Raw genomic sequence first — 72,089 nt, 5'->3', positions numbered from 1 at the left:
AAATGAGTGGGAGTTTTACGGTAGGCCAAGGGTGACTACTCTGGCTGGAAAAAATGGCAGATCTGAGGCAGGAGAAATGGTAATGTGGAATACTTCATTCCAGGTTAAGCATGTCAAGAACTGCCTGGTCCCTGCATGTGCCCTCTTTCCTGTCAGGAATTCAGCAGCTCAACGTGGACTGAAGATTAGAGGATAGATGAAATTCAGTAATGAAAACAGTTGAATGGAGGAGTCAGAATCGATAGAAGAGTGCCTTGATGACAACCCAGTGGGCTGTCACAGGAAAAAAATTACCTAACAAGAAAAAAATGTTCCCTTGAGTTCTGAAACCGAAACTAGAAACCATAACACAAAGATTAATTCAAGAAAAATCCATCAGATAAGACTGATTCAACCTCTGAAGAACATCTTGTTCCTAATCGGGATCAGGCTTGTTGACAGTGTGACCTGCTGGACATAAAACAGTCCTCGAGAACAGAAAAAGGGCAAACATATATGTTTTAGTTTTAGTTTACCATTGTATTCCATAACATTATTTCATAATAAACAGACTTGCATAACTGAAAAACAGTCTTACACAAAAAGGGAAACAATATAGATACAAACATGAAGACAACAATTGTAAAATCAGGATATTTTCTTTTAAATTATTATTAAAGGCAAAATAGTTTACATGTTTAATACTTTCCCTCCCACTGGCATTGAATTCAGAAGGGAATTGTTAAAGGGATAACAAAAAGAAAATTAAATTATAATGAGATGAGAAACCAAGGTGGAAATTTGGAGTCAGACTATAACAGCTAGGCAGTTAACTCAGAAAATGCTATTTTCCAGGCGCAGGGAAGAGTTACACATTTACTTAGCCAAGGCTGAGTATACAGAGAAGAAAAGACCAACTTTTGCTTCGGAAAGTTCCCAATAGACAGGAGGACACAATGAAGTGAATAACAGGAGCATCTGGAAGGGAGTGTTTGGAAGAAGTAGCAAAGCATTCTCAGCCAAAAGTTGGTAGTAAGTGGGCTGAATGAGAATTACTGAACATGCAAGGCAAGAGTGGGCTTTAGGAGGAGGAAAATATACAAGCAGCCTATGTTTTATCTGGTTTTCTGTGGATTCTACACACTCTTAGGGAAATTGCTATGAAGCATTTTACTCTGAAGTGGTTGCTTTTGGTCACTTTCAATCAAACAGTGATCTCAGAGACACGAGAGGAAAGGGGTCAGTTAGATTAAGAATTGCAGTAGGATTTACAGACACCAGGGAGCTGCCACCAGGGGATCTAGTCCTTGTGCGTCCATCTATGATGCTCAACTTTAAAAGAAGTGCTAAAGATCAGGACTCTCACTTCTCTGGACTGAAAGGAATTGAACTGCCTTTTACACTCATAACTCTGAGAGAATGTGTCTGGCACACTATAAGCATAGTAACTGTCTATATGCTGTAATTAAAAAAAAAAAAATTCTCTGTCCCTACTGGCAGGAGAGAAGTAGGAGTAGGCTGGAAATAGCACTGGATACATTTATCATTGCCTCGCTGGTGGTAGGAGTCTTCCTTCTGAACTTCCCCCTGGTATCAGATGCAAATACATGTACTTTGATCTCAAATACTGATAGAGGACTATTAGACTATGATGGTTTATGCAATCTCTATCATTTTTGGACTCTGTCCTTTCAGATTTATATCTACACGTGGACCAGAAAACCCATTGTTTCCTTCGGCCTTCTATTTGGGGTGTTGATAAACTGCATTTACTTATTTTTTTCAATCTGCTTTTATTCATGGATTCTTCCAGATGCATATAGATTTTTAGATGTATAAATATTTCTTTAACAAGGAGATTTCTGATTGTTAAAGCGTGTTCCTTTCTCTTTGTCTTCTTTACACTGAAGTATTTAATTTCTCTGCAATACAGAGAAACTAGAGTTAATCTTGTTTTGAAGCCAGAGACTGGACAAAACAGTCAGAACTGGCACCAGTAACTGAACAATGTGATTGTGAAATGTGACACAATGCAATGATTGGGCATTAATAGATCACAGGCTTCCTGGCGCTGGAGGTAACAACTGTGGCCAAAAGCATCTGGTACATTTGGTTAAAAGAGGTTGATGACCACTCTTATATTTGGGATCCCTCTTATATTCACTGTGATCAGTGAATTTTATTGTTCAGTTATTCACATTTCTTCTCTAGGGGCTGCCTAGTTAAAGAAACTAAATCTTCACTACTGCTGTTTTACAGTATTAGCACATCTATAATTAACAGAGTAAATTTAGGAGTGATGCATATGGGGTTTGCATGGCCAAGCTTTGGTAGTGGGAGGGCTACAGAGGTGGTTTTTGTGAGAAGATGCTTGAAGCTTCCTCCATGCCCAGCAGAGCCAATGCCAGCTGGCTCCAAGACAGCTGTGCCACTGGCCAAGGCTGGGCCCATCAGAAATGGTGGTAACGCCTCTGGGATAACAGATTTAAGAAGAAGAAAAAAAAGTTACTGCTCAGTTGTAGTTGCGTCCAGAGAAAAGAGTGAGAACGTGTGAGAGGAACAGCTCTGCAGACACCAAGGTCAGCAGAGGAAGAGGAGCAGGTGCTTCAGGCACTGGACCTGTGTTTCCCCTCAGCCCATGGTGCAGCCCACAGTGAAGAAGGATGCTTCCCTGCAGCCCATGGAGGACTACAGGGGTGCAGAGATCCACCTGCAGCCCATGAAGACGACCCACACTAGAGCAGGTGGATGCCTGAGAGGAGACTGTGACCTCACGGGGGGCCCGTGCTGGAACAGGCTCCTGGCAGGGACCTGCAGACCCGTGGAGAGAGGGGGAGCAGGTTTCCTGGTAGGACTTTTGACACCACGTGGGACCCATGTTGGATCAGCCTGTCCTTGAAGGACTGCACCCCATGGAAAAGTGACCCAAATTGCAGCAGTTTGTGGAGGACTGTTGTCAGTGAGATGGACTCATGTTCAAGAAGTTCATGGAGAACTGTCTGCCACGGGAGGGACCCCATGCTGCAGCAGGGGAATGGCTCTTCTCCCTGAGCAGTGGAAGAAACCACGGGTGGTGAACTGACCATAATCCACATTCCCTGTCTCCCTGCACTGCTGGGGAAGGAGGTGGAGCTGGGAAATAGTGAGGGGTGGAGGAGAAGGTGTTTTTAAGGCCTTGTTTTACTTCTTATTATCCTGCACTGATTTTGTTAGTAATAAATTCAATCAACATCCTAATTCTAGCCTGTTTTGCCTGTGACAGTATTTGGTGAGTGATCTCTCCTTAATCTCAACCCATCAACCCTTTGTTACATTTATTCTTCCTTGTCAAACTGTGGATTGGAGTGATAAAGAGGCTTTGGCGGATGCCTGGCATCCAGCCAGCATTAAACCATGACATGGTGTCATGTAACCTTTGCCTGTTTTCCTTTTGGGAGGTATTTCCCTCTTAAATCAGATGTGGTAACTTATTGCAGATGCTGAGTTTGAGACCAATGAGCTGGATTGAGATCTCTGTTCTTATTAGCACTGATTTGTTAATCTGGATAGTGGTGAAGTTTATCATCATATGACTGAGGGTAAATGAATTGTGAAACTAAATATATTAATTTTAATATCATAAAGTGCTTGTAATACAAATAACCTGCCACATTATGATTGAAATATATAGATGAAAATGTTTTGGTGGAAATAATTTTTATTTCTTACAGCTTATTCTTCCCTTTCCATTTTGATGGTCAGCTATGTATTAGCAAGCAACCAAATAATCATGAAAAGACACCTCTGTGCTTAAATTTAAATATACATATATATGAATTAGATTCTGACATGAAATTCCAGCGTATTTTTAAATTTGGAGACTGAGAATAGTCTTGTTGAACTTGAGAGACCAAAACTGAGTTTATCCATCAATCCTTGCACTTTCCTATACCTTCTACTGAATAATCTAGTAATGGATTCTCAGATGGAATTTCAGATTAAAGCACTGAACTGTGAGAACAGTCAGCTATTTCAGCTTGGCAACATTTGGGCATAGAAATTTATTCCATACATCATCTATGCGAGAAGGAAGCTTGACAAGAAAGAAAAGGATTAATTAGGAAAAGAAAGCTTTTAAGACTTTCTAGTAGCAAGACTATCTCAAACAAAGTATGCAGACAGTTTGCACCATGCAAGAATGAAATTATTTTATCTCATATTGTAGGGAAGAATAATAATTTAGTACAGTAGCTAGGTAAAGAAGAACGTAATGAAAAGGAGAAATTGCAGGTTGTGAATATAATATAATCAGATATTATTACATAAAAAAGCTGTTATCATTAGGGTTGCTCATAAACTCTAAGAAAAAAAAATCTGAGACCACTTAGTTTGGTTTTGTATCATGGGCACAAGGCTCAGTGCTGTAGAAAAGTTGGGTTTACAAGGTCAGCAGGTCAGTGGTGGCCTGAGCTGTGGGACCAGGCTGGGAGAGCTGGGCAGGTTGGCAGGCACTGACTGGGGCCACCCAAGAGTCCGAATCACAAGACAAGTCCATGGTGCCAAGGCAGGTTCTCAGGTCAGGCTGGGGAAGTGGCATCATTGGCTCAGGGTCCTGACCAAGCATCCGAGGGCCAGGTGTCAGGGTGTCTGCAGGGCAGCTCAGACAAGGAGCAAGGGCAGGACTGGGGCTGAATCTCAGCTCCTGAGTGATGGAAAAGCCCAGCAGGCCTGCTGGTAGATTTCTCCCAGCCCAGCTCTGTTCCTGTGGCTGGACCTGCATTGACACAGCAGCAGAGCTGGCTGTGTATGTGGTAGCCACACCCCCAGGGAGGTGGAGCAGCAGCCTCTTAAGAGCAATTTGGGGCCCTGGGTTAAATGGTCTCACACAGCAAAGTAGATTTAGTTTTTGCTGAAAAAGTTTTCTATAGACTTTGTTTTATGTGTAAACCCTTGATGTCACACAACTTTCTTACATTTTATTTTATTTTATTTTGTTTTATTTATCTTGAACTAGTGCAATTATTGATTTCTTTTACATTAAATAGTATTTACCATAAAAGAAATTTATTTTAGAACAACAACGGAAAGTGATATTTCAATACCTCAAAGCTAAATGAATGTTTGGATTAAGTACTTGTGAAAACTTTCCCAATTTATGTATATGAAACCTAGAGGCGAAGAAATTCACATCAGTCCTTACCCAGTAGGGTCCTATGATCCCTTCAAAGGTATTGTCACAGCAGTTGGCTTCTTACTGACCCACCACTTCAGCCAAGTATATCTTAAAAATTTTCCTGGAAGAGAAAAACAAGGCAACAAGAGTACTTAGTAGACACAATTGCTTCCTTTTTCAGTTCTTTGTTCTTTGTCTCTCTCTCTGTATATATGTATATATCACACTAACCCAGATCAATCAGAGAGGGGGATAGGATGAGGCTGCTGGTGCAGTTCAAGTGAGTCCTGAGTCCTGGCTGAGGGAAGGAAACAAAAACTGTGTAGTTTCCTTCCAGTGCTATGATAAACCAACATTTTCCATTTAGTAAATTGCTTTATTCACGAGCAGCCAAAGTGGAATTTGTAATTTTTATAAAGGGGATGCTTTTTGTTCTTCTTTTCTTTTTCTTATTGCTGAAAGCACACTGCCTCCTCGGTCTTTCTAATTTCACAATACGAGACAGTACATCCATTAGGTAGGCTGGCATTTAAACGTAGGAAAACAGTCTTATTCCTTGCCACGAGAATTTAAAATTCCACAAGCATATTTTCTTCAGTTTAGCTCGAGTTTAGTCACAAATTCAATACTGCAACTGGGCATTCAGCAATATAGCTTGCCTGCTGTGTAGTGATTTTCATTTTAAGTCCCACTGACTTCATATCCTTAGTGATATTCTTTAGTTCCATATTAAAAAAAAACAAACTTGGATTTATTTGTATAACAGTGGAAATAAAGCATATTTAAACTTGATTTTCAGAGAACTGCTATACAACTATATACATGCAGCATTTGTCCTTCTGGTGACCCTTTCTTTCTGTGGTTGCAGCTTTGACAGGTGCTTTTGCTTCAGGCCACTCAGAGGCTTTACACTATTAACTGTGGTGACATTTTTCTCTCTTGAATTGTTCCAGGAAAAAAGCTGATGAGAAAGTTCGACTTTCCTTTTGTTTCACTGTGTGTCTTAAGGGCTTAATGTTAGTGCCATGACAACCAAAAAGTTAACATTTGCCCTTAATTTTTTCAGAGGGATATGTATCTTGGCACAGCTATTTCAATGGGTTATGAAACATTTGAGAATGTGTGTGTCAACATATGCAGAAATAACCAATAGTAAACAATCACAAACAGTGAGCTGGAATCACTGTTAGTACTAAGATCCTGATCTAGATCTATAGCTCAAAGAAATAATCTATCTTCTTTTTATCAGTTTCAAGGGACTCAAAATCAGATTTTTAGACTATGATTAAAGAAACATAGAGGACTCAGGTCATGATCTATCTGCAATATTAGGGTCATTTGCAAAAGAAAACTTAACTATTACCCATTTATTTAATCAGACATAACACTTGCTTTAGTGGCTTAGGCAGAATTTCTTGGAAGACTTTTACTACATTTAGAATTTTACCTTTATTTCTTTATTGTCTTTCCTGATTTATTGCCTTTTTTCCCCCCCTTTGTCTTTGAGCAATCTCTTTTGTTATTCTGAACAAGTTAACAGCACTGGAAATACTGTAAATCAAAATGTTTGTCTTTGGCACATTCACTTACATCCAATATGTCATAAAACTTCAGATAGTAGTTGGAAGGTGAGAAAACAATTACCTATTGAAAGCTTGATATACTCTGGATTTTATAATTAAAATTCTTTTTTTAAGCTATTGGATTTGGAGAGATTTTGCTCACATGAACAAAGGAATTCATTAGTCAATAAAAACACAAAACAACAATACCCAAGCATTCTTTTTCAAGTTACATACAGATTTAAATCAACATAAATGGAATTTATTAATATTTTTTGTCCTGATATTATGGAGCTAGATCTTATTTTATGTGTACTTTTATTTGCATTAATGTCTCTAAAGCATTAGTTACATCTCTATTTTAACACTTTTTTACTTTGAATAAACACATCTTTTTCTTATTCTGTGTGTATAGCTTTGTGTGTGTATATATATATATTTGTATAGACATATAAATATGTGCATGTATCCATCTTGTCTTATCTGTACTATTATTAGGCATCCCACTGAGACTGCTGGTGCTGAATTATTTTCAATTTTTATTTTAGAACTATTCTGGCACTGAAAATAAGTTGCTTGAAACTTCTCTATGGAAAATGGATAATGTGTAGAGAGGGTGTCTGGTTCAATGTTTATCTCATTAATCTGGCCCCAAGGAGACCTGGATATGATTCTTTGCTCCACCACAGGTATTTTATTTGACCCTTGGCAAATTGCTATGCCTCTGTATCTCCATTCTTCAAGCTGCCAAATGATTGAGGATGTGTGTTTATCTCTCTTGGGGGGGAACAGGGTAGGTAAAGAATAGAAGCAAGCAGGAAGATTTTGAGGATAAACGTTCAAACACAGCAATAATGGAATTATGAAAGACTCTTATGCCTCTGTCCTCCAAAAAGGCCCCCAGAAAACCCCAAACAAAACAAAGGCATAAGAACAGAAAAGAAGAAGATAATCTATGCAAAATTACTTGGGCTGCTATTTTTGCAGGCTGATGCTCCACTGTTGTCTGCCTTGTACTGTTAGTGGTGCTAATGCAACTGAAAAAAATGCCATCACTCCATTCATATGGGAATATCACATCTGTGAAGGAAATATAAAAAGCCAAATACTAATTCTTAGTCTGTTTTAGATACCATAACTTCATGACTTTTGGGTGAACCTTGTTAAAACTTTGGTTTTATCCTCCCCATGCTTTCCTGAAATTTGAATTGAGTGGGATGTCCTGTACTCATATGAATCACTCATAATTTCTGTGTTAAACTGGTCTGTCTGGATAAATAGAACAAACCTCCTCCTGGAAATCACAGGGGTTCAATAGCCTTGTTAAGCAGCCATAAAGACAAAAAATGCACGCTGCATTATAGGCTACTGACAGGAGGTTTATCATCATATTAAATTTATTTTCTATACTTTTTATATAGACACTTTTGAGAAGCAATCTTCATCTGTCAAAACCTACTAAAAGGCAGGGGATGGTGTTTTAAATGAGTCTTCCTGTGACAATAAAGGTAGTTACTTCAAGCTCGTATTATGCTATATTGAAGCAGTATGTCACTTGATAATATAGGTATGACCCATTATATGTTTATTTATGTATGCCAGGTAATGATTTCCTCTGTGTCAAACAAAACTTTATCAGTATTAGGAACTCATGATAAGAATGTCTCCAAAATATCTTGGAGGATGTAACCAGTCACCTACCCTGAAAGAGTAATGTTTTACTTGAACCAGTATTTTTAAAACACTATGCCCAAAGAAAAGTCCCTGAATCTGTATTTAAGCACTTAAATAAATCAGACCTTGTTTACAGAGACACTGATAACCTGTTCTATGCATTGGAGCTGTGCTGTTCACATATGTATTAAAGCAATGGACAAAGCCAAGGCAGAGAAGAAATCTGTGATTACAAAGATCTTTGAAATTTTTCTTTTTGATGTTTTCTGTGTCTTGTTTTTCTTTCTGGATGTTTTCTATGTGTAATAGATATTTTCTTTTAATCTTTTAATCCTGATCATTCTCATCAAAATAATTTATTCTCATCAAAACTTATGAAGAAGGAAATCTGTTTCTATTCTATTACCTAAAATTGCTTTTTAAAAATAAACTGCTTTTATATAAGACTTCTATTTTATATGAAAATCTTACATTAGAAATTCAGTGACAGAAATGTTATTTACAGCAAGAAGGAAAAAAGAATGTCATAACTTAAGTAGATCTCAAAGTAGAAATCAATGCTTAAGAAGGAAATAATTTAACTTACCTGTGTCACCCTTGCCTTTCTCGCTGGAAGAACTGGCTTTAACTTGATGAAATCATAAAATTTCTAGGTTAATAGCAAGAAAACGGGCAAGTTCTTATAACAAAAGGTAAAAATGATTAAGTCAGTAGGCTCTTGGATATTAAAGAGATTAATAGGCTTTTTAATGTCTGTATGAATTAATTTGCATGAATGATACCTGGAACCTGGAGAAGAATGAAAAGCTCTTAATGCCAGCATAAATGATCTGTATTCTCTTAAATGATCATACGTTGAAAAACAAAAGGGAAAATTCTCTGATGCAAATGTCACCTTTACTGAAATTCCCAAGTTCATAGAAAGTCTAATTAAGGTGCTGGCCAAGACAGCACTGCTAATGATTTTCTAAAAGGTCTCATCATTCTTTGAGTGATCACAGGATGATTAAGCAAGGTTGTTTTAAAACAAATAGTCATTCTTCAGATTTTGTACTTGATCCTGGTGCCACTGTGATTGCTAATTATAAAGACTGTATTGTGTCTTATTTGCAATCTTGAAAACATCTTAGAGTTTCAACATCATAGCATTTAGCTTTTCCCAGACTATCTAGATATCTAATTCAGCTTGTGCTCAAAGCTCACCCCATGTTTTTGTCACGGTAAGGCACCTACTTCATCAATTCACTCACAGAGAATATTGACCCCTTTGGAGTTTCAAGGAGCTCTTTGTACTTTCAGTCATCTGGTAAGATGTTATGCTAATATTATGATCCACAGGAGGTCTTATTCATTGTCATCTTCACTTGTCATAAGGAGAGAGATGGCTTGGAGACTGTCACCTGAATACAGGGTGTCTCTCCCTGCTTCCCCTTCCTTTTGAGAAGAGGTTCATATGTGACCTGAGGTAGTACAGAATAATCTCTGGGTGCTGGCCATGCTCCATCCCGGCTGATGCAAAAATTAACCCCGTCCTGGACAGAACCAAGACAGGTGTGAAGGATTCAGGGAGAGTTAAATGAAAATCATTGGAGTCAGCACCTTCAGTGGAGAAGATGTTACTTGTCTTAAGAGAAAAGGGTTTGGAGAGAACCAGTTCATCATTTAGAACAAGTAGTCAGGTTTTTCAGACTGCAGTCTATGGAGGAAGAAAACAAGTTCCAGAGGCAGGTTTGTCTCAACTCGAATATAATGTTCACAACAGCTGATTCTTCTAAATGGCGCCTAGTCCCAGAATTCCCTCAGAATCTTCAGCTTGACACAGATTCCACAGTGACCTATTTTATTGGTTTTATCAGTCCCAGAGGTTTCAGTGAGATAAACATACTAAAAGATCTGAAACGAACCTCACAATTGTCAACAGAGAGGTCAAATTATACGTGCCCAGGTATAATATTATAAAAGACAAAAAAAATTTAATGGAGAAAAATTGCTACTGAGGGAATATGGCAGAGAATAATTTGAAACGGGACTGACTCAAAAGTAAGTAAAGATGTCAGAAGTTAACTCATTAACAGCATTACTATTCAGACAGCTATGAGGTCAATTTACACAATTTTTTTTCCTGAATTTTATAGCAGGATCAGATTTCCAGCTCACACTTCTACTAAGACATAAAATCTGACCATAAATCTTGAGAACTACAGGCTAAAATTGCAATAGGTACTGCAAACTTTTACAACCACAAATATCCTTTGAAAGAAAAGGTTTAGTTATAGTGAATATTCTGTTCCTAAGTAAGAGTCTGGCACAGGCTGTTATCATGAAAACACTTTAGTTTTTCATATTTCAGTGTTTTTGAAGAAATGCTAAATGCATGGAAAAAATATTTTTGTGTTTTTTAATGCCAGGTGTGCTTTTCTACAAGTCCTCCCTTGGCAGTTTGTGTTTTGGCCCTTTTTCAGTATTCTGTAATAAAAGAATTAGAAGAAAAGAATTTTCTACAGTAGGTCTTCAGGAATCCCCTTTGTTTAATGTCAAGTTTTCACTGCTGTGGCTGCTGTGGCTAACTTACCTGCCTTAACTAAATCAGCTTATTTGCTTTTTTAAAAAAATTACAGTTATCAGGGAAAAAACCCCATACTTTATTTTTTTTTATTTTGAAAACCCTGAACACATTTAAACTGGATATTTTAAATTCTGCTGAAAATGATCTGGGAAAAAAGAACCATTGCAGTTTTGAACATACTTGAAAGATACTTAGTGGGAAATGCTACTCAGTGGCTTGTGTTGCCCTTCCTATTTTCTGGACAGAATTACTAAGTGTACTTCTTAATCACTGCCTCTTTCTGATGAAAAAAGAAGCCAAGACCAGAGAATCTTAAGAAAATGAGCAAGGACAATCTTAATCTCAATCCCCAGAGTATCTGGTAGTCGCATTTGAAAAGAAAAACCGGACATTTAGGTTAAGTTATTGCAATACATTTTGAATTTTAAAGCATTGATTTGCGGAAGAATTATGTTTGATATTCAGTGCCATTAATATTTCTGTGTCATGAAATATTGCCTGTTTTTAGGCAGATCTCATGTGAACTTCTTTTAAACTTTGTTGCCAGAATTTACCTGCCTGTGACCTCGAAATTAAGTTTTGCAAGCTAAACTTTGACATTGAAATGCTTGTAAAAATCATCACAACTCGAGCATGTCTTTTCCCAATGTTTTTTTTCCCCCTTATTTTATGAATGCTCATAAAACACTCAGTTATCTTTTTTTCCAGTAGACAAATTACAGTATTAACTTTTTTGGTTTCATAAAATGCATAAATTTATGAATCTTAAAATTAAACCAGTGAGTTTAAGAAGATTAAAAATGGTCTTTAATTATAAAGAGGATTGTTATAGATGAATAATTATACTTCTCTGCATTACCTCCATACTTCGTGTTAAATTCAAGCATCTCTGACTAGACATAGGCATATGTCTGAAAATTCCCTAATTTACTTAGCGGCCTTCCCCTAGGATACTTTTCTAGGTCAAAAGACTGAGAAAATCAGCTTTTTACCATTCTCTGCCCATCTTTTATTTTATTAGACTGCATTCTGGGAGCAGATGCATTAACAGAATTCAAATACAGTTGATACATAGATTGAACTAACAGACTCATAAAAGGCACTTTTACAGTACACTGATATCTGACCCAGTGTTATATAAAGGTCAGGCAAACTGGATAGCTTTTATGGAGCTCATTATTTAATCTTAATATTAAAGAGAACTTTGCATAGAAGACTCTAATGAAGATTTGTAATTAAATGGGAACATCATTCTTAACCTGATTATAATTGCAGGGTTTTATAGCCCTTTTCCAGAAATCAGTCTCTTGATGTAATGCAAGGAGTTTTATAAAAAGCGTGTCTTAGACTGTTTGCAAATCAGTTATTAAATGCATTATATGATTTTTTAATCTATAGTTGTTTTTATAAAATGTAACCTCACTGAAAAAATGTTAAGTACTTCCCAAACTGTGGTTTAAAGCAGTCAGAAAAGGAATGAAATAAGTCAAAATAGTAATTGAATTATAATGTCTCGTACTCAGATTTTATCCTCCAGTCAAATGTGATTTTAGCTAAAAAATACAAAGTATGCAACCATCTTCACTGTGCTTATGTATCTGAAGTCTCCCTTAATACACCTCCACAGTATTTCAAGTCAACTTTATGTGAAGGGAGTTCAACTGTCATATTAGCTCAAGTATAAGTCACTCTCTACAGTACAATGGCCCTGAATCTGATTAATCTGAATGCTCTTTTTAGCAAACTAGATCATAATAGCTCCCTTGGTGCCATTAATATCTAACTCTTCTAAGATCATGATATCTCAAAGATATTTGGTTCATGGATTATACATCCATTAGGCTGAAACATTTCTACTAATATATTGTGGTCATGCATTTATCATGACTTCACGAAGCAGAATATGGCACAGAGTTCACACTGAATCAGAGTGATTACAAAAGAAAAAAGTTTCCTTACAAATCAGTTGAAATTAGCTAATAATATAATGAAAGCTGTAATAGTTTCAGATTTTTTTTTTAATCAAGAGTGGCAGCTTGGAGTATGTTTTGGATGTTTCTGGTATGATGCAGTTATGTAAGCATTTCCCTTTTTCAATCCTTTGTGTGCCTGCTTGATTTTTCTTTCCTGTTTCGTTGGTTCTGGATGGATGTCAGGTAAAGTTACAATTCTCCAAAGTAATCTGTCACCTTTTCTTATTTTCTGCTTCACTTCAACCATGTATTATTTTCCTAAAAGTTCCACAAATATGCAACTCCAAATCCATGCAGATAATATAAATTCCAAGAAAAATCTGTAGTGACTGTAAGTCTAAAAAGCACCAATTTTGTACATCTCAGTAGTGCTGTAAATGGGCCTGCATTGTGAATGTACCATGATATTTAAAATTACTAGTGTGTTCCCTGGATAATGAAAATAGAATTTTGAGATGTGTAGCAATTTTCTCCATTAAGAACTAGGACATTTTAATTTAAAAGTGTTAGCTTTTGTGAATGAAGATCCTTCCCACAGAATCATAGAATCATTCAGGCTGAAAAGGACTTCTTGACATCTAGTTCAATCTGCTCAGGTTGGGCAAACTAGACAACATTGTCTATGACCATTTCTAGTTGGGTTTTGAATATCTCCATGAAGAGAGAATCCACAATCTCTCTGAGAAACCAATTCCAGTGTTTGACCACCCTGACATTAAATAGTATTCTCTTGTGTGCAGATGGAGTCTGTGCCCATTTCCTCTTGTGCTGCCAACAGACACTACAGAGAATAGTCTGGTTACTCTTCTTCCTTCCCTCCCAGCAACAGATTGATAAATCCCCTCTGAATCTCCACATCCGCAGGTTGATCGTTCCCAGGTCTCTCAGCCTCTCCTATAAGTGATATTCCAGCCCCTTAATCATCTTTGTGGCTCTTTGCTGGACTCACTTTAGTATATCCATGTCTTTCTTGTATGGGGAAGTCCAGAACTGGACCCAGAACTTCAGGTGTAATCCCACCAGTACTCCTAGAAACAAAGGAACACCTTCCCTTGACCTGTAATGCAGCCCAGGATGATTTGGGCCTTCTTTGACATGAGGCTGCATTTTTGGCATATGTTTGACTTGGTATCCACTAGGATACCAAGGTCCTTTTCTATGGAGTTGCTTTCCATCTGGAGAGCCCTAAATATGTACTGGAATGTGGGATTGTTGCTTCTCAGGTGAGCACTTTGCATTTTCCTTTAATGAACTTCATGAGGATCCTAACTGCCCAGTTTTCCAGCCTGTGGCATATGAGTCATGTCTCCCAGTTTTGTAACACATGAAAGATTGCTGTCATTGTGGCATGCCCCTTAACCTAAATCACAGAATCATTAAGGTTGGAAAAGACCTCCAAGGTCATTGAGTCCAATTTAGTTCATTAATGAAGGGTTTAAATAGAGCTAGACACAGAGCTGTGTACACAGAGACTGGACCTTTTGCCCCTGATCACCATCTTCTGGGCCCAGCCATTCAGTTTCCAGTTGACCCTACTGTCTACCACCAAGACATTAGTCTAGTCTAGCCTACTCTACCATCTAGATTGCATTAGTTTCATTAGTTTGTTTGTGAGGATGTTATGGGAAGTAGTGTTGGAAGCCTTACTAAAACAGAGGCAAGCACCACTGCTCTCTCCTAATCCACCAAGCTCTTCCTGTCATTGTAGAAGGTCGTCAAGTAGGCTAAGCAAGTTTTCCCATTTATACGTCTGTGTCAACTGATCATGATCAGTTCCTGATCACTTCCTTATCCTTCATGTATTGTAGTTTCCAGAGTTATTTGCACCGTCATGTTCCCACAGACAGAGATGAAGCTGTTTCCCCACAGTTTCCCATATTTTTTTCTTGCTTTTGCTGAAGATATGAGTGACACTTGATCCAGTCTTTCCAGACATGAAGGAGCAGCAGTGCCAAGCAGGGAAACCTCAATAAACCAGCCAGAGACACAAGCCCATGCCCTGGCCCTCCAGGGCATCCCAGGGGGCCATTAACCCCATGAATCTGGGATGACACCCACAATTGTGAGCCACTAGGAGAGGCTGTCCTGAGATTACTGACAGAGTGGGGCAAGGGGTGTGTGTGGGGGTGTCACTGTTGGTCATATGGGCTCATTAGGGGGCAAAGAGTGTTTGGGGATTGTACAAAAATGATGGTATTTTTAGGCAGATTCTGAAGGCCAGGAAGGGACAGATCAGAGTTGACTGAGAAGGAAAAATTAGGGAAAATGAAGGGAACGGGTTGTTTGGTGTAAACAGCCAACAGAGCTATACACTTCTGCATGTTCACAGCCATGCCCTGTGCCTGGCACCTGCAGTTTGTCCTGGCTTCTCATTCAGCTCCATTTCTACCAGTTTGCCTGGATGAGTGACTCTGCACGTGTGCATGTGTATGTTTGTGTAAGGGGCTGTGAATGCAGCCACTGGAGAGGGATCAGGTCACAAGGAACTGTGAATGCTGGGTAGATTCAGGTTCAGGGAGCTGTGGGGTGCCAGAGACAATGTGTGACTGCTGACAGGCATCACACAGGGCTGCCCTGTGGGTTGAGTAAGAGGTCTGGGAGCCAGATACTGGAGCAGCCATATGTCTGGGCCAGATACTGTAGAAAGCAGAGGGTCTCTGTGACAGCTACTGGAGTGTCCAGAAGGCCCAAGCTGGATACTGGAGAGATCATGGGATCTGATTGTCAGCTGCTGTTAAGGTCATGAGTCTGGGCTAGCTTCTGGAGATACTTGTTTGCATGTGTGTGTCAGTGGATAAGACAATGTAGATACTTCCCACTGCTGGCTTTTTGCTGGTTTTGACTAGAGAGGGGAATGGGATGAAGCCATTGGTGATGTTTGTGTTTGTGGTAGCACTGAATATTTCCTGTTTTGTGGGAGGCTGGCCACTCCTGTGTATATTCCTGTACGTGTGTGTCTGTGCCTCTTGGGAATACATGTTCATCCTCAATACTCTCTTGGCCCGGGGATATGGAGCTGTAGCAAACTCATCTCTGTCAGGCTACTGGGTCTGGCAATCCCTAACAAAAAGGAAGAGAATAGTTGTTGTCTCCATTCTAAGTTAACTGAAAAAGTCTGGAAAATGCTGAACTTTTTAAAGTTTTTGTGAGTTTTAGACTTAGCAATTCTAACACCCTGATAACAGATATGTGCTGCTTATTGACATAACATTGGGCTCCCCAATGAAAATATAGGACACCTTGATAAGAGTTTAGAAGGATGCTTAAAACATAATCCTATCATGACTTTGAAAGGTTACATAGAAAGATAACAAACACTCCGCAAGAACAGCCAAGATTTACAGTTCCAGATATCCACAGTAACTTTGAAGCCTTTGTGACAATGACCCGAGAACTAAAGGCAATCTGCAAGGATCCCGATCTCACTCAAACGTTTTTTAACTTGCGAAGCAAGAAATTATATAAAAAACCCACACTCAAACCAACCAACCAACCAACCAGAAAAAAACCCCCACAAAACACAGCAAAACAGGACAAGATAACATAAAATGTATATGTAACATTTTTAAGACTTAATAGCATAACTTGGAATCTCAACAGCAGTTAAAATGGTTTTGACTTACAGTGCTATCAAAGTAGAATATGGTTTGCACTTCCTCTGTCATTTGTGGCAACAGCTTGAAGCACGTGCTCAGTTTCAGAAAAAGCAAACAAACACAGCAGTTATGCAAAAGGAGAGAGAAAAGAAAGATGATGGCCAAGCTAGATTTTTTAAAGTGCTTACAAAATCAGTGTTGAAGTACAATGTGACAGATGAATATAACTACACTTAAAAAAAAAATCAGTATCTGCATCATTCTTCTGTTAAGTGCCATAAAATATTAACGGAATCATCTGTAATGAGTGATAAATGAGGACTGCTGTTTTAAATTGAAGCACTGAGTAAAAATTAAGCCTTTGTCAAACCCCCTTAACATTAAAATGATGTTCCTTTAACCTTGAAAATTGGCAGCTATGAGGAATCCTAAAAGTCTGTAGTGTCATCTACAGATCTCATTAAAAGCCGTCTCAGAGCGTTGCCCAATGCAACAGTAATGGCTGTGATAGAGCTGAGCTTTGTCTTCAGAGTTTCTGACAAGTCTGATCCTGAAACACTAGCCTTTATTAATGAAGTGGTACTACACAAGAAGAGCGAGTGCCACCACTTATAAACAGTTGAAATTTATCTTTGTTGAAAAGCTGAAACAAAACAGGGTCTGCAAGCTTCTTTGGATAACCATGCTAATCTTCTTAGGCTCTGTCGCATAACAGCCAATTTTTAAATCTAGTATAATTATTCAAAAATGTAAATTAAAAATAAAAAATTGTGATAGTTTTATTCTGATTATAACAATAATTATGTTCTTAACTAGTCATCCTATTGTCTTCTTTGTTGTGGAACTGAAAATTCTTTCCCTGTCCAGACCCCACTGTGAGAGCTTCTTGCCAGGTTTCAGTGGTATATGCTTAGCCTTTTTACGTGGCTTCAAACATCCAGGTTTCTAATTGCAGGCGGAGCAATCAGAGTGCGTCAGGGAGCAGGAAGAGGAGACAGGAAAATTGGTGAGCACGCCTAAGGGATCATGCCCTGAGTCTTTTGGTGCAGTGGTCATTATTGGTCTCAAGGGTCAAACACCAAAACTATCCAAGAAGGCTTTATCATGATCAGAGCTCTGCCTAACCTAAGAAAAAGAGGAGACCTCGGGGAGGTGGCTCTGCTGAGCTCTGTTGGGCTGTTCTCTGTTTGAGAACTCACAAGTTACCCTGGGGATGAGTTGCTGAGTATCCTGTAAGGGTACATAGAAGGTGAGCTCATTTAATTCCCTAAGGTTATCTGGTCAAGGAAAACCAATTAATTGTAAAGGGCATAATAAGTAAGGAGGTGAATGATAAACAAAAAATGTACAGTGACACAAACCTGGTGGGCAAGGGTTAATGGAGGCAATACTAGGGACCTGTTGGGCTGAGAAGAGGGGCCTGCATCAGGGCGACTGATCTTCAGGCCATAAAGTCTGGCTACTTCATATGTTTGCATGTGAAGTTCTAGGTGTACTTCTTAACTACTGTTAAAAAAAAAAAAATATTAAAAAAACAAGTAGCTTTAAATGGATTTATTTTAAAATGCATGCAAAAATTTTTTTAAAAATGCATACCAATTCTATATTATAACAATTATATAGTTTCACTGTTTAACTTTGGGCAGTTTCTAGCTTCAAGGCATTTGAGCCAATCTATCACAGAAATATCCTCTATAGTTTGAATGGAGTCCCTCCAAAAATGTAAGAGCTCAAAAAGGACCAGGCATGCACAGACCTGGTCTCAGTACCAGGCAGTGAAAATGACAATCCTTTCCTTTTCAAATCCTTGTATGACTACATCTTTGGGGCTTTTATATTAATCTTTTAGCCTTAAGAAATTCCACTTTTACTTCAGAGTAGCAAGAATCCTTAGTCTTTACTGCTTTATTTACTCACAAAAATATTTCTGCACTAAAATCGTTTATTGTGTTGTTCGTCATTCTCTGGAGAGAGAAAGTGAGCAAGATTTAGAAATAAATCTCTGTTGTAATATTCATGATGTTGACCATTTCTTTTAGTCAGACCAGTGGGGACACTACAGTGACTTATGGTTTTAGCAATTTAGATATAGCATTTATTAAAAGCCGTATTTAAAGTTCCCGGTGGGACAGTCACTCCTACTGTCTGATTTTATGATTAGTATTTGCATTTATAAGGATTTTACCACATGAAAGGAGTTTCACTTGATTGAACAGGTGATTATTTTAGGAGCTTAAATTCACTTTTTAGCTGTAAAAGGACCACCAACCAACTTGTACCTCTGTATTCTCAATTTTTCTTTCCTGTGTTTTTGCCAAATGTAAATGAGCAGTACTGATCTAGAAAATAACATGGTATTTTAAAATAAAAGTACTGCAAGAGTTTTGATTTTGGATAGTTCATGAAAGGTACAAAGTGCTTGTTAGTATTTGCTCTTTCCTTACAACGCAGCATTGTTCATGTTCAAATTCTCCATTTTGTCCTCTGTTCTCCTTTATTTGTAAAGCTTGAGATAAGGTTACTTTCCCATTCACACAAACTGTTAGACATTTTAGATCTAATTTTATTTCACAAATAAAACTCCTACTGAGCTCTGCACAAGGAGAAACTACTGCCTGTCCCATAAAGGTGGAACTACACTGCAATATCTTTCTATCGCCTCTATTTCATTTCTTCTGTTTTTCTTATCAAATGCTGACATGTAAATTTTAAAGCACTATGGAAACTATGCAGTGAGCTTTGTTCAGGTAGTTCTTCTGTTTTTAACAGTTAATGTTAACTGCATTATTCGACTGCAGCAGAGAAAATCTGTGACTAAATTAGTAAGCTGGGTGGTGCAATACAAAAGGATCTGAACGCAAAATCATTGTTGTTGAGAACCTGACATTCACATTTCTTGGGAGCTTTATTGCCGATTTTTCCCTAATCCAAGATTCTGCAGTGAGTATCCATTATTAACTCTACTCCTGAGAGTCAACTTCCTGTTTTTTTTCATCAGAAAAGTAAGTGAATTTGCAAGATGATTGAAAAAAATGCCTCAAAAGATTAATTCCTGATCTGCTAGCTTGTTGTAAATTATTTTTTTTTCGATTTATTAGATAAACCTATACTACTATGATGTCTGAAATATATTTTGTACAAAATACCCTAAAATTTGTGAGAACAGATGTTTTTGCTGTCATTGTTTCAGTAGGTTTTCAATGTTCATCTAAGAAATAGCACCTTCGCCTCTCTGCCATCCACTCTTCCTGTTCCAAGGACAATTTTAAAAAAGGTAAATAAGGAATTAGAGAACATAAGAAACTGACTTGTAAGAATGGCTTCTCTTTATATTAAGATGGCCTAATAAATCTGACTTATACCAGAGAAAAATATGTCCTAGGTAGACTGATGAAGACCTGCTAATCCAGAGGATACCTGCAAAGCTGGGCTCTGTCACCTACTGCATTTATCCACAATAAGAGGATGTAATTGGAAACCCCTCACAGAATCAATGAGGAAAGGAAGAGCAATTAGGTAGAGTCATTTAGAAAAAAACAAATGAGTCTGTTCTTGACCTTCATGTAGCAAGAAAGGAACTCTGTCACAGCTGCAATTTAGCACAGCAGTGTCTTGCAGAAACTAACACAGATTACAGCAGAACATAATTCCACATGAGAAGATGTGTAACTGGAAAAATTATTCAGTATTAGAAAGCAATTGCCACATGAGCTGAAGCAAGGGAGAGAGAGCCAGGTTAATGAAGAATTTCAGAAAGCAAATGCTTGTGAGATAGTGCTCTCTTAAAAGAGAAGATGTTCCAGGGTGTGCTGTTAAAGAAGATGTAGTGGGATTTCTGTACTTTCTAAGAGGTGAGTAATTTTCTGTCTGTGAGTTGACTTTATATCTCTGCTTCTCTTGGTTCAAAAAGAAGTTACTTGTAGGGCTTCCTCGTTCCCCCTGGGGGAAAAAGGAATGAAGAAAAAGTTTAAATGATTTTTCCCCACTTTTTGTCCTGGGCATTAAGCAACTGTGTTTCAACTTCTATTCCTCCAACTAGTGGAAAGAAATGAGAGAAAAGTGGAGAAAAGGAATGAAGCAGGGTGCCAGGCAAAATGATTGACTGTGTTTTCCTTCAAAGAAGTTACCAGATCCCAGCTAGAGGATGTCAGTCAAATACTTGCCAAGCAGTATTTAGCTCATATAATCCTACACTTTTTTTCTTGTTCCACAAGATTTGTAGCTTTTAGTCACCTCTCTATAAGCTACATAGACAAAATGTGTATTTAGGATGGTAAGTTGGATGAACAACCATTCTATGAAGGTTATCAAAATGGCTATTATCAGAGGAATCCCCTGAGTTATCACAGTGATGTGAAATTGTTTTCTCTTTCTGTTTACAATGTTTGGAAAATAAACATTTTTCATGTTGCTTTTCCATGTTTGGAAAATAAATTTTTTTCAGCTATTTGGGAACAGCTCTTTTAGGTTTCTTGCAGACAGTTGCTTCCCCTTTCCCCTTGCTGTCAGACAGTCTGGGCCATTGATGTGGAAAGGAGTTCGATTTAAACAGTTTTGTCCTCTTCCCAGGGAAGAGGGGGAATTGTTCACCCTCGGGCCACTCCCCTGATACAGCAGCAGAGGCTGTGGACACTCCAAGCAGACTTGTAGATGGGCTGAGCAAGAAATTGCAAGGATGCTTAGAGCATGCTGTTGCTTTTCCAGAGCTTTGTGCTGCAGCGAGGCATATGAATGAGGTGACAAACCTCTGAAGGCAAAGCCAAAATTTGGCAGCCCCAGCAGACTCCGGGAGTGTAGCAGTGGCTCCTGGGAGAGCTGTTCCTGAAGGCATCCAGAGCCCAAGTGCTTCAAGGCAGTGAAACCTTTGTGCAGGAGAGGCCAGGTACTAAATTTTTTTAACTGTGCAACAAAACATCACCTAGGGCATCTCTCAGCTCACTCACCTCTTATCACAGACTAATCACAGCCTTTTTTGCGCAAGTAGCATCTGCAGGAACCTCCAGCTTGGTTTGGAATTGCATATACTTCAGGGTTGGTAAATTTGGAAAATATCTTGGCCAGGTTTGATCGCCCAGCTTCTGCAGCTGACTGTGTTTCAGAAAACAGTGCTTCTTTAAAGCACTTTGAAAAAGCTGTTGTCTGAGAATGGCTGGTAATAAAAGTGCAGTGGATATAAGAAGGCACCGTAAATCATAGGTGTGCAAGTAATAAATTACTTTACTGAGCAATCAGCTCCCTAAGAGCTTAATATTCCCAGTTTACACCGTGAGAATAAAATCTCTAAAATATTAAATCCTTGAAATATGAGTTTCTGTTTTCTTCTTTCCTACAATATATTTGAGGCAAATCTAACAGCAGGTGACATGGGTTAACATGTGTATTTCTGAGGATGGAAGATCAAACCAAACTGCAAGAAAAAAAATGAAAAGCACTAAACCAAAGCCAATACAGAGGTTTTGATTGATAGGAAAATAGCCAAGTGGTGACAGTGAATGAAAGAGATGATGGGAGAGAGAAAAGACTCTAAGAAACATAAATATGAAAGCCACATAATTATTTGCCATCAAACCTGTCATTGCTTTAGTTTTGGTCGGTTTATACTACATTCCTTGTGTTACAAACACTACTTTGATGACTTCATCAGGCTCTCATTGGAATGTGTCCCAGCCATCATCAGCACTTCTTGGGTGAAGTCACACCTTGTAGGGTCCAAAACCCGACCATGGGTCCCATAGGTGACAAGGTGCATTACTTCTACCAGAAACAATTCTGTAAGAAATTAATATTCTGAAATGTTATATTGTATTTCCACAGTATAACTCCTCAGTACGAAAGTATAGTCCCGTATTGCCCAATCCAATAAAGAAAGGGAAAGATGCAAGGCACAGAATGCAAAATTACTAAGAATTTTTTAAGTTCACTGAATGATTATTCTGGATTATCACAGAACTGCATATATAAATTACTCAGTTAATCTACCAGCTATCATATCTATTGTATATTACCCACCTGTTATCTCTTTTTACTGTTTTTCCATTTGGCCATTATTCCTATTTCTGATATTTTACCTTTACAATTTTCAAACTTGCTTGACCTTTTACACATTGCTTAAAGAATTGTGAAATCACATCACATTATCCCTGAAATAATTGAATTTCATGTTCCCTTATTGAATGGTTTACATTTAACACACCCAGAAATGCTTTTATCACCTGAAAAAGTAAGAAAAATGAAACTGAAGAATTCAAACTACACCTCCTGTACAGGCTATTTCCATTTAAAATGATATCTTATGTTAGTGTGGCTACTATAGCAATGGCTTTTCTTCTTTTTTAGTGAGAAGACTGTACAAGCAATTTGCTCAGCAGTAAGAGGGTTTGGGAGATGGGTGTGATAGATTAAATAGACATCATGTTTTACATAGTGTTTGTAGTTATTTTAAAGCCATCATGCTGAATGCCATGAGAAGAGCCTGCCTATTTCACTGTCCATTACCCTTGTATGATGAAGAAGTTTAACCAGGTGACATCAATAATTTTAAGACGTACATTAAAGTCCAAATGCCTCTGTCATGCTCAGGGCCATATATTCAAGAAAAGAAGGCCTGAGAAGTATAAAAATAGGAAGATACCTAATTCCCCTTGTTTTTCCCCTCTGGTCTCTTACCTTGAAAGAATGTTTTTGGTAGAGGAAAGGCAGATTCAGCCTGTTCAGGCTGCCTGATGCTTTATGGTGAAAACGTATATATTTACTTAACTTTAACTCTGCTAAACTTAGATTTAAATCCAGGCTGAAATCTTCCATGATTAGCATCAGTTTAGAACAGAGCATTTTAGAAGCAGTTCCACAAAAAGTCAGGTTGTGTTTTAAAAGTATATAATTAGAAAAGATAAGTTGCTTTGCTTGTTGAAGTATTCTTGCTTATTTCATTGAAAATCTTTAGTGACCCCAATGTATTTGGATGCGACAGAGGAAATTGAATGCCTTGCACTCTTGGATGGGGTTTCTGCTGAGCAGGAGAAAATGTGCCTGCAGATGACTAAGCTGCTCAGACCAAACTTCTCAACATGTGTAAGTCAAGATCTTTAGGGACACGATTTGCATGAAGCCCACATCACTTTTCCACCATATCTACCCAAGGGACAAGCTCCGTATGCACATATGTGACTGCCATCTTCCTCACAGAGGTACCTCGGTGCCTTTCTGTGACTGAAACAGGTCTTTGCTGTGGCTGCTACCACTGGGCTAAAGGAATGAGGATTAGGTGATGGTCTCACTCTTGGCATCCTTACCCTTCAAGCAGACTCAATGAGATAAAAATCAGACAGAGGCTATGTCTTCAGATTGTATAGTTAAGAACTTTGTGTCATAAAGCTGGAATTTTGAAAAGGGAGTGTTATTTCTTCAATTTATTACTTTTCCAGAGTTATAATCCTTTTTCCCATATATTAATTTCAATGCAATATGTCTTTGCACAATGACCATGATATGAACTAGTCCTACTCGGACAGGACCTCTCTGGTATCAGGAAGGAAGTCTATATCTAATAGGTTATTAGAGGATTTGGGCTCAGATTTAGAAATGCAATAATGTTGCTGTGACAGATTTGAGAAATGTTTAATACAGGGCAGAGTACTCATCATGAGATCAAAAGCTGTATAAGCTATATATGAGAGTTTTTTTCTGACATCGTTTACATTTCTCTCCCTGTGTCTACTTTACACATGTCTTTTATTAATTTTCAGTAATTATGTCTGTATCTATTTATCCCAGTTACAATTCTACACTTCTATATTCTCTATGTACTTTATTTTCTTACTGTTTTTGTTTCATGGGAATGAAGTCAGAAATGAGAAAGCTAACATAAGCTTATTAGTTTTTCCAATTTACTAAATCATTTTCTCTGGTGTGACCAGAAGTTAGAATACATCCTGGTATGAGCAATGGCATAGCACAGGCTTTTTTTGTTGTTTGTTTTTAATGACAATAATGTCTCTTTTTTATTTTTATTTTTAATTTCACGTATTTTCTAGTTCTTGGCAATAGCTCTAGATACTTGAGCCAATAATTTTTTTGTAAGCAAGTTTCTTCAGTCTCTACTAGGTTTGCAAAATATTCCTCTTGAATTCACTCTATTTTTAGATAATCTTTTTAGGCGCAAGACTGGAAAGGAATAAGATTACTGAAAATTTGAAGAAGTGCTACTTTCATTCTACGGAACAACCTGCAACTGTTTGAGGATGATGGAAGCTGACAGGACCAGCTCTTCTCAAAAGAAAACTCTCAAAATCATTGTGCCTACTACAGAACACAACACCCATCTTTATCTACTGCTTTTCAAAAATGAGGTTCACATAAGGCCACACATTTCAGAAGAAATACTAATATATTCATGAATACAGATATAGATGATATGGGTAAATAAACTTTGACCCTAAGCCCTGATGCAAGTTTGAGATTCAAGCAGAGACTTTAAATATTTTATTTTCATTTACTCAAAAGGACAAAATAAGACTCAAGTTATGACTGAAAACAAAAGGATATTTTTTTTATATAAGGCCCCTGCAGTTTGGTGAAGCCAGCTGCTACTTACAGTACAGGGCTTCTAAAAATTTTTATTGCAGTAGCAACAGCTCCATGCATAAAGGTGGTTTACACTTGAATAAAGAATAATTGCAGATAATGGGTCTGTCAGCATGAATGGATTAGGGGTCTCAGCAGTGGTTCCATCACCACAGTGAAAATACTAATTTAAAATCTCGTTTCCTTTCCTTTGACCTTATGCCTCATTACTTTAATGGCATTAAGAGTTAATTTCTTGCAGAGTAGTTTATTTATTTATTTATTTATCTATTTATTGTATCACTTTGCTTGGTACAAATCATTGCATTTTTTATAAAGGAGCTTTATGTCTCATATGGCATTTGGCATTTTATGGTTTAGTTTTAGGAAAGCTGTCTTCTTTTTGCCAGTTTGAGGGCTGGCCATGAGCAGATGGTGGAAGATTTGGGTAGTCACTTGAAATGAAAGAATACAAAGACTGACATCAAGACAGCCTCTTCACAGGAAGGCAAAGAGAAGAGATTCCTATTCTCACCTTTTTGTAGTTGCCTCTTTTATAGGAACACATCATGAATTGGGCTTTTCTAATGACTATTCCACTATCTATTCAATTTGTTTTTTATAAATTCAACATGCATATTATCTCATTGCAATCATGTAGAATTCTAGTTTTGCACTCACAGTCTCCTATTTAAAAATATGAACTACTGATCGTGCTTTTTAGTTTCATGTATTGTTGCCATTTGAAGATGTTTGCATAGAAATGAAGAAATTAAAGTAAACTCACAGAGACAGAATATTCCACAGCACATCCTGTGAGTCCAATTAATGAGTCTTTATAGAGGAGAGGAGAGTTCAAGGCAAGTTTTTTACCCTCTCCTGAGAAAAAGATGTAGCGTTTCCTGGTTTGCCTCAGCTGCTGCTGTCTATTTTACCTTTCCAGCAGATTTGCGTGACTCAGTACTGCTGGTGAGGGATCTCTGCCACCAGGTAAAGAAACTGTGGGAGGAGGTCAGCACACTGTGCAACATCAGAGATAAAGAGAAAGAGCAGATGGATCTCCTCTGAGACCCTGCAGCATCAAGATTCTGAACCCCCAAACCACAGTGAAGGAGGAGAAGATAGTCTGTGCTTAGCAGGTTGGAAAATGGAGACTCCCACGATGGGAGGCTGGGAGCTGGTGGCCCCCGGAGGATGGCTTCTGCTGCACCTGCAGATTTGCAGCTGCACAATAGGACCAGACAGGGAGCTGGGAGCTGTATCCAGGGAAACATCAAAGCCAGCTGAGACTGAGCCCTGTAACAGCACCTTGATCTGGTTGAAAGGTTTAATTGGAATTAATTCAAATAGCTTGTTCATAAAACAAATTTCTGACAGTTTTCTGACATATAGGAACTTCAGAAAGAATGATCAGATTATAAAATAGCTAAATGAATATTTGATCAGAAAAGGAAGTTTGTTGTTTTTTTTAATCAGTTAACATCCTAAAATTTATTTTCCTAATATTAGAATCTGTATTAAATTTAGAGAGGTTTTTAGCTGAGTATGAACTAAAATATACTGAATGAAATGAAATCTAAACAGAGTCAAAGAGAATAATGATGTAACTCCCTGCTTGCAATAAAAGATAGTGAGCCAAAACAAGCATAAGAATTAAAAAGTCCTTAAAAAAGGCACTGAACATTTTATTGAGCATTTTAATGGCTTATCTGATTTTAAAGTTAAGAAGTAAGAAATTTCATTAAAAGAAACTTCTCTATGACTCTTAATTCTTTCCTAAGCCCAGACAGTATTTGTCTCAGTCTTTTAGAGGTCCTACCCAAACAAAAGACTGCTTCCTATTTCATTAGTCTTCTGTTACTCTCTCAGTAGGAAAGAAGAGAGACTGAAAAACAGCAAAGGATAAAGGCAGCAGCAAGGAATTGTAGGAATGAAGGAAGCCAGGCCAGAGCAGAAAAAAATTGAATCAAATTTCCAGTCAATGAAATGAAATGGAAAAGAGACGTGAGGAAAAGTGAATAACCACAGGCAAAATTGTGCTGCCCTTGGTGAAGTCAACCAAAGCTGCTTCTTAGAACATGATGAATGGTTAAGAACTGCAGGAATCAGTCAACAGATTGTTGGAACACTTGAAACAAAGCTCATGGAGGGAAGAGAAAGAAAAAAATCTTAAGGAGATTGAAGGAAGCCCGAGGGGAACTTGAGGAAAGATATGTCTAGAGAGGCAATCAGTAAAAGACAAAACCAGAAAGAGACAGGCCAGATTCTCAGCAGAGGCTGAAAATTTAACCCCTCTCATGGACTGTTCCTGTCAGACCTGTATGATGAATAGTGGTAAATAAATTATAGAATCATGGCAAAGAGTAAAATATATTACATTTAACATCAGTTGCAGGGTAAAGACTATACTAAAAACTATACTAAAAACTATACTAAAAACTATACAACTTATCTGGAGTATTATTTCAGGCCCCATTTTATTAGGGGAATTACATTTCTTTTCTGGTATAAAACAATAACAAGTTGACATTTTTAGTTTTTCTTCTTAATATTAATTAAAATATTTGCTGTGAAAGTATCAGAAAAAAAATGAAATACTGTTCTTTTAAATTTATTTCCGATTTACAGGTATGGTTTCTGTCCTCTTTACCTGGTATTTCTGTCAGTGACATTTGCCTGTTTAGCAACATTAGATCTGTTGCTATGTGATAATTTGCTAATGCCACATACTCAGTGGTCTCTTTGTAAATGTCCTTGTATTTTTTATCAGTCACTTGTTAAGATTAGGTGGACTTGTAAATTACTGTTTAATTTTGCAAATCAGTGTGATTCTACTAAATCCAATGGCTTCACATGGATCCATTTTACACCTTTTATTCCAAGGATGATGTATGTTAGATATTACTTGGTTTGTAAGTTTTCTTGAAAGAAAACCATATAATAAAAACATTCTTTAACAGTAGCTGTGAAAAAGGAAACATTATCTTAAATGAGCAAATGTCTATTGTGAGTTTTAATGGGATTATGAAAAAATAGTGACAAACTATCCTAAGTAGCCTTACAGACGTGTTCAAATATGATTTTGGAATCTAAATAAATTATGGTTATGATACAAAATTTGAGGGTGTTCTGAAATCCAATCAAATAAATAATAAAACCATCATCCAATCATTTAGATGCCTTGCACTAAACATTTTTGTATATAAATATTAGTCATAACTTCTTGAATCCCAGAACCTCTGACAGTCACTGACTTATATAGACAAGAATAAATATGGATTATTGCATCTAACTTCAGGAACTTAGATATGACAATGATGCTATCACTTACCATGTCAAAGGTACAGTCCTACTCATCTCATTCCTACTAAGTATTTTTGGCTTTTGACAGCAACTCTGGACTGAATTTGGGAACTTAAGATACCAGAAGTAACAGAATTGATTTTTGTTTTAGAGATCAAGACTTAATTAATCAGTTGGTTAGGATAAATTAGAAATAAGTAACTCATGATCATGAAGAAATATTCCATGTTTTGTGTGTGTTACTCATGGAGAGGCTGTTGTATGATAAATGTTATTGTAGAGTGGTAGCTTGGTTGTTAGGTTGGCATTCATGTGACAGTGCTGAGGTTTCAATTATTTACTTGCATCAATCAATCTTTTAGTTTCCAACACTGTTGCCTGCAGTAATGTCACAGCTTTTCTGTCAGACAGGAGAACGTTGCGGGAAATGTTATTCATTACAGCTGCAAAGCTGTCACTGCGCCTGGCACGGCTTGTTAATGACAACATTTATTTCAAAGAGTCGTGTTTCGCTTTGTTGCTGGAGAGTTGATTTTGTGATCACACAAAATATAATGAAATGCCAAGAAGATGAAGTGAATGAAGTTTGCCAAAAATGCAGCTAAAGTGGTTCAGATCTACTAAAAAAAGAATGCACATACAAATACACTCTTTACATTTTATTGAAAACATTTAATCACTTACTAGGAACATGAACATGGGCAGTGGAAAAATGTTGGTTAGAATACAGTAAGTAGAGCAGCAGGCACAAACAGCAAATATGAGCTTCATTTGGCTTTTCCAATCCATAGTACTGGGAAGAAAAAGACTTTTCAATCAATCTTTTAAAACAAATAAACAACAAAACAAATACAGCATCCACCTCTTCTACTGCTAATACTGAGATGTCATCTTTCTCCCTCATCTCTTCTTAAAGTACTGGAACATCTTTCATGTGAAGAGAGGCTGAGACGGCTGGGACTCATTCAGCCTGGAGAAGAATAGGCTTGGGAGAGAGTAGATAAATCCCTGATGGAAGGGAATGAAGAAGAGGGAGCCAGACACTTCTTGGTAGTGCCCACTGAGAGGATTGGTCACTGGGCATAAATAAAAACAGCAACAAAAAACAAAGAGGAAATGTCACCAGAACACAAAAAAACACTTCTTTATTGTGAGTGTGATCAAATGTTGGAGCCGGTTCTCCAACGACATCATGGAGTTTCCAGTCATGTTGATACTCAAGTTTAAACTTACAGACCATATTCCTTTACAACTTTGCCTAGATGACCATCCGTGGGCAGGGAGGGTTGGACCAGAAAACCTCAAAACTCAGTTGTTCTGTGATTTATGCAAGCTATTCACACTGTATTTCAAAACACAGATTAATGTAGGGTCAATATATGCTCACTGTGAAACGGTAGACCAGCAGAGTGTGGATGTAGGGAAGCGTATTAATTGAATGAAGGAGGAAGAGAGGATTATCAGCAAATTGATGATTATATCAGTTTTATATCAGTATATGTTCTAGTGCTATAGCAAGGGCATACCTCCTGCTATTCCTCACAGTGCTCTCTTTATAATCTCTCTGTTGAAATAGGTAGAAGGATATTTCTCAGGAGACAGAAATTTGTCAAGTACTCTTAGAGCAAACTTCAGTCTCAGACACTCAAAATATGGCCTTGCTCCTTGCCCTTATTTGTTTTTTTAGTTTATGTCTACTCAACTATTGCATATTCCCCCCAAAATACCACAAAACACATGGGAAAAAAAAAGCCCACAGATTTAAAAAAAATTAAAAATTCAAGTGCAAAGTTTTAGCTGCAAATGCCTTTGGAAATTTTTTCTCAACGTGTGATGTTAATAAAGTTCAATAAGAAGTAAATGATATGAGATTTACAAAATAGGACAGTTAGTAAAATCTCAGGATATGAGTAACTGCTAGAGATTTTGTTTCTGATTCTTTGTCATAACTAGTAAAAGAAGCCATTTGACTTTAGAAATAAACTTTCTATTACATTACATTAGATTGGACTCATTCTATTTCTCTGTGCAAAGCTGTCGTGTGGAGAGGAATCAATAAAATATAAGTGGAATTTATGCTAGGTCTTGCCCTATGCCTCTACAAAAAAGTGTAAGGGCATCAGAGATAACAAATTTAATACATGAGTACAAGAAATATGAAAATATTTATACTCTCTGTATGTATAAGGGAATTCTTTATATCTTCTCTACACAGGATAAGAGAATCAAATGCAATCAAACCAGTAAAAATTCCTATTAATTTACTTCACCTCCCTGATACGTCCAAGCAATTTAGTGTGCAGCATTATTGATATGTTTGTCATCTGAGAATGTTGTTTTGTGAGCTTTTGAGTTCTCAAAGCATTCCTGGTGAAATAAATATTTATTTATTTATTAAAAATGGACAAGCTGAATAATTGTTGCTTGCTAGTTTACTAGGAGATAAACATGAACTTTGTCTAGACATGCTGATTGTAATCCATCAAGCAATGATTAAAGAGTAATAATCCTCATTATTCAGGGAGAATATTAAAGACTTTCCTGAATTACAATTAGAATTCTTGAAAAAAATCATAAAGACATGTAATTTTCTACCTCTTTTCTCTGAAATAAAATTTTTTAAGAAGAGAGGTGAGAGATGTACAAGAAAATGGCCTGTTGCATTCAGCCCCAGAATTCAGCAAACACATAATTTAGAATTAAAAAAATGCTTATTCAATAAATAAATATAGCCTATATTTTAAGGAAAAGTAAGTGTAATGGTAATCAAGATATAAACCAAAACTTTTATGAATGATACAGTAAGAGCATGCCCATTTTCCAATAGAGGAAATACAGAATACTCCTACATAGAATATTGACTTTGAGCAATTTTACATTTATATTGGGGTGTATAGTTAATTTTATAAAGTCTATTTGAGAGGCAATATTGCTTCTAATAAATACACATTAGACTATACAGTACTTGAATGAGAAACTGCATAATCAAGATTACTAAAATGTTAAACAAACCAGCTGAAAACATTGGAACTCATTTTCATCTCAAGCCTCATTTTGTTTTCCCTGCTAAGTTCAGTTTTATACGGAGCTTTTTAAAGTATTATAAACAAATATTATACAATCCTTTTGTTTCAGTACCAGCATTGCTTCATACTCCCTTAAAAACCTTTTCCTTGCATTTCTGAGAGGGAGATGATTGATGACCATAAATTAAACTCTGTAAAGTCAGTAACAACGTCCTATGCTTTAAGGTCCTCTCATGAAGATACAGAAGGAGACATCTTACACAGTGAAGTAATGTATTTAGACAATTAACAATTCCACTACTGCAAGTCATGGATTATGTGATCTCTACATCAGGAAACATGGAGAAGGGGCACATAAGCAGTAACAGCATTGTTAAATATAGTCTGCCCTCAAATTTAATTGACTACCTGTAGGCCAGACTGGCAGCCAGCCTTCACAGAGAAAAAGACATACTATGACCATGCCAGACACCTTGGAAAATGCATAATCTTGTCCATTTTTTCCAACTTTATATCCTCTTTCCTTATACTCAGAATAGCCAAACTGCTTCAACATATTGGCTACCTTCTGTTCTCCTTTTTCCTAGTGTCCTTGTACTCCACGTCATTTCCCACAGAATAGGCAGGATTGATCCCTTGGATTTTTAAAATGCTTTTCTTAACAAGTTGGTGTTTTGTGCCCTTTAGTAAATTGCCCATTTCTCTAGGAAATTTATTACAAATTGATTTCACATCTTGTGGCTGAGCTTTCCCCCTTGTTCAAGGCTGAATCACTGCTCAAATGAGTTCTCCCATTCACCACTAGAAAATGCTAAAGGCATTCTGATCACTTAGATGACTTAGACACTGGAGTTTAAAGTGCTTTGCTAATTATTAGGGTATTTTTGTAGACATGTTCTTTCTTTAAAAAGGAAGAGACCTTTTCTTGAAGAACAGATTTGTATTTGCAGATCTATGAACCAATATGGATTTATTCCCCAGAAAATAAAAACTCATCCAGCTTATCACTTTTACTCTGACTTGCAGTGTTGCCAACCTAGGCTTCATTTCCACTCTTGCAACATGTTAAAATGCAAACCCAAAAACTTAAAGTTGTATTTCCCTCTGTGATTGCAAAGACTGTATTTAGCAAGCTGAGAAACAACTTTCCTGTTTCCAACACAAATACACATGAATAAATAATTTGTGGGCCTGTTAGCAATTTCTCAGTTCCTAGTGAACTTTGTGATTCTTATTTCTAAGAAATATATCAAAATGACAAATCTGTTTCTAGTTATTCTATTTGTAGTGTATGCAATTTTCTTTTTTGACATATTAGCCCAAGAAAGGTCATCTTCTAAAGGATCACTTTTTGTTTAACCTGACTTTGTGTGTAGCATAAACATGACAGTATGGTTAATTTTTCACTGTGGGGGAATGAGCTACTCCAGTCAAATGAAAGTACAGATAAAATGGAAATGAAAGAAAACAGCACACAGTTTACACATGTCGCCTTGGTCTACCTGGTCTCGCTACAAAACATGAGTAGCTCTACAAATGTGTTCATGTATGCCTCTGCTTTAGAAACTCTGCCCTTAAAGTACTCAGGACTTCTCTGCAGATTATTGTAGGTGACCTGTATAGCATATTTCCATAGTATGTTTTTCCATGCACTTCATTTTTCCTCAATCCCATGAACACCCTTCTTCTGCCCCATGTATAGTTTTTATGGCCTGGAGGAGTACCCAAACTATCCCTTCTTTAAGCTGTTACCTACCTGCTAATACAGCCATTTTTCTACCTCAGCGATATAGTCCTGTAGAAGAAAGATGTTGCTATTCACCTGTATGCAGATCCTTTATATGTTAACTCCCTTCTGGAAGCATCCTATTCTGCTATTTGCTGCTCCACCACAGCTTCCCTTCTGAAGGTGACAGAATTCCTGCTCAGTCCAAGAGTCTGTCAAGGCTTATATGTCTGTCCCAAAGATCCTCTGAGTTTTCTTCTAAAGAGAGTGAACAAGCACAGAGACATCAGGGGGTGCACTTAATGGAGCTTTCCTCTAATCTGTGACCATATTCAGTGACTCTGACTACCCAGGCACCTCTATGTGTTGATTGGCTGGAGGGTATTTCCAGAGTTGCACACACTGCATCATGGTTTTGTTTATAGATTATGTTATGCATAATGTCCTGTAATGTCATGTAAAATGCTATAATTTTCATGAATTGTGTTATGGAGCATGCATTTAACTTATAATTGACCACCTTTATCTTGACTAGCAAATGTGGTTGATGTGAAAATCTAATAGCTGTGATCTTGTTTTGTGTGTATTGCAGCTTTCCATTTCTGAGAGCTTGTTGTCTTCACTATGTTTTGAACCACTCTAAATACAAGAGAAAGTCTCAGGAAAAATAAAACCAACAGAGAGCCCCAAATTAGAATAATTGGAGTGGAAAAGTATAACTGCTCCTTGCAAATGGAGAGTTTATTAAGAATTCCCATTACAAAAATGAGAGCGATAAAGCCCTAGAATTGGCCACGGAAAACAAAAGAAATGCTGTGTAGATCATTGGAGTGAAACGTACTTTTTCCAGATGGTTAAATCATAGCCCCATTTTTCTCTAGAAAAATGGGCTTGCTCTTAGAAAATGCTGCTCACTATAAGAAAGAATCTTAGGTCTAGTGAAGGTTTTTCGTATGTTCAAATTTGTTATGCATAAGAAGCCCACTAAATCACACAAGCCTTACTGAAAGTGCAAGACAATGAAAGATTTAATTTAATTTAATAGATTCTAATGGTGAAACATTAAGTTCCTTGAGCACGATTTCATTAATATCACCCAGATCACTGAAGTTTCTTGAATTAATCTCTGAAATACTTAATATATTTTATTTAAAAAAAAATGGTCTGAATACAAAAATAATCTTTCATGAAAATATTCCTCTTTTCATGCCATGCTTCCAACATGCATAAAGTTTTTACAATTTGAGAAAAAAAAGGCTCTTGTAACCAATCTGAATTTCTCTTGTTTCAAACTGTGGACATGAGATGTTCATATAGCAGGTATGGTAAGCAGGAAAAGAAGTAGACAATGATTTCCTTGCCCCCATCTGTATATATATATAGACAATAATAAAACTGGCTGTTAAATTAGTATTTGGAAAATGAAATAATCATGACTCCTTTCCAGTTATTCTGGCTTTTCCGTGACTTTTCTCTAAAACTTCACTTTATGAACACCCATCTTTAGTTATCGACATCAAATCTGAAGGTAACCAAAAGACAAGACATGATGTCAGAAATGGAAATTGCATAATTTCTCTGGTCTATGATTCTGGCTATGTGTTCAGGTGCTGAATTAGTCTTTTAGTTTTTACTCTGAATTTTGTCTGTTGATGAGAAACTTTGAAATTTCTCAGAAACCTTTATGTACAGTTAGTAATCTTATTCCTAATTATATGACCCTGCATTTTCTTATATTGATACATATTCCTAGTAAGAAATTTATTAAGAAATCTCTGTTGTTCAATACCAGTGGCCTGGCTTTATTTTTTACGACCATAAATGTTATTGTTTGCCAACCTGACCACAAAAAAGTGTATAGTTTCTCTCAGCTAATTAAAAAAAAAAGGTTATAATTAAGAATCTATCTTTCCATAAAAGTTATAAACTTTCTATCCTTTACATTTATTTTTAGAGATCTGCTGGCCTGATTTTATTTCATTTACTATTTAATCTATTCTCCATTATTTTATATTATATTAATTTTGGATACCAAGTAAAATTGCACAGTTGCTGTGGCATATTAAATTAAAACTAGTGCTTTTATCAGCCTCTTTAGAAATCTAAAAAAAACCCCCCATATTATGTTATTTTGACAAGACCTGATTGATATCAATTAAATTATTATCCTACTTTAGTTTTTAAATTAATTGAACTTCATACCAATTGTTCCATCCTTCTGCCTATAAATGATGCTATGATGACAGGACTATAATTACTCGAGTCACTATGTAGCCTTTTAAAATATTGGAAGAAAATTAGCTTACTTCTACTTCTCTGGAATTTCCTCAGTGTTCCAAGATTTATTATGATTTTACATTAGTTTCCAAAGATCATACCATTCAGCTTCTTCAAAATCTCAGTTGTAAAAGTTTAAGTTAATTATCCAGTATTTTGGGGTGGGGAAGCACATCTGCCTTAGGGAGTCCTTAAACTTTCCAAGAGTTCTTGCATTTCAAGAATCCTGTGCATTAGTTATATATTTTTCCATTGGAGCTTTATTTTTAGATCTATTTCCATACTACTGGTGGTTACCAAATGATTTCCTAATAAGTTAGCCTTGCCTTTTAATTTCCAATTTTCTCCTTAATTTAGAATTTCTACTTAATTTAGTACAGTTCTTAGCCATAAATCAGGATGTTGGTGCGTAATTTAGCTCTAATGTACCACATTGTTCACAAGATTGTGACCGCTGCAATGAGTGCCCCAACTGAGTGAATAGCAATAAGCTTCCAAACTAAGGCTGAGGGTTTGGTGGGCTCTGCTTGTCAAACTTCACTGAATGCCTCAGCAGTTTGATGTAGCTCTTCTTCCATTTCCTTCATTTCCCTCCATAGCTGAAAAATTAGATGAACCTCTAAAGCTGTTGTTAGTCGTCCACATGTACAGTATGTCCATAAAAATATATTGGTGAAGAACAGGGTTAATCTTTTGCAGTAACCGTGAGGGGGGCACGGCCTGGAGCCTTGCTGGTGTGGCCAAGACCCCAATCTTACCTCATTGCCAGAAATGAGAGAAAGGGACTCCCTCTGTCTCACCTCCTGGAAGAAAAGACATTCTTTTCCAGTCATGGGAAAGTGCAGCAGGTTGAGGATCCATCCGTCACTGTTTTTTCATTGTCCTGGTCTTGGTGAACATTTTCCATGTAAATCACCCTCTCTTTGTAAATTTTTGTTATTGGCAATTTTGCTGTTACTGTTGATTTTCTTATCTCATTGCTGTTTCCAGTAAATTGTTTTTACCTCAACTTGTGACCTCTGCCTTTTGTCTCTCACCAGAGGGGGCAGGGGAGTGGCTTGTGGTTTTCTTTTAAGTAGGAGTTATACTGGGGAAACCATTCCTAAACTATGACATTCTCACAAGAAAGAATCCATATATTCATTGCCACTTTTTTCTTTTCTCCTCTTATTTCTTTAATCAGTAGTGGTGATGCACAGCAGGAAAGACTCAAAAAACAGGAGCCATAGCATGTGGCTAAATATTCCATGTGGTGACTATACTGGCTGTACATCAGGAAAAAGAAATGAGCTGTTCAGGGTGATCTACATTGTCAGAAAAATTTTTGGTTAAATATCACTAGTAATAATGGTGTTGGTCAAAAGTTGCCCAGGGTTTAATTTTAAGAAAATGTAAAATGAAATAAATAATAAATCAAACCTTTTCTTGTAAATGGAAGAGAACCATAACAAATACATTCTGTAAAATTATCTTAGAACCATAGAATCACAGAATATTTCATGTTGAAAGGGACCATAAAGATCACATGGTTCTGGCCACCCTGCCATGGGCAGGGACACTTTCCACCAGACCAGGTTGATCCAAGTCCTATTCAAACAACATAAAAAGAATTAGCATTACATTTTTTTGGTGAGGATGTAGCTGCTAATACCTTAAATTTTATTTTATTCAAGTGTTGTCATGTGCAGATGATACTTTCAGAGCTATTTTAGATGTGAAATACAATCATGGAAAATCCCAGCTGATATACATATATTTTGTTTTTCTTATTCCTGGTCATATATGTGCAAATCCTGAAATTTCTATTGTGCATGGCATATGCTATTACCACTTCTATTATCAGTAGTAATATTTCGTCCTTTGAGGTTGATATATAGCTGAAAGCTCATCAGTCCAAAAAAGAAGTGAGATTGTTTAATAAAGCTCTATCTGTACCTGTTCTGGCTCAGATGATGCTTCTTCTGTGGCACATCCAACTGCCACTGTATTTCATGATATTTCAGGCTAAAAGGACACCCAACTCTGTCACTACAAGGTACTTTTTCTCCGTCATGCATTGTATCAAATAGGTGTGGTGGGAAAAACCCCATGGTGCTGAAAGACTCCTAGTGCTGTACTGCACTGCCAGCAATGAAGTGCCTGCTGGATCAACCACTCTGTGATCTTAGTGTCTCTGGGACACTGGAACAGATTTGTAGATAACTGAACCCTGGATCCCTTCCTGCCCCACATCTTACCCATTGAGAAACTTAGGTGTAAACCTTCAATTTAGAGACTAGCGGTTGCTATAGATCATGTCGCAAATTTCTCTGTTGGTTGCTTGAAACTGTATTCAATTTCCTTAACTGTGCTTTTCTCCAGTGAACATGAAACATTTATGATGTTTTGGGACAGAAAAGTTTGTATGACTTGTTTGGTCCAGATACAGGTATTTTCAACATCTGAAATGAGTTTTCTTGGAGATACAAAAGATACTAAGAAGAAAAATTTTTTGTACTACTGGACAATAGTGAGAACAAATGTAACAAAACCTGACATTAAACATTTTTGTTGTGGGTAATGAGAAATGTTCCTGTGGAATACATTGGGAGGTGAGAGATGAACCGACAAACAAGTCAAAAATGTAAAAAAGAGTAGACTTATTTTTCCTGTTCTTATTTAAGACCACCTCAAGCTAACCAATTAATACATCTTGGTTTGTTCTGAAAAAAAGTTTTTTCAGAATAAGAGAGATGTGGGCAACTCTTTTGAATGTAGGCAGCTGAGATGTATCATTCAGCTTAGAACTGGGGGCTTCCAAGAAGTATTAAATGTCCTGTGCATTTGTGCTTTGCCCCTGAAAAGAGCATAACAATTGTCAAGATCAGCCCAAAGACAGAACACAGCTTCCCCTCCCTAGGGGGAATCTCTGTAGGGCAACCCCCCTGTTTGACCACAGGTAAACGAAAGACCTGGGGCCTGATCCAAGCAAAGCACACCAAGCCTGAACAAAAAGACCTCAGGACAGGCTTTAAATCAAACTTTTCATCTCCAGAATAATATGTAGGCTCCATTCATCAGCACTAAATTCCATTCGAAAAAGAAAATAAATGTTGATTTCCATTAGGTAAGGAAAACATTCTGGTGGTGTTGACTTTGAGAATATCAGTGTTGCCAAATGGGGCTGTTGAGATGTATCACATTCCCCTCAGCTTGAATGAGACATGAGTGAATCAAATAAGGTGTGATTAATAGTATTGCCAGTAAAATTTGTTCTTGTGAAGAACTGATATTTAAAAAACTTTCTTTCTCTTTTTTTTTCTCTTTTTTTTTTTTTTTTGATTTCCTATACTGGAAGGTATCTAAGTTCCTACCTTGATCTGAAAATTTAATATACAAAAGAAAAGACAAGAATTTTCCTTGGTTTAGTCTCTTAGATGTGTATAAGTAAAGAAATACCATTGAAACTGAAGCAGCTGGAATCTCGTTAATTCCTTGAAGTTGCAAGAAGCAATTTTCTCCCAAGACTCTAAGTTAAATATTGTAATTTCTCAGATTTCCAGGAAAAATAAAGAGAACAGGATCTCATTCATTGCAAAGAGGTCAATATGCTTTTCTCATTTTTATTTTCATTCTTATTATAGAAATTACACTTGCAAAATATAATATTTTTTTTCTTGACAAGTTCTGAGGGAACTATTTGATTGCCTAACAGGTTTTGAGAAAACCTGAACACTGCAGGATTTTTGTACATATATGAGCTTTCATATTTTCATTACAGTCTCACATACAATGGTTTAACATAATGATGAACTTTTCTAAAGATTATTATTCTAAAGAGAGTTGATCTACTTAAAGTAATATGTTGCTGTCATTGATTTTATTTGTTTAATAATAATTGCAGTTTTTATTATACATTTTGGTCAAGAAAATAGAATCTATTTTGAAGAAAAATGAAGTCAAAGTTGTTCTGGAAAATGTGCACATGGATTTAATGATATACTTTACTGATCAAGAAGCAAGTTCTACAACTAAGAAGTAACTACAGTGTTATAGTGCAGTTCCTGCAGTTGTTCCTGTCTGAGAGGACAGTTTGAGCCAATGAATGGGTAACAGAGGCAAGCAATAAACACAGAACCTTATGCTTTGTCAACATGCATTAGCTGCAGTGGTGAAAGGTGATGTAACACAAGGGGAATAAAACATTGCCATCCAAGCACAAGGCAATATTGTCCATCTCAGAGGCATCTAACTGCCTGTCGGTCTGCCCTGTGTAACTCCCAGCAAAGGATCAGCAGAGAAATAATGGAGTGCTGCTTATAGGTAAGTGCATTATATACATGTAAGGGGAGAAGGTGGAATATAAATAAGCGTATTCTTTCTTCCCATCACCTGCTGTCAGTAAAAAAGTTTTGGCAAAAGGGATGTTTACTGTGATTTAGCAGCATCAGGAAGTAGGGATTGACCTGATTATAGCAGCAACTCTCAGGCTTCAGCACTTTTGTTAATCATGTAAAAGCATAAAGATGACTTGGGAACTAAATTTAAGCTTCAGGGTTTGAAGGCTCTGACTGGAGAGTGTCTTAGCTGCAGGAGGGGGATTGAGCATGTGAGCTGAGGAGGGGCAAGCACCAGAACCAGCACTTAGAGCCACGCCTTCTGGCTGGTGCTGGGATACCTACAGCTCCTGCCAGCTGCCTGTCTGTGTGACCCTCTCCTCACCAAAGCAGCAGCACTGCTGTGAGAGCTCCAGTGCAAATTGGTCCTTTTTCATAACTGGGTATCTGTTTCACCCATGTGTCTTTCTTCTTTCCAGTAACACAGGCCAGCTCTTGAGAATACATTTTCACCCCGATTGACAGGTATACACTGCGATATGACCATATTCCCTCCAACATACCTCAAACATTAAGGTAATTACTGCATTCTCAGGTAGATGTTACTAGGGAGCATAAATAGGAGAAAATATGTTGAGGAAAAGCTTGCTTAACCATAGCTCTGCCTGTGCTGAGGCAGAACTGAGGTAATCGTGGCTCAACACTATTTTGTGCAGTGCTTGAACAATGACACATCAGCTTATCTTGGACATTAGAAATGTACAATTACCTTACTATAATAGCATCATTTTTATAATGGCTTTTAACCTCTGATTTCATTCTAGAATTTTCAAGACATTTATTCTATACTTTTACTTTGTGAGATATTTGTGCCTACAACCTCTACATTGAATTTTATGTACAGGGAACAAGACATTTTCAGAGAGACGCTCTTGGATTAATTTTCTACCTGTTCAGACAGTGAGAGAAATTTAACTACTTTTGTTAACCACTTGAGCTTTTAACCATTTATTATAATGGTATCAGATGAGCTTGGAATATTTGCTTGAAACCGAACTACTTTATTTTCCTGCTGAAAGGAGTTTCCAATTAATCACTTCTGCTGATCTACACCCTGGTCTATCTAGACTTATGACTTTAGTAATTTTGACCTGAGCAGAATATTGTACAAGTAATTATTGTCCACATGATACGAATCACTAATTTTTAAGCATTTTTGAGCTACCACATAAAGATGGCAATAATTCAGAACTGTGTGTCTGCTGCCACCCACCTGAGCTAAGAAATCTCTATTTCTGAACAAGACAGACCTGTGCTCCCACACTGGCTGGTGAAGGATATGTGATATTTATCTGGTGTCTCAGACAAGTGATGTTTTTAGAGGGTATACTCTGCAAAGCTCAGGTTCATAACATCTTTTTCATCAATTCAGATAGTGTTTTCCTGTTTCAGTGTATTATAATGTGAAGGGATAATCTTTCATTTGTTATCTGTAAGAGAAAACACAACTGAATTATGGAATTTTAATGTTATATGATGAACCCATATAGAAAGCCTTGCAAAAAATAGAATCTGGAAAAATCGTTAAAATATCTAATTTAGAAAAAGCATAATCACTGAATAATATTATTTTCATCCATTTGTATCTATATATTGCAACTATGCATGTTTTTAAAGGCATGGAGAGACTAATTTTTCCCTGTGAGCTAATAGTCAGAGTTATGTGTAAATAACCTGGCAACTTGCCGTAGCTATGAAATGACTGCAGCCCTGACATTTTAGTGTACCTGCTTTTAGCATTCTGCTTATAGAGAGCTATAAACCTGTACAAAAGAAAGGGGAAGCTGACAGAATACCCTCAGTTATGGCTCTAAAGAAAAAATTACTTCAGGAAGGCCATTTTGGAGAACCATTTCAAAGGAACAGAGGAGGCAGAAAAAATGATATCTTTCTGTTCTCTGCTTTACAGTAAAACTGCCTACTATTTCATTCTGTCCAATTCTCTTGGTCTGTTTGTGTATTTTTTAGCCTGAGTCTATTTTTTCAATATGAAGCATAAACAAGGAAAAATGGCAAAAGAAAGGTATAAATAAGTGAATAGTCCACCTTTAAAGAGGTGCCTTCTTTATGGGAACTTAGTTGTAATCTTTAATGGAGAACAGAGCTAAAGAAAACAGCTCCATACTGCAGCTGAAATAGGAACTGAAATGAAACATTTCTACTGAAAACTAACTTCCAGACACTCAAACCAGGTACTATTGTGTTTTAGTTTCTAATTATTAATTTTACCAGACAAGATGTTTTTACTATCATTGTTTTTATTTTCCTAATAGGACTTGCGTTATTTTTCTCTCTCCTTCTCTTTTTTTCTCTCTTGGTGTGTTTCCATGCACACACTGCCACATGCAGAGCCTTCTGAAAGAATGCTAGAGCACTTAAGTAATGCCTAGATGATATTAATATTTATTACTCTGCAATAATAGCATACAACAGGTCTATGCAAACACCTGAATATATAGTGCTATAGGCTGTAGAATCAGAATAGAAGGTCTTTTTGTACCTCCATGACCTTAAAACATAAGTAAGGAACTTGTGAGTCATATATACTGCTTTTTTGCTGAAGACAGCTGAGTGTGTCAGGACAATTTGAATAATTCTCTTCCAGATGAAGTTTATATACATGGTAGGTTTTCAGACAAAATTTCCAATTGTACAGGTTGTAGGATTACACTGTAAGGAACAGATCATCTGTGACCAGTTTAAATGGCATAGCAGGAAAACTTAATCAGGAATTAAATATGAATTTAAAAATAGGATATCATCCATAGATATGTGAGGAAGAGGTGGCTATTGCCAGCTATAGAAACTACAGACAGGGAGTCAAGGTTTGGCTACACATTAAAATGTATATAAACCAAGCCAGGGAGAGATGAACCCCCTGGGAAACCTCAGCTACTTTTTGTAGTCCTACAGCATGCACAGCACTCACCACCTCTAAAAAAGGACTAAGGACTATATAGTCTCCCTTGCAACCAGTTCTTACTTACAATAAGATTAGAACCAGCTGTTATTTAGGAAGTCAGCTGTAATTTTAAGAACAATTAATGAAAAATATTAGGATCTTGAATGGGACAATTCAGAAAATTGATATTAAGATGAAAAAAGCAGCACCAGAGGGTAGAACATTTCTAGTTCATCATAACTGAGCATCTAATGTCTTTAAATAAGATTAGGTGTAATCAGATAAAAGAAGGACTAGTTCATTGACTGCGTTATTTAAAGAATGTATTTTTCCCAATACCTTCATATGCAGCATAACTTGTTTTTAAGATAAAAAGGAAGCAAATGTAAAAATGATTGCAAAAAAGAGCATGTGTTTTATGTAAATTTTTTACTGAAAGACACCCAAGGTATTTGCTGCAGCCCACACTGCTGTTATGTAATTACACTTTCCCGAAAGGCCACTAGTACTCTTTTCTGTGGTTGTGTGATTAGAATACATGCTGTCTGATGCTGCCTAAGACCTTTGGTTTTAAAAACATATTCTTTTCGTCCTTCTGATTTGGAGACATCAGACAAGATCAAAAGACTAGACGAACTAATCGATGGTAGCCTGTGCCGAGGGATGTTTGACTCACTTCTTGGCCTTGCAGACAGCCCTCAGTGTCCAGAACTCACGGACTGCAGGAGTGAGGGTTGCGATGTTCCTTGTAAATTCTCATCAGGCTGAAAAAGACACTGGACCCTGTGTCAGAACACTTGTGTTTTTATTATACAGTCACCATAACTCCAGCAACCAGCCCACTATTTAGACTGAAAAGGTGTTGGCTAACAAGCCCTTTATTTGGTATAGGGCACTTCATTAAGTTCTCAGCTTCCACAACAAACTCCTCAAAAGGTGCTGGCTCACTAGCCTCAGCACACCTTCATAGTGTCCCCACTCACACAGCAAAGTTGTGGGGTAAAATATGGTAGCTGTGCTTTGCCCAGGAAAAGAAACAAGTAAACAAAGAATATCACCAGTCCTTAGATCCTGCATTGGTCCTGCCACATGGTTCCTCTGGAGCTGGGGTCAGGAGACAAAGAAAAAGAAGGAGGAGAGAAAGAGACCCATGGAAAAGAGAGAGGGGGTCCAATCTTCCCCCTTTTATCATTAACGTGGTGCACACCTCTTATGCAAACTAGATTTTTCGTGCTGTTTTGTTTGTGCAGGCACATCCAGCCTTTCTCCAGGAAGTGAGCTGGGAGGGGCAGGATGGGCCCGAGCACGAGTCTCAAGGCAGAGCAGGAAGTTGTCTCAGAACAACACTGCTCCACCTCCATGGGACCCTCTCATCCAATCTCCTTTCCTGTAGCAATACTCAGAATGTTTGAGACAAAACATGCTTAGGTCTGGTCCTCTACAGTAAGCAGTGCAGAAATGCAAGTGACTGATCCAGGAGGTGGGGAAGATGCTCCTCCTGTTATGTGCCAGATTTAGCTCTGGTTAGGGTGCTTGAAGATTTTGAACAAACTCACCTTAAGCCACATTTTAAAGGAGAGGCTGTGATAGTGCACTCTCTTGATAAAATTATTTTAATCCCTGCTCCAGATTAAGTAAAAGAGACATCAGGTGCTAGCCAATAATCTTTAAATAATCTCTGTATTATATATCCCTGTTCTAAGATTTTGTTCTAAAATTAGCTTAAGCCCTTTTGGTGTATTTAATTAAAAATATTGTTCTCCTTTTAGCTAGACATTATTCAGAAACAGGGGCATTGAGAAGCAAAGAGCAGAATCTTTAGAAAATAAGTTTCATCTTGAATACTGAATTTTTCACTGATTTATGAAGTGACAAACATTTCATATTGTGCTTCAGCAACAAACAAAAGTATTCCTATTGCATCCAAGCTAAATATTAATGCAAATATTACTCCAAAGTTAAATATTAATGCAAATGGTAGCAAGGTCAAAGCTATCATTGCAGTATAAATAATTTTCAAATATCAAAATATTTAAAGTAAATATTTAAATTGTAAAATTGGCATTTTTTATTTCAGGAAGCACTCTCAACTGAATAAAAATAAGGGTAGAATTGGCTAAATATTTAATTTTGTTCAGTCACAAAGAGGAAACTTTTCCAAATCTGGAATGCCAGCAGTCTTCAAATCCTATTGCTATGGCTGAAAAGGCAAAACAATGGAAACAATTAAACACATGCTTAGCTTGCTTGTTTTTCTCTCCAGGAATTGTATTTAACATAATGAAATGGGTAAAGCATATCTCATGTTTCAAATCTGGTCCCTCACTGTCCATTTTCTAGATGTTCCTTAGAGAGAATTCATCAATGCAAGCAGCCTTCCTCCACTCGTTGAATGTAGGTATGTCTAAATGTTTTGCATATACCTGTTGAAGACAACCATGTCATATAAATACATTTTCTTGCAACTTAACCCTGATGGTAGTTAAACTTACTTTGGTTATTCCCCAATCTACGTAATAACCCAATAATTTGAGTTATCAGACTTTTTAGATGAACAAAATGTATACTCTGGAGTCCACTGACTTCAAATAGAACCTTGCAAATTGAGCTTGAGACATAATGATGTATTCAGAAAGAATATAAATAGTAGGTTAGTCACTCCTCAGTGGATACCGTGAATAATTTAACTTGCGCCTATTACTGTTCAATTTGACCCATATATTATCTCTCAGGTACCAATCAGGAAGAAAAATGTTGCTTTCATTAAATTTCATTATGGGCACTGTCATTCTGTTTCATAGTCCACTTTAGAGGAGTAATCCAAAGCTGAGTAAGAGATTTTAAAAGTTGTCACTAATTTGTCAACATCACATGTTCACTTTTTTATTGTCTGCAAGGAGAACAGTAAGGAAAAATAGGGCACAATGGAAAAAAAATTCCGAGTGACATCCTGAACATATGCACACACATATAATGTTTTCTTCTTCTTAAAAATTTGACTTCTATAACCTCTTAGGAACATACCCCCTACTTCACATTTCTATCTTATTGGGGAAAATTTATCCTGGTTTTAATGAGATCTCAGCTGAAAACTTAGTCCTAAATTTTAGCTCATCCATTATACTTTTATTTCTGGACATTCTAAATATGCACCCATAAGATTTTACTTGCCCAGAAATAAATGCAGCATTCTGAAATGCAGAGCTGTTAATGGGTAAAGGGAAACAATTAATATTTGGTACATTGGTATTGCAATTCTAGCAACAGTGTTGGAAAGAGCATCTGGAATTGATTTGAATAGAAAAGTAGATTTTTAGTGAAAATTAATTTGACATATAAACTATTATCCCAACTTCAATCTTAAGATCTATACTTTGGTGTATAAACTAAGAAATTACTTATTTCAAAGAGCTGGAACTGTATTCTGGGCTGTTATTTTGAATTAATACTGATAATACTATGGTGAAGTCAATGTATAATATGAGAGGATTTGCAATGATGATGATGATGATATATCCTCGGAGATTCCAGAAACCAAAATAATTCTAGGAAATATTTCCAAGGGTATTTTAACAGTACCTTCACATAAATATTTTATTATTTACATGCTGGGTTCCTGTTTATAGTGTATTTTTCTTTATTTAAATCCTTTTCATGAATGAGGTCACAGGAGCTTGTTAGCTTTTACTCAGAACAATAGTATAACAATATTTTGCAAAACTAGAGCTTCCAAACACTGTGGGAAAATAAATAAGTAGATAAATCTCCCAGCAAGTCTTAAAAGGCAGTTTTTGGAAGGGTCAGGGCCTAAAAAATATTAAGCCTACTCATTATGTTTCAGTTTTTGTCAGAGTACTTTCCCTTGCCATAAGGGAGTAGGACCATGGAAAAATGAACCCCTTTGAAATAGAGAGCAAGACAGACATTCAGTGAACAGGGAGCTCTCTGCGTGGCAGGAGCAGATTTACCTTTCTCAGATCAGAAAAGGGAGCAATGAGGGCTGTATGAGCATCTTTATCATAGATTAACAGCAGGGACTGAACAAACTGATCATAACGTGATCACCTACACTGAAGAATGAATTTTCATTACACTGACTTTCATCCTCTCTGTAGAACAGGCACGAAGAAAGCTATGAAGTGAAAAGAAAGGTCATCTTCTTTTCTAATTCATGCAATGATAATGCTGTGATAGAGGAGAAACGTTTTTCCAAAGAGGAAGGTGAAGACACTGGCAGAGGAGTCTAATGGGATGCTTATGACAGAATGGTTGTCACATTTCACATTTCACTATTCAGATATTCTTGTTGTGTTTTCAGTCTTTATCCAGGGCAGATAATCTTGCTCAAGGATTTTGCCAGTGCACAAAGGGTAGGAAAAAGGGATCTATATTAGCTGTTGGCAGTTAAGGAGAAACACCAACTCCATACTCCCCTATCTTTTCTCTCTTCTTACATCTCTAATATGCAGTGGTTTCCTTCCTTTTCTCCCATTATTACAGTGAAGAATCTTCCCAAGTGGAGCCAGAAGCATTTTGGAAACCGTTATAAAACCCCAACACAATTCATACTAAAATGAAAGGCAAGTTTGCTACTTTATGCTGAGTATTAATAGATTGCAAGGGCCTCCAGGGAAAATAGATGACTGCATTGACCAAAGAAACTTGAGTCCAAGTCAGACCAGTGAAGAGATATTCAGATGCATTCCCCTGAAAGAATCAGGTATTCTTTCAGCTTCAGTAAACACTAGTATTTCATAAAACACAGATTGTTTTCCAGAAGGTTATGGTGTTACAATAAGGAGGTAAAAAGAGAAAGATTAATTTGCCATAAACATATATAAATTATCTGATTTGAAATTAAATTTGATGCACATTACTAAACTTATCACAGCAAGAGAAAGAATTTCAAAGGTGGAGTTGAAATGCGGTGGCAGTGAAGTTTCTTGAAATTTTCTACTGCTAAAAGGTATTTCAAAGAGTGGTTTAATTCACTATTACAGAAAATACAGAATGGGTTAAAACTTCATCTGGAAATGTTCTTGAATCTTTTCGTATTGACACACCTTTGAAAGCCACACAAAGTGAGGAAATCAAAATTAGGAGGCCAGAAGTTCAAGCTAGAATACCTTAGAAGCCTGAATAAAGAATTCCTGGAGGTTTTATAAATCTGTTAGCAGTGTCCTACAGGGCCATTAACTTCCAATAAAAGATATAAAAGATGTACTGGATCTCTGGAGATTGGTAGTGGGATGTATAGCATTCACCTCTAGCTCGTTAGGTCAAATCCAGCCCATGCTGAAAGGAGGTCTTTCTGATGCTGATGTCAAAGTTGGTGGGTCAACTACAGTTCTTTTCTAAGTCCCTCAATTTCGGTGATTGTTACCTAAGCCTCATGCCATGAGCAGGATCTACATAGAATGATGTGACTCTCCTGAAATAGGTCATGAGAGCCTGTGCGTTTACAGTGATTATACCACTTGGCATTGTACTTCTCCCGAGACTGAGACAGCGATAACCATTCAACATGACACCTCCAAACCAGAATCTTATTGTATTCAGAAGTAAAACATTTTGCTAAAAAACAAACATATCCCCACTCCCACCTAGTTATTTAGCAAATATCTATTAATTTTTCTGGAAAGACTAGTGTTCAGTCTTCACTATCACTTAACTTACAACCCCTTTTTCTCTATGTTCTCAGGGAATATCTTGTTTAAAACCTCCTCACTCTAGATCATAATCTTTCCCAGGGTCAACTCAATCTGTTTTTTGATTGCTAGTTTCTTCAGTTACCCTGTAATTGCCTATGAGTGTTTGTTTGGTGGCAATTGTGGCCACTGTGTTACTCCACTGCTTGCTTCCACCAGCATCACCCTATTAGCCAAAATCGATGTAGTGATATAGAAAAAAATTCATTAATCCAAGATAGGAATGAATTACTGTCATATTGACAATCTCTCTCATAGTGTTCAACACAGTATTACACATTTGTATCCCTAGGTAATGCATAATATCACTCCCTAATTTCCTGTCATGTACCTGGTTGGCTTCAGGATAATTCCCAAAGAGTGAGAGATGTTTTCCTTACAAAGTACAACACCAGACAGCCAACCTTGCTAATAATAGCAAAGAATGCTTCAGTAGCACTTGTCACTTCTGAAGTGATTACATCTTAAATCCTAGCAGAAAAACGGAGGATGGATAAAGTCAGTTACCGCCCTCTGTGCTGTTAGTCCTCAGTGGACTTCGCGTTCAAGGGCTGTGATCCACAAATCATTACTGTGCTAATCACTCACATAAATGTAGTACACAACAGTTAAAATACAAACATAAAATCTCGTTTTGAGCTTATAATGATAAGCACTCAAGAATTAAATAACATCAAGATTAAAAATGTTTGAACCTAATTTGCATCCAAATTCTCCTTTGTGCAAATGCATTATCATACTGTTTTTAATTACATGGTGATATGCTGTTTCTTTTGCAAGACTTTCATTAGGCATAAATCTGATAAGCTGAGGAATCTTGCTTGTTTAGCAAACTTTCGTTAAGCAGAAAATCTCCATAAATGCTACAAACAAATTTTAAAATTTTTCTATCATAAGAGTCGTTTAATTCTACAGAGATTATAAATCCATGAAGGTTTCAAGCAAAACAAAGAAAAGCAGACTACTTAAAAATCAATATAATTAAAATTATCTTGATACCAGTCCAGAGGAAGGAGCAATTCCAGTGTATTTCAGAATTAAAATTTATCTATAGGTAAGCCTGGTTAATGTGGTCATTAGATGCTGAAAAGCTTACTTGATTCGTAGAATAATAATTTTTCTTACTTGTTTCCCAGTAGTTAACTATGTAAACAATATTTTAATTTAGGTTTACTCTTCTGGTGTTCTTTAAAAGAATGTCTATTACATATTTAAAGTGATACTATTTGCACTAAAAAACTAAAAGCCCAAATCAGGAGCCTCCCACTCACACCATGACCCCTTTTGAAAGCTTTTAAAGAGCTACATATTAAGTGTACACCACGTCCATGAATGACCATTTTCTCTCACAATACAAACATGGTAAGTTCTATCAGGACCATTGAAGGATGTAGGAAACACTATCAGGTTATTGGTAGTCTTCTGCTGTAACTTCATAATGGGTTATGGCCAGTTTGACTAAGAAATTGTCTAGTTGTTCTATATTTAAACTCATTGCATTTTGCAGGTATTTGGTAGTCCATTTACTGTTTGGGAAATTAATAGCCAAGTGCCTTCCTTCAAAACCTGCTGCAGTGAGATAACAGAAGAAGAAATATTCAGTTGCATGGTCACACAGGATCCACTGAGTGACTGTCAACTGTAAGTGCAAATGTTTAAGTATAAACATATTACAAATATACTCAGGCACTTCTACAGTGAACTTAAAAATATGCATAGAAGGAGGTGTGAGCTATATGCACTTAAACCATCTTCCTGAGGGGTTAAATTGGTCTTGGAAGAATTTCCTTTTCCGTTTTCTTTTTCCTTTTCCTTTCCCTTTCCCTTTTCCTTTTTCTTTCCCCTTTTCCTCTTCTCTTCTCTTCTCTTCTCTTCTCTTCTCTTCTCTTCTCTTCTCTTCTCTTCTCTTCTCTTCTCTTCTCTTCTCTTCTCTTCTCTTCTCTTCTCTTCTCTTCTCTTCTCTTCTCTTCTCTTCTCTTCTCTCCTCTTCTCTCCTCTTCTCTCCTCTCCTCTCCTCTCCTCTCCTCTCCTCTCCTCTCCTCTCCTCTCCTCTCCTCTCCTCTCCTCTCCTCTCCTCTCTCCTCTCCTCTCCTCTCCTCTCCTCTCCTCTCCTCTCCTCTCCTCTCCTCTCCTCTCCTCTCCTCTTCTCTTCTCTTCTCTTCTCTTCTCTTCTCTTCTCTTCTCTTCTCTTCTCTTCTCTTCTCTTCTCTTCTCTTCTCTTCTCTTCTCTTCTCTTCTCTTCTCTTCTCTTCTCTTCTCTTCTCTCTTCTCTTCTCTCTTCTCTTCTCTTCTCTTCTCTTCTCTTCTCTTCTCTTCTCTTCTCTTCTCTTCTCTTCTCTTCTCTTCTCTTCTCTTCTCTTCTCTTCTCTTCTCTTCTCTTCTCTTCTCTTCTCTTCTCTTCTCTTCTCTTCTCTTCTCTTCTCTTCTCTTCTCCTCTCCTCTCCTCTTCTCTTTCTCTCACATGCTTAATTCTTTTAGTTCTTTATAGGCAGCTGGAACAAATAGTGTTATACCTTTATAGGAAAACTTCTTTTTTCAAGAATATGTTCTGAAACTCCATGAGTTTTTAAATGTCCCAAAAGTATGTTTCAAAATACCATAATACATTCTGGTCTTGTAAATGTTTATGTTATTTTAAAAATTGTGCAGATTCTCCTTTCCTCCAGAAAGGACCAAAAAAACCAGTAAACCAAAACCCTCCTTAAGAGCTACTAGGGCAACACCAGCTGGTGGGGTCTGATGCTGAAAAACTCAGATCTAAATCCATCTAAATTAACTGACAGTGTTCAGATCAGGAAAGGCCAATTTTAACATGATTACTTATATATTTCTGGAAGAAATACCTTTTTTAAAGCCTGTGTAGTGTTTTAGTTGGGGAAATAGAACAGATTTTTCTCTTTAACAATATTGAATCAATATTGTCTTGATAATATCAATTCAAAAATGGAAGTCCCATTTTAATATCTAAAATCATTGTTTGAACTGAAATACCAAAGTCTTACAGGGTTTTTTTTTCATAAAAGCATTTTTATGGTGTATAAGAGTATATAAAAGTATTTTATATATCACCTTTTTTTTCCAATTCACCCTGTCCAATTCATCATGTAAATGTGATACAATAAGAAAATACTGTATCTTATTTATAACACAGAGGCAAAACTTTTCCTTTATCAGATCTCTCAAAATGTAAGATAAATTTTAAGTAAGATTAGTATGTCAGGGAATATATGCAAAAAAAAATGTTTTACTCTGCTATTGTGGTTTCTCATCTTCAATTGATCTGACACTCAGCTGTCAACATACTATATCCACACCTCTGCCACCAGAAAACCTGTCAATTATTATGACAGTTTCCACAGGTTTATAAATTCTTATCACATAAATGACCAAGGCAATATTCCCCACCTTGCTTGATAATACCAAATGAACATTGGAAAAAGAGGAAGCTTTAATCATTTCACAGCATTTCTCTTCTTTTCATAAACTGTTTGTATAAAAGTTCTTATTGCTTGTATTTTATTTCTTCTGATATATGGGATTCTTCCATCATGAAGCAAGCTGGTAGAACTGTAAAAAAGAAATTTCTCCATGGGTTATCTGTGACATCAGAAAAAGAGATCACTCAGTTACACTTAAGGAAAAAGAATCACTGCAGTTTAGTGAAATCATGTGCTGGAAACTCAGGCAGAGTAGAAGCTGTGATTTCCAGGTGTGCTGCCTATTACTCTTTGTGTGAGTCTGTCAGCAACCTGCAGCTGAAATTTGACTTTCAATTTCAATTCACTTTCTTGTGAATTGAAAAAACTTTGGAAGTTGATATCCCACAGGTCCTGTAGGTCACAGGTCATGATTGAGAAAAGGGATGTGCTTCATCATCTTCACTAATTTTTTATTGCAAGGGCTGTGGTGGTCACCCAAAGTTGTTAAATTCACCTTGCAAACTCTTTAAAGACATTATAGATGCGTAACCAACTCTAAGGACAATTAGGAACTACAGGTGCAATTGCCCATGGAATCTGCATCTGGCAGCCTCCCGAGTACTGGTGGGGTTATGCCAACTCTGCAGGATTGATTTAGGCTGACAAATTTCAGGTTGACTATGGCACCTGAGGGAAAAGTAGAAAGAAAACGGGAGGTTAAAAAAAAGGAATTGGGGATTTTTTTGTTTGCTTGTTTGGTTTTATTTGTGTGCGTCCTTTTGGTGTTGTTTTTGTTTATTTTAAAAGTGGTAAACTAACTCTGAATGTCAAAAGGCAGTAATATTAATCAATTATAGCTTAAAGCTTAAAAAGTCTGTTGAAAATTTAAGAATGCAGGCCTAGTGCTTAGGTATGCCACTGGAGTTTTCCTGTTTTTCATGCACAAAGCTGTCAAAACCCATTAGACTGCAACAAAAAGGATTGGCCATTGCACTGAAAAGATTTGAGAGAGATCAAAATACAGAGCTGGACTGCACAGGTGTCATGAATCTTATTCTTCTGTTTTGAGGAGTGTAGTCTCTGAAAGGGAGACTTTCTTTCTCCCTTATCTCCAAAGGTAGAAAGGAATTCTTAATGATCCATAAAAGAAACGGAAATGATGGCTCGCTGTATAATCTGGAAAAGCCTTTGGTATAAGTTTATTTGCAGCATATAGAGGTAGTATATAACTTGCTGTCTTGTTTGTTTGTTTTTTTGTCATCTGTCTCTAATACAATAGACATTTCCACTTACTCTCCATGGTTTCTTCTTCCCAAGCCTCACTAATCCTTTTTGTTTGTTCTTGCAGAAGAGTCCAATAAATTTGTTCTTTTTTACACTCTGTTCTGCTGAATTCAATACTAATAGCTCCATTCATCTTTACTCAGGCTGTTCTGTTTGACATCTGGAGAATCACTGTTGTGTATCGCTGTCTAGATATAAATAAGCACGATGTTTGTTAAGTCTGCAAAGTTAATCACTCAAAAGTTAGAAGATGGTAAACTTACCCTTGTCTTTCAAAATGTTAATACATTGTCTGGTGTGTACATGTTACACTGATGCTGTTTTTTTAATAAGACCCTGAATCGGGTGAAATCAATACTTTTTTATTTATGTAGCATAAAATTATTCATCATTCAAATCCATCCAATATAGACTTGCTAATTTATCCCCAAATGGACTAATTGTGGTTTCATCCGAATAAAAAATATCTCGAGCTTTCTTGGACATTAAAGAGTGTATTTTCATGACAGCACAATAAGATCAATTGGTATTGATTCTATGCAGGGCCCTAGGCAGGAGTGGCACAGGATAAGATACCCACTTATTTCATACGTCCTTCTTGAAACATCTGAGTCATGACTCTCCAGAACATTTAGGAATTTCATCATGCTGAGCAACTTTTGTGACTATTATCTCCTTCCATCAGAAAATGGGAAGGATAGAAATTCTACTAAGCAAGTGCAATGTGAAATATTTTGAAAAACGTAAAGTAGCTTAAAATATCAGACTTTGGAGGAGTTGTTGCACAGGAGTGGCTAAAAGTTCTGGGTAAATACAAGACAGTGCACAAATGTACATCATGATGGATTGTACAAAGAAAAAAATCTCTACATTATAAAAGTAAAATAAAATAGTAAAATAAAAGCAGCACAAAAGCAACATTGGAAGATACATGGCTTGGAAAATTACACCTAATCAATTGAAGTTTGGCAAAGTAATGAATGACTAAAATCAGCATGTTGTAAGGGCAAGCACTAGTTTATCTTTGTTACTGTCTACTATAAAATAATCATTAAAAGACAACATTTTGCTTTGTGTTTCCATACAAAAGAATTTTATGGTTTCCAAATCAACTGATCCAGCTGCAATGAAATGATGATGTCTCTGTACTATGTGCTGTTTGAGGAAGGGATAATGAACTTTTAATTTCTTCTAAGGAATAATTACAACTCCCAGCCTGGAAAATCACTGTTGTGTGGCAATCATTCTTGGTGCACCACAGATAATACATAAAGTATTGTCATTCCAATTTAAATTCCACTGTGAACCTACTTAAAGCCAGTAAAAGTTCCTTTTTTATACTTCTGGTAACTATGCTTTTCATTGGGTGAGTTTGTTTCCACTTGGCGGGGGGAGGGCAAATACAGCAAATATCAAAGATATTTCTAATTTCTAATTGATTCCGATTCTCTTTGTTTTCTGTTACATTCCAGCTGACTTGCTGCTGCTCAATGGGTCAACAATGATTTTTAGATTCATTCCTTTTTGACATTTAAATAGCTAGAGACTAGTAAGCTTCCTAATCCACAGAGATTTGCCCATCAGATTGGATCTTGCACAAACATCTTGCTCTGACTCCAGCTTCAGTAATTCTTCCATCTCCTTTTTTTTTTTTTTATTTTCCCTACAACAGAGTGATTTTGCAAAAGGCTTTCTACAGGCTTACTTCTTGAGGAAAGATTGCTTTTACATGAAGTGTCGGTGAAGTAGATTTAATGGTAGCCACCATGATAATGCCAAGATTTAATACAGACACTGCAGCTACTGTACGTTAGCTATTTTTCGCTCCCTTTCTTTTGCACATAAGAGGTTTGTAAAACAGTGCATTCTGCTTCAGAGTAAAACACATCACTGGTGAATCAAGGCTATTACAAAGTAATGTGAAAACCTCAACAGGGTAATGGGATGGAGAACCACATAAGTAATTTCTGCAATTCTTGAATTATATTTCAATGTTCAAGTTCAGGCTCACTCTGAATGTGTCGTCTTTTTTGCTGTGCATGCTGGTTCTGTGGAGAACAAAGAAAAGTGTTGGTATGGAAGTAAAAGTACTGTGACATTCCCTTGAAATGTGATATACAAACATATTATTATTAATGGCCATTTCCCTGTCACCCCTGGTTCCTTACCCTACTGTCTTTATTTCAAGTATCTTAGGGCATTTGTGTCTTATCCAGAAACAAATGTCTTCATTTTTTCTTAATTTAAATTAATAATTAATTAACAAATTAAAAACTTTACTTCATTTTAATAATGCTTAGGGTAGTCTTGTTTCTGTGCATCCCTGAATAATTTACAGTGTGATAGAAACACACCTAGTCACTATGTGACTACTGAACTCCCAATAAGTCCATGTGTGTGTATCCTAAAATTCATAGCTGCTACTTCCGTAGCAGGGAAAGAGAAGTATATCTAAACAAAGGCTTGGACTGTGATAGTTTAAAGCATGGAGAAGAGCTTACATGGAGGAGAAAACACTGCTATCATTAGGAAAATGTGAGGAGTGCTAGGAAATAATTTGTGATACAGTTTGTTGAGGTTAAGGGAAAAATTGAAACAGCAAAACCCTGACTTTACAAAGATGCCCTAGGTCTGTATTTGCCAAAACCCAAATGTAAGGAAAACAGACCAGGTCAGTGAGTCACAGAGTAACAAATCCTTTGGCATGCATATACCTCCCAGCTATATTTAATATCTATATACATGCAGCACATGGAGTTCTTTCAGAAAGTCAGATTTTAATCTTATTCTCATCCATTTAGCAGCATGGTCTGTAAGCAAACCTGATATTTCACATAGACGGTGTCTGTACTAGTGAAAGAAATAGTGCCAGGGAATGCTTTTGGCCACTGGAAATCATCTTGTATACAGTTAAATTGTTAGGGTGATCTGTGGCACATTTTTGCCAGTATCAGCTAGCCCTTGCACCAGCCTCTCCTGGACAACAATAGGAAATGGGTGCAGGCCAAAGACCATTATCCATAAGCACTTTGTGTGTGACCACAATTTGCAGGGTTAGAAAGCCTGATGTTATAGATGTAGACCTTTCTGTGCTAACTTGCCACTGTGCTGGAGGGCAAATTTAAGCATACTGACAAATTTCTTAGAATTAATAACAAAAGTTGCTGAGATACTGAGACAAAGGGCTCAAGAGAAGGGTGATTTGTGTTCCGAAACTTTGTGGAAGTTCAAAAACCTGCCTTTGTTGTTCATCTTGTAACCTTTCTCTGAAATTGTATCTATGAATTTAAATGGAAGGAAAAAAATAGCAGGAAGACGCATCTCCTTAGCTGTTCCCATATCAGGGTTTTAGCATGTCGGTATCATCATCTTCAAGGAGGTTGGACCAGACAACCCCACGGGGGTTCCTCCCAGAAGATTCTGTGATCTTCTAAGCAGAACTTAAATTGTCAGTTACGGGCTGCAAGATTGACTTTGTGGAGAACTGCTGGCAGACACCAATGACAGTACACTACTGTGAGATAGGAACAGTTCCAATTTACAATCAAGGCTATCCTACTCCTGATGCATCCTGCAGTTTATCTTAAGGGCATTCCTGCCCATGTGCGCACACAATTTCACAGAAAGAGAAATCCAGAGAAGGTAACTCTGTCCCAATTTGAATAATGAATGACCTGGGTTTTGTTTTGTTTTGCTTAATTTTGTTTTGTTTTTGGTTTTAATATGACCCTTTTCTTTACAGGACTTTGTGAAAGATACATAATCTAAAAATCTTTTGAGTAGCAAAAAAGCATTCAATTCTTCTTACTCTTGTAGATCATGAGGATCATATTCATGCCATATTTAGCTGCACACAAAACAGCTACAATACAAAATATTAAGAAGGACTTCAGAAAATTACTTCACTTCTTAAATAGAAGAGCTTGCACTACAGCCTAAGAAAAAATTTGAGATTTTTAGCAAGGGATGTTTCATGAAAAAGATCATAATTTTCCCATCTGTTTAGCTAGCAAACCTTGCCCACCACCATAACTTTTAAATGAAGTTACACATATGAATAGAACTCCCTTTTCTGTTCAAATTGATTTTCATTTTGAAGGCTTATGAAAAATGCAGAGTTCTCAAACAAGCCTGAGACAAAAATATGATCAAGACCCAGATCAGAAAAAATGCTGTTTAGTACATGAGGCATCCCTAGCTGTTGCTGCAATAAGTTTAAGAGACTAAAGAATGATCTCAATGTCTTTGTAATGTGTAATGAGTAACGTGTAATGTGTAATGTAATAACAGTTGATTGATTGGCTTCCCAAATGGGACACTGGAAAGATATGACATAGACTCCTTCATCAGTTAGCTGATTCAGATTTCATGTCTAAAAATTAAACCTGGTCTCATTAAACTGCAGTTCAGACTGGAAAAGTGACAGTAAAAAGAAAACCATAGGGATCCCACGTTCACAGTGTCTCAGTTATTTCACAGGAGATCTGTTCCCTTTTTCCTAATTGCTACTTCTACTGAACATACCATTGAGATCTGAAATTCAAGTTTCTATCTGTCATTATTAGAAATCTAGAAACAGTGCACCCAGAAATTACTTAAACTTGCATGCATGAGCGAGGAACCTGTATATTTTACTAGTGAGGATTCTCACTTAAAAAAATGGTAGCTGTACAGACTTATTTAGCAATATAGAAATGCTGGATATCCTAGTATCTAAATATGTTTGCAAATTGTCTAAGCTAAAACTCTGTCAATTGCAAAATTATCACAGAGAGCCAAGTCTCCAGTGTAGTTTACAGAGCAGTTAGGTTTTCATTTAGTGGTACTTACAGAGTCCTTTTAGTAAGCACAGCAGAACTCCTCCTGAGTGGTGAATCTGAATACAGAGATATCTAAAGTACACAGAGAAGCACAGAATCACAGATTCAACTAGGCTGGAAAAGAACTTTGAGATCATTGAGTCCAACTTATGACCTAACACTACCATGTCAACCATACGTGCCACATCCAGTCTTTCCTTAAACACCTCCAGGGATGGTGACTGCACCACCTCCCTTGGGGAGCCCATCCCAATGCCCAAACACCCTTTCTGTGAAGAACTTCCTAATGTCCAGTATAAATCTCCTCTGGCACATGGAAAAATGTCCTCAAGCTCCCATCCCATTATCTTACAAAGATGATGAATCCTAACACTCTACTACAGTACTGTGCAGACATCCTTGCCACTTTAGTTTAACCTGCCATCCTCTTCCTCCTCTCTGTGTTTGCTCTTTCCTCTTCCCCGACCTCATAGGATAGTGACTATTAAAAAAGCAGCCAAAAGAGCAAGAAACCTGCTCTTTCCTGACTGTAAAAGTGGGACCATTGTATCTTTGTTCTGACTGTTAGTTGCTCTAGAAAATTGCTTATTTTGCTCATGGCTTTATGTACATATTAACAAGCCCTGCTGAGACAGCACTAGAGAAAGTTTCAGAGAAGCAGCTTTGCAGTCCTTCCATTGACCCCCCTGACAGTTTTGGTTGGTAAAGCCCAAACTGTGTACATGTGTTCAAGCAGAACATGCTTGTGCTATGATAAAAAGTTCAGAATAATTGATTCCTCTCTTATCTTCAAAAATTAGTAGAAAGCATCTGTGGAAAAAGTGCAATTGTCGTTTAGTTCCCGTCTTCTCCCACCCTGTCATTTTATTCCCACTATTACAATAAAACTTCATAGACTCAGAGCTAAGAACCACATTCACCAGGAGAGAAGGAGATTGTATTTAATCTTTCACCCTTGAAAATGTAAAAAATTTTACACTTCCTGTTTCACAGAACATGTTTATGGCATAAATTATAGTTTTGTCAGTGCCCTACAAACTGCTATTCTGCTCTTCCCAGGAAGAGGAAAGATTTTTTTTCGAGTCAAAATCCCAGATGTCAGAAGTATCCAGATTGTAGCTCTGTCTGTAGTAAACTATGTGTGAGAGCAGGAATCACTATCTACTTTGTCATTTTGGAGATTTTCTTTGGTAAAGGAGAAGATTTTGACATATGTGCCGATGGAGATTTTGCTCTGAAGTCTCTGAAATTAAACATTAGCCTCACGTTGCTCTCCTATCTTCCTGTATATCTGTATTCCAGTTATGACTGTTGGGTAGACTGTCTTAGTGCTGGTTGGATCTCTCCAAGCCATGACTTATTCTGACATGGTGTCTAGTCTGAGACAAAAACTCACTCTAAGAATTTTAATAAGATATTTTTTTTATTCTACATTTACATTTCTCCTCTTTATTTTACCCATAATTTCCGTTATGACATCCACTTTTTTGCTCGCTACTTGTGTATGAAAGTAGCTCTCTTTGTGATGTTTTTATATGCAAGAATTTTATAAGAGGGAGAGGAATAGGAAACGAGAGGCTGATCCATAATTCTATGGTGTTTGAAAACCAGTTCTTTCCTACTTAATAGCAAGCAGATGGCTAACTTCCCTTTTACTATTTTATTTTCTTGAGCATGCTTATGTCCTACTGTACATTATAAGGCAATAGCGGATGTTTTCTCTTTCTGCAGAAGAGAATGACAGACTTGGATTTGTGTGTGGCATCTCATTTTATTCTACTATCATCTGACTTCTTTCTAATTTTGTCCCGTTTGATTATTTTTAACTAGCTTCTCTGCATTTAATTGACATGTTTCACTGCTCCGTGAACACTTATTAATCCAGTGGTGAAATGATTCTTAGCTTTAATAATGCAAGGTCAAGACATTGCTAGTGTCTGCTATTAGAATACTTGATGTAGAAAAAATTCAACAAAGACTGCATTTTCTGTTTCTTACTAGGTTTTGCCACTTTTTAGGCAGCAAAACTAGCTATTTTTTTAAGAAAATGGAGATCCTATGTCAATTTTGATGATTCTAAAATCTGCTTTAGTGAGGACATCAGAAAATTCTTACTACTTTGCTTAGGTGCCCACATAAAGGCCTTTAGAAAATTTGACTGCTATTTAAAACCACGTTTGTTAACTGATCTCATCGCTGGCATAATTTTATGTAGTTCATATTATTGTTATATGATAAAGCTCTGGAAAACAGCATGTTAGCTACAGGTAGATATCTTAGCTCTCAGTACCTCTTCACCTTCACCTTCTTGTTTGGGTTTAGAGTTTTCTGAAGATTTCGTCCTGGAAGTTTCATTACCTCTTTCTTTACTTAAGAATACATGAACCATTATTTGCAATTTCTGTGATAGTTTATGATTCTAATTACTAATGAAGAGGTGCATTATAAAGAAGGAAAGCCTGAGAAGAATAAACTGATAAAAACACCTCTGAACATCTCTTAGCCTCATTACTGGTGCTCTTTCTGTGTTTAAACTTAATATGATGATAACCATTCTTTACACAATTTTCTTTCATTGTGCTCATAATGCCATGGAATCACTTTCCCCTTAATGTGAATTGCTGCTGGTATTACCTTCTGATTGCTTCCTGCCTGCACCCACTCTCTGTTTTATCGTGTCTGAAATGAGCTGTCTTTTTTACCGTCCTAACACCTCGCTCTTTTCTGGATTCACCTAAAGCATGTTAAGATCTACTTAGAACATTAAGGTTACTATAACTGTGATTTCCCATTTCACTGCAAGACAGCTGGAAGACCGTACAGAATTTTCAAATACCCATATCTTTGATGTACCAACATCTACTATATTCCTTCTTCCTATATCTCTTCTTGCCCCTGGCATTTCCTAATCAGGCAAAGAGGGAAATTCTCGATGGAAGCATTATCTAAGAGTTCCTGAATTGTTGTCAAATGTTTAAGCAGATAAAAATGCTTTTTCTGATGGCCATAATTTTACTCAGGAAGCATTCATTTGGTTTACTCATAGCAAAATTAAAATATTGCTAGGATTATATTTAAACTTCTGGGATTAATTCTTGTTTGATTAGTGACCAAAAAGATAATCTAGTCATCAAACATATTTTATAACATTACATTACTGTATGAAAGCTATGTGACTACTGGATCCATGCTCAGCACAGACAATGGTAAGGAATAATAATTTGTTGGAGAATGTATTTAAATTGAACATGCCCTTTGTTATACTGAAAACAGGTTAAAATTAATGATGGATTTCTTCTACTTCTTTGCAGGAGATTTAAAGAGGCAGTAACATTAGTCACAATTTTATGCAAAAATCCTCTCACTACTGAATTAGCTTTCCATGAAAGCAAAGCAAGCTAGTTTAATACAGTTTAAGAATGTCTATAGTAGTGATGTGAGAGAATTGTTTCCTGAATGTTATCACACAAAAATTATGGGTCATTTGAAGGGACTGATAAAAAAAAATGTCAGGTTTCATGTTCCAAATACACAACATTAGATTTTACATTATAAGGAAGAATATTTCTACCAAAAATCAAACAATTTTGAATTGTGACTTCTGTTTTTCTTTAAAAAATGTCTCTCTCTTATCCAGGACCTCTGCTATTATGCATTTTTTTTCTAAACCAGCATGTGATAAATAATTGTTTATTTATAACACCAGATTTCTGTAGGAAAATCATAGCTCTATTTTAACTGAGAGATGTTTGTCATAACAAAATAAGTGGGATCGACATTTTAATAACAAGGAACAGCAATGTGAATTCTAGGGATGCAGTAAAAAGAATTATATGGTACAGTAATTATTTAAATGGTTGACATGCTTGCCAAAAATTCATTCAACAGTTATTTATTACAAAATTGAATCAAATAATGATAATTAACAGACCACGACTGGCAAATGTTGAAATCTACAGTCATCAGTGGATTATTATCTCTATAATTTATCAATTATTGACACTATAAAGAAGATTCCACAGGCTTCTTACATGGAGTAGAAAATATTTAGACAACCGGGATGAGTTGAAGGACCTATGAAGTTCTGCATCATCCAACACACGAGCTCTTGCATATGGGCAGTTGAAAACCATTCAAAATAAGGACAGCTTAAGGTTCCCATCATTTAAATAGAAATTATTATTCTAAATACCCACCCTGTTCTTCATACACAAAGTATAAAATTCTGCTATTTAAGTATCTTCACACTGGCTTTGCAAGGTGATGTTAACAATGAAGCCTCAGACTTCACGTTTCCCAAGCCAAGGTGTCTGTAAATGGGGGCTGTCTGCCAGCATGTTGCAATCAGTTTTGAGAAATTTAGTGATTGTGTTCTCAACCCATGAAAAGCTTCAGTCAAGCTTGCCCTCTCCAAGATCCTAGCATCTTCTCCTGATCACTGGAGAATTCACTAGCAGAGGATCAGTGCCCAGTCATTCAACAGAAAGTAGGTCATAGCCAGCCAAGTCGGGGCATGTGCAGCCAGACTTGCCTGCTAAGTCACAGTTCCCATGGCAAGATGAATTTTGCAGGGGAACTTATATTTTGATTTATAATTTGAATTCTATGACACTTAGTATAACAGAAGCCAGCTTGTGTCAAATCCATGGGAAATGCCATGTTATTAATGAAACTAAATTTTATAGTTGTTGGCGTTCTTCCCCCCTGCCATGGGGTCCTGGGAGAGGGGACCCTGGGGTAGATGCATGGCCTAGGCACGGGGTCTCCCTGCTCCTGGTCACATGTACCCTAATCCCGTTCCCCATTGGTAGTTTTGTGTTCTCCTGCCCGGGAAGGACCCTGCTTGTCCCATGATTGCTCAGTTCTTCGGCAGTCCCCGGGCCGGGTGGCTGGAGAATAAAGATCTCTGAAACTTCTATCAAGAATAGGTCCTTATTTCTTTCCACGGGCCTTGCTGTTTAATGCATGTTGCAGGAGACCCCACTGCAACAAATAGTTATATTAATGTTTGCTTAATTTAAGAGTAATAGCTGTTTCTCTTGCAGAACGATATGACTTTTTTTTCTGCTGTACAGGAGCACAGTAACACATTTCTCTGATCCTGGAAAGCCAGACTAATGGATTGCATATATCTGCATGAACACATGCACTGAGGCCTATTTCCAAACTGCATAACTTATAGAAAAAATTAATAGCTGGCCAACTTGTTTGCTGTGCTAGTTTTGGTTGGATAGAACTAATTTTGTTCATACTGTCTGGTATGGGACTATGTTTTGGATTTGTGCTGGAAACATCAGGGATGTTTCATTACTGCTCAGCAGTGCTTCCGTAGAGTCAAGGCCTTTTCTGCCTTTCACCCCACTCCACCTGCCAGAGGTGGGGGTGCACATGGAGCTGGGAGAGCAAACAGCTAGAACAGCTGACCCCAGCTGACCACAGGGATATTCTATACCATATGGTGTCATGCTCAGCATATACAGCTGGGGGAATAAGGAGAAAGGATGGGATGTTCAGAATTACGACTTTTGCCTTCCCAAGTCACGGTTACATGTGATGGAGCCCTGCTTTCCTGGGCATGGTTGAACACCTGCCTGCCCATGGGAAATGGTGAATGAATGTCTAGTTTTGCTTTGCTTGTATGTGAGGTTTTTGCTTTACCTATTAAACTGTCTTTGCCTCAACCTACGAGTTTTCTCACTTTTACTCTTCTAATTTTCTCCCCATGCCACTATGAGGGGAAATAGTGAGCAACTGTGTGGGGCTTATTTGCAACTCTGGTTAAATCTTGATGGTTGCACATGTGTAAAGTGACAATGGAGACTTTTCTCTGCAGAGTGATGAGTTTCAGTAACATGACATTGAAAGGCTACTACTTCATTAAAGGAAGCCTGGATGACTTTCTAGGTCATAAGGAAGATGCAGAAGCATATTACTTGGAACTTTTGGATAATATTGTTCTCTGCTTGAAAACCCTGTTAAAGAGTGAAACATCAAGCAGCTAAATAATCCAGGTAAATGTGCAGAGGTAGCATGTTTTCAAGATGCCATCTCAGTTGATTTTGTAAGAAAAACTACTGGGGCAGAAACACTTTGAAAGAAATTGACCTGAAAGAGAACAGCTTCTACTGTTTCTTTATTCATCTGTAAAATACTTACCATGAGTTCTGCTGCTCTAGACAAAGTTTCCCTATTTGTGAAAATTTTAAATGAAACTGTGAAACCTAATTTTCAAAAATGCAAAAGCTGGACACAGGGTCCCAGGTACTATTGTAAGAAAGAGACACACAGATAAATACTTGTGCTCCAACATTTTCCTGGATTCATCTTGAAAACACAGAATATATTACTTTGTATCACTGAATCAAATACATATCTGTATGTATACATGCCTAAATTTACAGGTCCGCATTTATAGGCATATGGCCTCTTATAATTTTAGCCTGAATATACCAAAACAACGCAGTAACCTGTGATTAGTCAGACTATGCTCTTCCTGTTTTCCTTCTCACTTCCCTCTTATTGTTAATTAATTATTTTCCAATACAGACAACTGGAATAAAAGCCAATTTTTTTCTTTCTGGGAATAAGTGGATGTTTACATACTGTGAGTTGAGACACCTAACTGTTGGAGGGGCCACTACGTTCAGTTTAGATTTCTGCATTGAATTGCTCTGCAGAGCAGCCTTTGTCCATTTTTTGTTTATTTATTTCTCCCCTCCTGTTTGTACAGGAAATCTGATAAGCAGACTAAACTTTTTGGCTAGAAAAACAATCATCTTACTGGATTTTTGTCCTACTATGCTTTCTCTTGTGTTAAAAAAAACCCAAAACCTAAAACAAAACAACAAAATAAGAAAAAGAAAAAAAAGGTAGTTTGAGAGCTTGATTCTGGTATTCATGCTTCCGATGAAGAAGATCTAGGGCTTCCTTTCCACCTACTGGCAGGCAAAGGTGTACCTGGTAGTTGGGACTATAGAAATTCACAGCCAAATGACTATCTCAGTGAGCAATTAGACAGATTTGAATAGAGAGATATTCCAACTTCAGCAGATTTTACAAGAAAATGCTTGAAATTGTTGAGAACCTACATTGCATAACTTATGCAGGTGGGAACACAGATACACTTGGTGAGCTGTTGTGGTATTTGACATTTGTAGATAGAACATATAGCTAATGGCAGAAAATTTGAACTCTGAACACGGGAAATGAAAGTAGATAAACTAAACATTTTCATGGGAGTGGTGTCACATCTGTTTATCTGTATTTATCCAAATGATCTGGAGGTGACAAAGCAGTGTGTGAGTAGCGCAGTGCCACTCCACTTGTCTTCCCTGCTTGTCCTTTCCATCACTCTCTGCTGATCCTATTCATTTCTTGTTGTTTGAAATACAAACTGTAAACACTTTAATGCCACTACTATCTTTATATGGCACCTTTATCCATGACATCTCAGTCCTCCCTACACCTGCAAATGCCACAGAATACAAACCAAACAAATTTTTGCAATACTGACCATATTTATTTATTTACATCCTTTTAGGTAAGGGCAAATAAATACTTTCAGGTAAGGGCAAATCAATCCTTTCAGCTGTTTATTGTGTTGTGTGCAAATACGGTCTACCTCACTCACAGCACAACCTGAAAGATGATTCTCATGAAATGTCATTGACATCACCACATGTTGCCAGATGGAAATTTGCTCCAAGAAAAGGACTTTTGCTTACCTATACTATTTTGGTTGTGAACTGGGATGTATACATTTCAAAAACAGTTATAGATGTTGAAGTTTAAATTGGTAAGAATGAGAATAGTCTGATAATATCAGCCTCCTCTCTTCTTCCATAAATGTGAACATGCTGGGGAATAAGGGACTTAACTTTGTCTAGTAAAATCATTTTCCACTACTCTTTTTTATAGATCAGAAATAATTTGTTTCAAAAGGAATTTTGAGCTTTTCACTTATAATGTGGACAAATTCAGTTACCATTATTTTTCTGAGATGTAGATTCATGCCAAAAGGGGGCTGGAAACACTGAAAATTGTCTAATCTGACTAAACATTATTCCAGGAGATGACAAAGAAGGGGACCCATGCCTTCAGCCCCAGCCATTCACCTTACCAGATATTTATCCCCTGTTTTTTTCATTATTATGGTCCTTTAAAAATATGTCTTTCGTATTCAGAATTTTCTCCTGCATTGTGAGGGCATCAAGTTTTATTAAAGGTTTCAGTCACTTTCTCAGCATGGTGAGGTTCTCTAAAACTGTATTCCACTAGCCATAAAATTTACCTGTGATCGCTGTCTATAAGGGAAAAGAAAAGCTACCAATCCAGGCTGCTGATGCAATCAGATGAGCTATCTGAGATTATCTGTGTAACTGAATGCTTAGAAGAGACAGAAAAAGGGAAAAGATATGGTTCTTATTTGTGCCTCAGAATGACTTGTTCAGAGAATGGCTCACTCAAGCATCTACTTAGTATTCAGTGAAAAATGTTACCCAGAAATTTTTGAAATAACTTGAGGCCTTTGAAAAAGTAATTTCAGTGTGGTTCACTGCGTGGAAACAAAACAGTAAAATTTCTAGATGAGAGAAGTCATACTTTAAATTAATGAAACTTACATTAAAAATACTCCAGGTTTTCTAGCCCAGCATCTTTACCATCTGTGAATTCAGGTATTCCAGATGTTTGCACATAATGTATCATGTTATGCTCAGTATTTGCTGTAGCAGAGAGCAACGATTTATTGATTTTTGTAAGAACTTTCTTAGAAACAAAGTTGTAGACTTTAAACTACTTCTGAATAAACTTCCCCAATAAGGTATTAACTCTAAATGATCCACAATTTAAATTGCTCACCATGATAGCAGTATTTGAGTAGATCCTTGCACCTAATCCTTACATTGACTAATAAAGTTCTGTTAGCAGGATGATGATGATTCTGTCAGGTAATTTTTGTATTGCATAGTGCCTCCCTTGTTAGGGAAGCCATTTAGAGCTTTCTGAAAGGGACCTGCTGATATTTCGTGCAAGTATTGTGTGGAATATGAATGTGAACATATGGATGACGCCTGCTAAATTTCACTACAAGGCATCTGGAAGAGAAGACAACGTATGTTTGAGTAAATACAGAATTTGGTTGGCAGTCTACTGTCATTCCAAAACCTAGGCCGTCTGGTGTCTGGGAAGCAGGGAAACAGGCACATCCCCTGTGCTCAGGAGAACACCTTCACCAAATAGCACAGAATTGTGCTCTGTATGTAGCTCCAGATTGGTGAAAGACAGCTTGTTTGACATTCAAGGGGATGAAATAACACCAGGAGGAGCTTTCTTGAGCTGCTTTCATCTTTGCCAGCTTGCAATGTCATCATGTATTTCTGGCAAATAGAGCTTACATCAGTTCAGTTGACAGGTCCTCATGAATTTTAATATCTGAGCTCCATATTCATGTTAGGAGCATTAATGTTCCCTGAAGCCTTTTTATTCTAGGAAGAATATAAATATTTCAGAAATTACTTTCCATATATTTGTTCATATATGTTTCTGTATGTATGTGCTTATGCACACGTATAACATTGCTTATATATCAAATTTTTGCCAAAGTTCAAAATTATTTTTGTGTTAACAAAAGTAAAGCAGAGGCACTACTTTGTGTCTCCTATCCTCCAAGTGGACAGTATGTTTGGATTTTTTTAATGAACTTGTGTTTTTCTTAGAGTGGAAAAGATCAAAAAGGTTGTGGGTACACATATCATGTCATATTCAATTCAGGTTACAAATCTGAGGGCTGACCCCCACCTGGGATGAAATGGCAAAGCTCCAGTGGAGTAGAGAAAATGATCTTGGCCTTATACCGACAGAGATTGCATCCTTTTCAAGAGGCAATGCTTTATAAAGAGGCAGCAAAAGACACAAACTCATGAAAATGGAAGTTGATTTCCATGAAATTTGAGGATAAAGCACTGTAGAAAATTAGAAAAAACATCCATGCTCATGAATATAAAAAGACATTAATAAGAATTTCCTCTTTTCTTCAGTTGTATTAAAGAAATTGGACAAATATTAAGAGGAGCAGAATTAAAACCATGCTCAGTTTTTCAAGTCACTTGATCATGAGGCTGACAAAGATTTTTGCTAAGATGCTTCTTAAGCACCTTCAAATAAATTGAAGGAAAAAACTCAACCCCAAACCAACAACCACTACTTTTGGGAACTGCCTATTCAGATATTTGTTTACTGAAAAAGAATAAATAAGAATTATTAATAAAGTCAATTATATGTGCAAAGTGTGTCAATTGCTTATAATACTAGATAGAATGACACACAGTATCATAAATCTTCTAAGTGAAAGCTACATATAAAAAAAAAAGAAAAAAGTTTAGAGTCAAGTATATAACAACTGTGTGGAATGCAATAATGTGTTTGAGAACACTTTTGGTGAAAATGTTCCTAGCCAGAAATGCAATTGCTGTAACCCTAAAATTGTTCATGAAGTAGGAATTCTTTCACTGAGTGATTTTGTGTGGGAAAGATTCAGAAATAGCATTTTCAGAAACCCATCTGAAGGGGAAGGTTCCTTTCACCCAGCAGCAGACTTCTAAAGCTTCTCTCAACTTCTGCTTGTGCCAGGCTCTGTTCTGAGGGGAGGGAGAGGGCTATCAATCTCCACTGATTTTCCAGTTCCCTCAGCACAGGCTACTGAAAGATTCAATAAAATAGAGAGCCAGACTCTGAGAAATGAATTTGTACCATGGCTGTTATGTCATTTACACTGTCAGTGAGATGTTCCAGTCCCACGCCTGTGACTATGTATGTCTTTATAAAACAATAGGTGCTGTGTCTGTAAGCTCCAACAGGGTTTGAAATACAGTAAGCATGGCTTTTGGACACCCTGGCTATGTCCACACTAGGTGATGATGTGCAATAGATTGACTATTATTATTATTATTATTGTTGTTATTATTATTATTATTATTATTTATTACTACTCCTTTACTTAGTCCAGATATTCATTAACTTGCAAATTATTTCAAGAACTTAAAATCAAATAATTCCACTTGAGGTGGTATGAAATGTTTCATCTCAATCATTAGTTCAAATTGCGATTTACCAATCGCATTTCAAGATCATCATTTTGGTGATAACAGTAATAAATATCATTCAGAATGTCAACTTGTGGCAACCTGTTTTGGGGGTTTGACTGTCACAGCAAGAACTTCTAGATGTTAGAGGTGGGGAGTGCTGTAAAATGGATTAAAGAAAAATGTTGTCAGAGATAAAATACTGCAGGAATCCTACTAGGATTTACTGAAATTCGTATAGAGATGGATGACAAATCAGGTTCAGAATGTTGTCATAAACCCAAAAATATATCTTAAAGATTTAAATGGAAGCTATAAATCAGTTACAAAGGATGAAATTTTATTTAGCTTTTACACAGTAGCTCTGAAGGACTGAGTCTGTTTTCTAACTAAAACTATAGGTAAAGATTAAGAATAGCCTACTTTGTGCGCTGCTGGAGAGAGTACGCAACACAGCGCTTTTTAAATTAATTTCTTTTGAAGGAAAAGCAGAGATTTTTGAACTTGGCACTAGAGAAGAATCATAAAATCACTTAGGCTGGAAAAAATCTTTAAGATCATTAAATCCAAACATAAACTTGGCACTGCAAAGTCCACCACTAAACCATGTACCTAAATACCACATCTACTGGAGTCTTTTAAATATCTCCAAGCTATTAAATCTCATGAGTGGACATACACTGCCTGCAATGTATGGGCAGTGGAGACCTACTACCAATTCAGGTACTGTAAATGATAGAATCATTATGGAAACATTCAGAGCTCAAAAGTCCTTTATGATCCACAAGTCCAACCCTTAACCCAGCATTGTGAAGTCTACCACTGTTGGGGTCCCTCCCCCGCCGTGTAGCCCTGGGAGAGGGGCCCTGAGGGCACAGACACGGGGCTTCCCTGCCCCTGCTCAGCCTCGTTCCCATTGGTTGGTTTGTGTTCCCTGCGCGGGCAGAAGGACCCTTGGTCCCGTGACTGGAACAGTTCCTCAGCAGAGCCCCGGCCATGCGGCTGGAGAAATAAACATCTCTCTGAAACAGCTATCAAGAATCTGTCTGTCCATATATATTTCCTTTCCACGGGACTCCTGGTTTGATATATGCGTGTTGCAGGATCCCCACTGCAACAAATGGTGGAGATTTGTGAGCAGAACGATCCCCGATCCCTAAGCGACTGATTTGTGTGAGTAAACCCTGGAAACTTTGGATTCCTCTTCTTGGTTTTGCTTTGCTATTCCGTATCTAAACTATGGAGGAACAGTGGGAAGACTCTTGGCTCTCCGAGCCGCATATGGACATTTATCTTAAACTTAAAACGATTCTTGAACAACGATTTGTAAATTTTAGCTTGATTCAAGCTCAGAAAGAACTGAAACACTTCCTGGCATGGTTGTTTAAGAACTTTTTCTATGTTTCTTGGGATTTAATTCTTACCAAGGGCTTTTGGAAAACCGTTTGGACACAGTTAATATTTGAGTCAAAATATATGCCGATGGAAGAATATTTTCGTGAATATTATTTAGTTACCGAGACTGCTGAGCAATGTCAGCTGTGTCCTGGCGAAGGGAAGCCTGGCGCAGGGACCGTGCGGCCCAGGCCACGTGCACCGAGCGCTCTCCGAGCAGCAGCGAGGCAGTTCCCGCGCGCGGGCGGAGCCACGCGAGCCGCAGTGTCGGTGGTGGAGCGAGGCGCGGCGGGACCCGGCGGTGCCCGCCCGGCCCTGTGCAGCGCGTGGTGGAGCGAGCCCCGTGAATGCCCGGCCGAGAGGGGCGGCGCGCGGGCGGCGGCGGGCGGCAGCGGCGGTGGCGGTGGAACGGAGCCGCGCCCAGCCGGGACGCGCGCTGGAGCAGGGCGCGGGGGGATCGTCGCTCGGGGGCCCGGCCAAGACGTGGGTGCAGCGCCCGGCATTGGCAGCGAAGCTGCGACCAGAGGAGGCGACGCACGGAGAACTGAGCGGCGCGGCCCGGCCCGGCCCGCGCAGCCCCGAACGCGACCCCGGGAAGAGCGCGCAGGCACCAGCAGCCCCGACAATTCCAACACGGGAGCGACCGAAGGAGAGAGCAAAGAGGCAGCGAGACAGAAAACAGCAGCCACTCGGAAAAAGGAAAAGATCATAGAAACTAAGATCTTAGGGATAGTAAAATGGTATAATGTTAAGCGAAATTATGGTTTTATAACAAGGTGTGACAACCAGCAAGACATATTCGTGCATAGAACTGCTATTAAAAAGAATAACCCTGAAAAATGCATCCCAAGCTTGGGAGATGGAGAGGTGGTGGAATTTAATATTGTACTAGGGAGAAAAGGGTTACAAGCATCGCAGGTCACTGGGCCTGATGGTGTTCCTGTAAAAGGCAGTATATATGCAAAAAATCGTAGTCATGTTAGACAGTATCTCTATTGTAAGTCCCCCCTACAGTCTCCCTTTCCTAATCCCACCTTTCCCTTTTACCCTATGTCCTATTACCCCCAGTGTATTCCCAATCCGTTTTTTCGTCCATGGTTTCCCTCACAAAACCATGCTTTTGCCAATTGTTTCCCCAAAAATCCCTTTCCAATGCCGAGTGGGGGATGAAAAGGGGGAGGGAAGAAGTTAAACCCTCTCCTGCCTCAGTTTCCCCACAAAGCATGCTCAGAGAATTCTGTCTCCCTTCTGTCAGCCCTAAGATGTTCCAGAGAATCTGTTTGGACATTTAAAGACTCAGGAGGGTGGCTTGTTTTGTTTTGAAACTGTTCTTGTTATGTTTATCCAGTTGTTTTCATTCTCCTTTTATTAAAATAAAACGGGTGAGGTGTTGGGGTCCCTCCCCCGCCGTGTAGCCCTGGGAGAGGGGCCCTGAGGGCACAGACACGGGGCTTCCCTGCCCCTGCTCAGCCTCGTTCCCATTGGTTGGTTTGTGTTCCCTGCGCGGGCAGAAGGACCCTTGGTCCCGTGACTGGAACAGTTCCTGGGCAGAGCTCCGGCCTTGCGGCTGGAGAAATAAACATCTCTGAAACATCTAGCAAGAATCTGTCTGTCCATATATATTTCCTTTCCATGGGACTCCTGGTTTGATATATGCGTGTTGCAGGATCCCCACTGCAACATACCACCACACTGAAACATCTTTTAA

Source organism: Corvus moneduloides, chromosome 3 (genome assembly GCF_009650955.1).
Source record: "Corvus moneduloides isolate bCorMon1 chromosome 3, bCorMon1.pri, whole genome shotgun sequence".
Lineage (NCBI taxonomy): Eukaryota > Metazoa > Chordata > Aves > Passeriformes > Corvidae > Corvus > Corvus moneduloides.
Note: the sequence above shows the minus strand (reverse complement) of the source record.